This window comes from Struthio camelus, chromosome 1, assembly GCF_040807025.1.
Source record: "Struthio camelus isolate bStrCam1 chromosome 1, bStrCam1.hap1, whole genome shotgun sequence".
Lineage (NCBI taxonomy): Eukaryota > Metazoa > Chordata > Aves > Struthioniformes > Struthionidae > Struthio > Struthio camelus.
Genome location: NC_090942.1, coordinates 84,618,798 through 84,690,223, shown reverse-complemented (window position 1 = coordinate 84,690,223; position 71,426 = coordinate 84,618,798). Strand labels below are relative to the sequence as shown.

Genomic DNA, 71,426 nt, shown 5'->3' with positions numbered 1-71,426 from the left:
GTATTGAACTGAAGTTTCCAGACGAGGGTGGAGGAATATAAGACTATATTCCTTAGTCCATTAAAAACCATTTCATATTCCTGAGATCCTTGTTGACAGCTAATCTTTATATTATTTTTAATTTCACAAAGTTTGAGAATATCTCATTGCAGGGAGTTCTATTATGTTAACATAGCTGGAGTGCTATTACCTGTGCTACTTCTCTGCTACCTCGCAGCACTCTTTGCTCTGTGTGGTACAGTTTGCAATAAACTTCTGAGGCAGTGAGCTGTCTTTTACTCTTTTATCTGTACGCTCACAAGGTTATAAATAAGAGTTGGGAAGGGGAGAGAGTATGCTCATCTGAAATGCAGATATGGCATGCCTAGATGTACTAGGCCATTCAGACCAAGCTCCATGCATACAGATTCATAAAAATATACAGACGTGCTACCAATATGTGGTATTTGGATATTACTGTGTATAGTAAACAGTAATAATTTTCAAGGGTATAGAACTGAATAACTTTACTAAGGTAAAGATATTAAAAGAATCAATTCAAACAAAGGCAGAATTTGGCTCATAATGCCTAATGAAAAACTTAGATGGCAGAATGATAGATTAGTAGATTAGTCCTCCTCAAAGGTCACAGGAGGGATTTGCTGCTTATTGTGAGAACCCATCTTGACAAAATACCTTTTTTTTTTTTTTTTTCTTTAAGCATTCCCTAGCTAAGCGCTTGAAAATGGAAGACTCTTGGATTGGACTGCGGAAGAAAGGGGAAAGCTTCTGCTGGGAGAATGACATTGCCTTGGAGGTGGACTTGTAAGTTCCTTATGATTACCATAACACAGGCACTCAGGACGCTGAGAATACCATTAAGTACTTAAACAAATGGAGAATTAGGGTTTATAGCACAAAATGATTTCTATCATAACAGTTTATTTTGATGTGATTTGTAACTGTGTGACTATGAAAAGTAATTCTTTTGTAATTAATACCAGTCTAAATCCAATAGCGTGAATGCAGTGAAGTCCCCAATTAAAAAAGGGTGTTTTGGTAGCTCAGCAAATCAAGACAATGTTATTTATTATCCCTAGTTACTTTTAATTTGTACATATTTTTCAGGGCATAGTGTAGACATTTCAGTCTCTTTTCAAATTCTTGATTTTCAATGTGATTCTTTGTGATCGTCTTCCTAAAATACTCAGTATCTAGCAAATACTGTTGCAATGTGGCTAGTGATAGTGTTTGTAGCTGAGTCATTTGTCTTCATTAACTCTCAGGAGACAGTGATTAGACCTGTGTTTGAATGATTCTATTGAAATTGTACGCAATTCTACCAGATCCATTTTTTTTATTGTTACAGATCCTGTGCAGTCCTCTTTCTGCCACTTTGTTCTCATGCAGCACTGTCCCAAGATTTTTTTCTCTCTGTGCATTCATTCATATTAAATATAGAGCTCCTGCTTTGTTGCATCATACCAAAGTGCCCTCACTGGGTCTTTCCCAGGTAGTTCAGAGACAGTTCATTTGGGATCACTGTTTCCTCCCTTCAGCTGCAGTCCAGCTGCTGCAGTCAACTCTGTTGGTTTTAGACACTAATAAAAGTGTCATGAACATTAGACGTTGTTTTTTCTAAACCTGCATCCCCTTTAGCATCTTGCCCTTCTTAGAAATTTTGAAGAAAAGGATGTGTGACTGGAATTCTTCCCCAGGCTCATTTTTTACTTTCAGTTTATACCTATGTCATTGTAAGAGCTTGAGCTGGGCTATTAACAGTGGAAAAACTAGAAGAGATTTTTCAGGGAAGTTCCTCAGGACTTTGCCATCTATTTTAACAATTCCTGGAAGGACACAGGTATTGGTGGCACTTTTGACATCCAGTGACAGTGGGAAATGGAAATCAAATCTTCTCTAGCCAAGCTTTTGTCAGACATGGTGCTTTCTAGTCATAGTGCAGTGCCAGTTGCTGTGGCTCTGTTTCTATCTTTGCAGCATGGATTCATTGTTTTGTATAAAGGGTGTTTTGTATAAAGGGTGTTGCCCTTATTGATCCTCCTCCTTTTTGGTGATTTTGCCAGAGTTGTTATTTACAGGCACTCATTTTCCTTCCTCCCCCCAATTCACATGGATGCACTGTGAATTTCCTTTAATCCTGGTAGGAATCCTGATAAGTAGGTCACCATCCCTATGTAGTTTCTAGATCTTTAGGGAAAATGTGGTGCTTTTAAGTGCTTTCTCACCTTCACTTTCATGAGGGCTCATTCCCTCTCTTACAATATAACTTGTTCAAAAATACTCATTTGTTTTTTCTAGAGACATATTTATTGTGATTCAAAGTTAAATCATATTCCAGTCATGCATCATCAGTGCCATTAGTTTTTCTTGTACTCTGCTGTGTTGTTGCCATAAATTAGAACATCACTGATGGTGGCTTTGGCTCCTGTCAGTATTTCTAATATTTCATCCACTTATTCCTGCAATATCTCTTGTACAGTTGAATCAGCATCTTTCAAATAGGTTTACTGAACTTTGGCTTGTCTAGTCTATAGTAGCTAGATCCCAGCAGAGGTTTTTCCTCTGATAAGCCTCTGCTGCTTCATTTATACTCAGTTTATCCATCCTTTGAAGTTCTACTTCCATTGGGGCTGTATTGATAGTGCCAACTATTGTTGCAGTACTTGTAGATAGCCTGGTTTTCCAATCTATTGAACATCCCATAGCTTCAAACACATCAGGTGTGTTTTTCTTAATTTCCTGTCTGTGACAGGTTCTTTTAAGGATTCCACCACAAATAACAATGCAAGTGATTTCAGCGCCAGCATTGGGTTTGTAGCCTGACTTGTAAATGGGAATCAAGGTTTTGATACTGTTCTGCGTTTCTGTTTTCACTCCATGTTTATGCAGAAGATTCATTTCGTGGTAGCGGGAATATTGCTGTGCTACGTATGCATTCTGCTTTGCATGATGAAATACAAATTTTATCTCTTTTGTCTGTGCTATTCAGCTGTGGTTTTAGGCTGTATGTGGCTGGTGACCAGATTGTGCTTCTGTAACTCTTTGCTATGTATATATGTTTGTGTGAGAGGAGGAGAGAAGGATTGTCACAGACACAATGGGAGTGGTGATACTGAATCCTTTAACCTATTGTTTGGGTATTTCATATGTTTCTGCTGATTCTTTCTCAAGCTGCATTGTCCTTGTTTCTCTTGAGTTTCAACCATTAAAATCCTATGAATATGTCCATGGTTAAAACATAGAAAACTGAGAATAGGAATAAATGATCCATTTTCACACTGAAGTGACATCACCACTGAGATCACATAGGCGTCTATCCTGGGATTTAGGCAGCTGCTGAATATAGCATGGAAAGGAGGTGAATACTCAGGTGACAGAGTTTGCTGATGTTACTATGTTATTCAGGGTCAGTAAAATAATTCAACTGTGAAGAACTACAGAACAACTCCATCAGAATGGGTTGTTGGATGATAAAATAGCAGATTAAATCCATTATGAATAAATGTAAAACACTGTATAGCAGGAAAGAGAGTCCTATCTTTACCTGTGAAACAATTAACTCTGATCTGATTATTACCGCTCAGGAACAAGCCTTTGGATTGCTAATAGTTCTATGAGAGTATTATTTCTGTCATCATCAGAAAATGAAACCAGCCATTAGGATGATCAGAAAAGGGACAGAGAATAAAACAAAGGACAAAACTTAGATCTACTTACATGCCAAAACCTACATCTGTTATGCACCCACATTTTGAGTACTGCATGCATTCTGATTTTCCTATCTCAAAAAAGACATAAAAAAATGGAAAAAGTTCAGAGGAGGATAAAGATAATAGAAATAACACGCTGTCTTCAGTGGGAGGAACAATTGACTAAACCAGGACTCTTCAGGCAAAGGAGGAGGGAAATGAAAATAAAATCATGAATGAAGTGGACAGCATGAATAGAGAACAACTAACTTATTTTCTCTTTCAAGACAGTGGTCATCAAGCAAAATTATTAAGTAGCAGTGTCGAAAAAAATAGTTAAGCTGTGAAGCAGAAAGTTGTGCCTGCTACAATTTTGAATAGAACATTGAATAGAACATTGAATAGAAAAATTCATGGAAGAACAATCCACAGAGAGTTGTTAAATATAAAGTCACCATCTCAGGCTTAGGAAGTCCCTGAGCTGCAGATTGTTGGAACTATACAGGACCATCATTAAATGTTTATCCAGTTATAATAATACTCTTCTCTAGGCAGTTGCTCTGACTGTTTTTGGAGGAAGGATTTTAGGGGAGCTGGAACTTTGGTCAGAGCCAGCATAACCCCTCTCAGATTTTTCTTGTTCAATATCAGTTGCAGTATGATTTCTTCAGATACATTGTCTGTTCATCAGTGGTCTTAGCATGTCATCTATTTCTCTCACATACCTTTTTTTGCAGATGAGAGGGAGTGAAGTGATGGGTGTGAGGGAACAATCCTCTTCAGATGGATTAAGGAGCCCAATAAGTAAAATCCTATCTACTTTAGTGAGCTTGTAATAACCTGCAGATATCCCAGATTTTTTCCCTGCTTATTTTAGCAGATGCGTGAGTTACAACAGCTCTGCTCAGGCCCACCAAATGTCAGTTCCCCTTGTCTTGCTCTCCACAGCATTTATCACCTCAGTAGTTTTAGGCAGCATATATCATAAACTATCTTTTGTCTTTCCTCCTGTTACCATGTGATGCCTGGTCTAGACCATTCACAGAAATGGAGATTCACACAGTACTGCATGAGCTAACCAGGCTTTTCTGACCAGATTTGTCACACTCATTTTGCTTTTAGCAGCTGAAACTACCATATCCCAAGTGACCAAAGTTGTTGTCTACGACTCTTGTCCTAAGGCTCTGTCCTCTATCACGTGCACACAAGATAGAGCAAAGTTTTTCTATGAAATGGAAGTGATCATGGTAATTATTTCCCTTTGTTCTGCCTTTAGTTTGGAAGCAAAACACGTGTCTTAGAGCTTAAGGGAATTGTTTTCTAAGCTTTAGTGCTTTAGGCTTTATTGAATTATACTAAACAGTTGATGCTTGAAAAGAGAAATACAGAACATTGTTCCCTCCAGATTTTACTAAAGCATGCACTTGATCACAAGCTTTTAAGTCAGCTATATTAGCTCAGTCTAAAATGGATACGTATAATTGGAAGCTACTTCAGCCGAAGTTTTGTTTCACAGTGAGCTATAACATTTGGCTCTGTAGTAGGAATTATTTGGTAATGGTTATCTTCTGTTCTATTTTTTTCAGGTTCCAGATACAGAATCACTCTGAGTGCGCCTACCTGGAGTCCTTCACCATCTCTACATCAGCATGTTCTTTGCCTAGGCGCTGGATCTGTGTCCGGTCTTCCCTAAAATGATACCTTTGAGACCTCTATTCGTGAATGACTGTTAAGAGATATACACTGTACTGTACTGTAGATAGGCTGATTGTGGCTGTGGCCACTCTCTCTTGCACTGTCTCGAAGCCTGTCTCAGAGAGGAAAGGACCATGTGTCACTTTCCAAAATGTGCTGTTTGTAACACACCAAACATCTGTTTTCGGACGGCTCACAGAGAAATGTCCTCGCTCCAGGGTTACGCTCACAGATGACCTGCAGTGGGGTCTACCAGGGCTAGCTGATGAGGGTAAAGGTTCAGTGGGATTTCTACTGTCCTTCTGATAAATAAGGGTCTCTGGTTGTCTCCTGCCTTTCATCATGTGGTCTTGGGGATATGTGGCAGCCAGAGACATCGGTCAGCAGGCACCACTACAGGAATAGTTATCAGGGCTCTTGGATTTCTCTGCAAATGCCTTACGCTCTTGGCTGAGCTTTCCCTGGGTTGGACCGACTGGCTCTTCCATGTCACTATTTCCCCATGTACCAGTCTCCCTCTGTGAATCTTAATATTTTTCCATTTGATTTATGTCCTCTTAAGTAAACAAATATGCCCAGTTTGCACCATGGCCAGTCTATGGCCATCACTGTAATAAACACTTGGTAGGATCAGAATGACAGGAAGGTCAGGACTTGCCAAAGGCAGAGGCTTCTGCTGACTCACCAAGGGCATCCTACTCTACCTAATTTAATGTGGGGTTTTGTACAAATGTTTACCAGGTTTGTTCATGCTAAGATTTGAGCTTGCTCAAAAAAACAATAGGCAGCCTAACCCTCTCCCCCCCCGCACACAGAGGGATTATTCTTAGCCAATTGCAGCATCTATTGATTGAATGCATTTTCAGTGGGTAATCTGGGGTTTAGAGCTCAATCCATGTTTCAGATAGAGGGCACATTCTCATTTTAAAGACTTTTTTTCTGGAGGCAGTGTTTTCATAGTGCAAAAGACCTCCTGCCTCTGGAAAGACAGGATGGCTTTTACAGAACAAAAAGCGTAGGGAAAAATTTCTCTGAGCAGACAGCTGTGGCAGACGGGCACGAGAGATGAGGATAGTGATTTCTTTGCTTACCTCAATGAAGTTTGCTGGAATTTGTCTGTCTGAACCTTTAGCCAACTAATTACTAACAGAACGTCAGTAGAGGGTTGTGTATTTCTCTCCCCCTTGTGTCTTACCCATTAGTAAAGATTTAAAAGCCAATAAATACCATTAAATGTATGGTGCTAGAGGCAATGGACTCAGTATGAGTGAATTACATTTTGAGATGCTGTGCTTAGGGACACTAGTCCTGAACCATCTCCCAGTGATGCAAACTTAACACCCAAGTGCAGTCACAGCCAACTTCATGAAGGTTATTCCTGCTTTACGTTGGTGCAAATGAAGTCAGATCTCTTCCTTTACACCTCAAAAGTAGTGCAGGTTCTTATGACCAAGGTGAATAATGTGCTGTGATAAAACAATGGACTGAGAGGAATGTAATGGGGAGAAAATAAGTCTCAAGGACTTGCAATGGGGAAAGCCCCCCTATCTAGCGCCTGGGAAGAGACTGTGTGAGAGGGTAGGAGGAGGTGTAAGCACTTTTTGACTCTTCACTGCCATGACTTGGATGTTCCCTGGGGGATTCTGTGAGGAAAAAGGTAACCAAGAGCTGCCCTGAATTAATTATACTTGTGTGCAACTACAGTTTTTGTTTTGTTTTGTGTTTGTGTAAGCTGGAGTGAGCTATCTTTTCTTACCCATGGCCTTCCCCATGTCTGCAGCTTTCAGCGATCAGCTTTTATTGGTTAAAGGTTTGAACTGAGATCAGCAGCTTTCAGGCAGCCCAAGTAACTGGCGTACCAGTGAGTGATGTCTGCACACAGATACCTGTCCTTCAGCTTGGTTCTGAAATCAGGGTTCTGGACTGTGTGCTGAGAACATGCAATGCATGTTCACAGAAAGCTGTGAGGAGGGGATTAGCCACTAGGATCTGTATATAGCAGCCATGACACACACTCATACAAGCCTGCCTTAAGTACATAAGCATTACTATACCAACCCAAAACACAATTATAAAAAGAAATGGAAAGACCTAAATGGCCAATCATATGTGTTTTTCTGAAATTCAGCAGAATCATCAGTTTCTCATAGGTTTATTTGTATTTTGCATAACAACTGTTTGGAAAGATCCATTCATCTTGAAAATAGACCAATTCTAGCCATTTTCCAGCCCCACATGGTAAACCTTAAAAATAGGGAAAGATACTTCAGAGAGACACCAATCTCAAAGCCAAGAGTCATTCAAATACATTGCTTATTCTCCAAATCATTTCTATTCAGGCGTGATTGGAATCAAGATCCTGGGTTTTTTTCCCCCCCCTCTACATGTGGTTACTGCTTTTGCCTTTCCAAAAATCATAGATTCTCTTCTGTGTGGGGAAACAGGAATCTCTCCAACCTGCATACATACTGCAGGATCTTTAAGTAGCAGGTACAGAACTATCCTGTCATTAGAGTAGTACTGCAGTGAGGTATGAATGCAAGGTGATTGAAAGGAATTCTACTTCCACCAATTACACGTAGATGAACAGGGAGCAAGATCTTCTGCAAAATTACTGTCATTTTCCAAAGATACCAGTTCTGCAGGTACAGAGGATCACTGAATTGAGTATCTTCAAATCAGAATCAAAGTTGATGTGCAGCTGAAGACCATTTTCAAGGAAAGAAATGCCCCGGTCTCTGGGACAAGGGCTTTTTCATCCTGTAAATTACTAATTCTCAATATCAAATAAAAGTAATGGCACTTCCAGAAAAGTATCAATATTTGGACTGAGGAAGAAAACACAGAGAGATGACAGGAGCAATTTCAGTATCCAAGTTTCTGAAATTGTGTTTTAATCCTATATTCTGAATCTTGTGTATTCTATCCTGTACTCTGTATCCTATCTATATTCTAAAACTTTGTTTGTGAACTTTCTCTAATTTGCCTTACAGAACCTCAGGACCACCAAGTATTAAGGCAGAATGAAACCTTTCCCTGACACCCCCTAACACCAAAAAACCTCACTTGTTATTGAAATAATATCAGCTATTTTTTTCATCGCCCTTTAATTCCTGTTCATCACACTGTCAAAGCAGATGAAACACAATACTGACAAAGTATCAAACAAATTTCCTGATGAGGAAAGTAGAAAGATGGCAGCAAGAGCATGAGCAGGCTTGTTATACACTTGGGAAAGAGGTTAGGAAATAGCTGGTTAGCATGAAGTTGTGCAGCACGTACATATTTCAGATATGAAGTTGAGTGCAGCAGCTCTCAGGCAAGGAGTTAGGAGATGGCTAGGGGAATAAAAGGTAAAGAGTGAAAACTATGTAAAAAATGGGAAGATGAAAGGAAAAGAGAGTCCTCTAGTGATAACAAAAGGAAGGAGGAACTAAGAAGGATAAATAATATAGGAAGGAAGAAGTAAATACAAGCTTCTGGAAAGTAGAAAGTCGTATTTTGTATTTTTGGGCTGAGAGGTGATATTACCAACCAGTGCTGGGAAGAGGGTTTACTCAATATGGTCCAACAAACTAACAGCTCAGAAGTAGCCTGTAGGACCAGCTACTTTCTCCTTAGAGAAAACGCAGGAGAACTGTTAGATACTCTCTTCCATGTCCAGCTAAAAGATAGGGTAGAAAGGATGGAGGCCATGGCATTGACATTTGGACATATGCTGGTTCAAAGTATCTGCAAATGGAATACTCTGGGAGGATCACTCCAGTTATAGAATAAAATTAGTAGGGAAAACAGAGAAGACATGAAGAAAAAGGAAAGAAAGGTGAGGTTTAATTTTATCTACATGCTGAGGGAGCTGGGAAGCTAATGAAATACAGCTACCTTGATTTTTTTTTGTGGCAGCAGTTGGGGCTGATTTTTGTTGTGTTAACAAAAGGAAGAATGACATCTCAGTCATTTCTCTGTAACCCACTCCCCTACAAAATCCCATTAGGGCCAAGGATGCTGAAGCCAGGAAGATGAATATTCTGATGTATCCTATCCTCCATGGGTATATGGAGCTGAGGCCATCCTAAAAAAGATTATCCTAATCGATCGGAGAGAGATGATACACACAGACACCTCCAGGAAGCCATCAATGCCACGCAGTGGTTCGGTGGACTCTGACACCCTGACCAGGGAAAGGACCTGGGGAGACAGAGTGGGCAGCAGGAGGCAGAGTTAGAAAAAACAAAGGGATGGAAACAGGCAGAGTGTGAGATACTACAGCCTATAGTGGATTTGGCACTGGAAGAGGGTGAGCGGTAGCTTCCCTGCCTAGCTACCTAAAATTTAAGAGGCTCTGAGACACAATTCATCCCAGCTATTTTAGCATGAGAAACATCATTCCTTGGAGAGGCCTGTTTTTCCCTACTTCTTGTAGAATGAGTCTAGACCACTAGATTAGACTACACACCTACTTTTTTGCATAGATAATATTAAGTAAGATAAATGTAACTCCTATGGTCTGATGAACTCCCACTTTCTGAAAAACTGTCCTCTCTCTCACTAAGATCCCAACAATAACTGCTGTGTTTAGTTCATATGGTAAGTGCAATAATCCTCTTTCTGCTGTCTGTAATTGAAAACCCTCTAGAGAGAATGCTTATGGCGATCCACCAGACCTAGAGGCTGAGGGAACATCACAGCCCTCCTGACAAGACAGGTCTCTAGCCCCAGTCTTTCAGAGAGGAAGAGGAGGTGTCACAGCCTAATTTGCAGCACAGGAGCAGCCAGCCAGCCAGGCTGTGTCACTGCTGCATGACTGTGTTGTGGCTGCTGGGGTAGGGCACTGAGAAAAGCAGCATTAGGAGGTTGTTCTCCTGTGTCAGGGGTGAGGACTCTTCACGCTCACAGCGAGCTTTTCTTGTTGACTCAACATCCCTTTTATAGATACCCTGGGTGGGACTGTAACGTTTAGTGCAGGAACAGTCAGACATGTACATGTATGAGAACCATGCCTGGGGTCAGACACCCCTGCTACCAGCCCCTTTGTCATGGTTCCTGCCCGAATAAAGCAAGCACCAACTGGAAATAAAATATGGAGGTTAAAGAACTTGTGTGGTGACAAAAGGAAAGCCTAAGCATAGAGAAGAGTTTTTTGGATTTTTTTTTTGTTTTTTTTTGTTTTCTTCATCAAAACTGTAGACATTTCTATCCCTGATTCCCACCACATCACCTCCAGCTTTATTCCAGTGCAACTCCCAGCCTGTCCTGGTACAGCTGGCATGTACTGGACATCACAGACAGTGCTCACCTCAGCCCCTGGCAAAGGGAGAACCAGAAACTGCGCATATGTAGACATGACCTCCACTTCCTTCAACAACCATTTGCATATTACTCAGAGACTTAAACGTTGTTAAAACCACAGTAGTATTTGCTGGTAGCTCAAATCAGGTCACCTAAAAGCAGTCTCAGACAGCAGAGTTATAATTGCACTCATGTTTTTCTTGAAATCATCCACCAGAAACAGGAAGCCTACTAAATGAGAAGTCATTGCATGTGCACCCTTGTCAGGAGTATGGGCCAAGATTAGGTCTATTTCCCAGAAATAAGCAGCTTTGCAAAGATTTTCTTAGGAAACAGAGCACATTATTTCAAGCTGCTTTGCAGAATGCAAAATTTAGAAGGAAATTGCAGAAGCAATCCAAAGGCAGGGTAGGGGATTTTATGTAAAAAAATGGCCTCAGCCTCTTGCTTCTCCTGATGTGACTAGATCTGCATGTGATCATAGTGCTAGCAGACAAGAGTGGTTTTGAACTTGTGAGCACAAGGCCTCCTGTGAACACATGAACACAAAAGCATCTGTAATGAGATAGAACTGCTCTGGCCACTAGTAATTTGAAACAGAAGTTAAATGACATTGTTCCTTACAGCCAAGAGGAGGCCCTTTAACCTGTGAACGTGAAAGTAAACTAATCCATGTACTGAGAAGCCAAATACTTGCAGAAAGAGAAGGACTATGGACAGGCAGACATCTTCAAGAGACCATGCTAGCTTTTGGAGATGCTGGAAATGTCCTTCATGAGCAAGAGTGGCACACTCAGACTCATCTGCCTCTGACAAGAACCTCACAGAGAAAAATCAAAGTGGGAGATCCCTAAAGAGGAAGTCATACCCAGGCTTCTACCTTCAGAGAGAAAGAACTTCTGTAACAGAAACATCAGGAAGAAACCAGGTTAAAAAGTAAAAATATCTCCCTTTCTATCTTCTTCTTTCCTTGCCTCCTGCTACTCCTTCCTTCTGCAAAGCAGCCTGGAGTAATCTGTGGGAACTGCTGTGATCACCAATCCCCAGCTCTCTCCAGCATTGCTGAACATCTACATTTCCTGCTGAGCTAAGTGACAGCTGCAGAAGGCCACTGATGTGAGCGCTATGACAGAGTTTTCCTTACAGCTTCTCTACATTGTATTTTAAATTCACTGACTAGGCATGCTATTTGCTTGCAGGTCAGAGACTACTCTGGAGCACCCCAGCCGCTACAGAAGAGAAAACCTCAGCTGTGCCTTATTTGTAGATGCACCTTTGTGTCAGGTCCAGCAGCCACTATCTTTTCTATCACATGACAATGTCATCTCAAGCATACTTCTTCCCAGAAAGACCCCAAGATAACCTGCCACAGGGTGAAGGTGGGATCTGTAGGCAGCCTGAGCTCTATACGAGGCCAGACTGCCTGCACAGTGTGGACATCCTGAGCCTGCCTTGGGGTTCAGGATACCACAGAGGTCTATTCTTAGTTCCCAACATAGTCAGTAAGACAATATGTAATGTAGTGAGGAAAATGGAAGAAAGACCTGTCTTGCCTCTGCTTTGTTCAGGCTAGACCTGGAGAAGTTTTGCTCGAGTGCCAAGGCTCCTCACTGTAGACTGCTCAGCTGTACAAAACATCACAGGTGATGTGCAAGGCTCCCTCAGTTCACATACACCAAGAGCAGAGGGATATTTGCCTGTGGCCTCAGCCGCATCAGGAATCTCACCTCCCTGGCTGAAAAGTAAGTCAGAGATTTAACAGTCTGCTGTCATCCTCTAGGGAAGGGAAGGACCTCACTTACCAGAAGTCATGTCCCACTGATCTGTTGTTTCAGACCTTTGTGTGAACCCAGGAACAATGCATCTGCATTTTTTTTTTTTAAACTGTTGCCAAAACCAGAAAAAACACCTTACTCTTCAAAGAAAACCGCAATTCTAAAGTATAGGATGACAACCTGGACACAATTCTGTGTAATGTGCTCTAGAGGACCTTGCTTGAGCAGGGGGGTTGGACTAGATGATCTCCAGAGATCCCTTCCAACCTCAGCCATGCTGTGATTCTGTGATATTTCTTACGGTATTGTATGACATGTTCATTTATTTATTCTTATTTCCTTTAGATAGAAACACAGCACTGACTTTGAGAATATTACTGTTCTGGTCTCTTATAGCTGCAACAGTAGCCATCAATCAAGTCAGGAAGAAACTTGCACACAGCTCTAAAGCTTTCTCTAAAGAGAAATTAAATAGATTAATGCAGCACAGGACTAGAAAAATGTTCCAGACATCACTGCTTTCAGGATTATGCAATGCAAAGAGACTTCCAGCCACTCTCTATTGGTCTAATTAACCCTCTTAACTCCCCCAAAATGAAATTTCAAGGAGAAGGGGTTGCGAGCCACACTGTTAGTGCTTATGATACAGTCATCTGCACACAACAGTGCAGTTAATGTGAAGGTGCACCCTTTTTCTCCATCTCCTTTCAGTGTCTGAGGGACCCACTCACCACCATACTGGTTACTAGGTACCACCATTGGTGAAAGCAATGCCTCTTCTTTCAAAAATAATCTCCATCTGTCTTCATCCCACTCACAAAGGCAGCCAGATTCAGTACAAGTCCAGAGGACATAACACTCCTGACCTCTGTCCTGAAGTCTCACAGATGTCATCTCTACATTTCATTCAATCTCTGCTCTCCAGTTCTGCCGGGTCTACTGCTGCTGCTCTGTGAGATGAAGGACTCAGCCACTAAATGTCTCTCAAAGTCAGCTCTACCAAAGCCCATTCCATAACAAGTGTAGTCTCTGAACAATGCAAAACCTCTAGAGAAACATGGTGAAAAATGCAAACATCTAATTTCCTAGTACATACGTTTTTCATCTGGATTTTCCATTCTCAAATGGCCTATTATTGGTTTAGTTGTATCTGAAATTCTTTTTACATTTACATTACTCAAAATCAAATATTTCATATTGTCTTTTTATGAGAAATGTTTTTCAGTCTCCCCCAAATTTCTCTTGTCTCTTATGCTTTCCTCTCTGTGCTGGCATCAAGTATATAAAGGCGAGACTTCCTGTGACATTGCACAGCAACAAAGTACAAAATTCTTTCAGTGTGATTTCAGGTTTGGCCCAATGTCTTTGCTGACCTTTTATTTGATGTGTTTAGGCTAGCTCTATTTGTAGCTTTGCAAAAAAGAGAAGGGATTACTTTCCTTATAGCTATTAAGTACAAAAGGATGAGTGTGTTTGTCTCAGTGAGGAAGGACTGAAAAACCCTCATGTGCATGTCTGGCTCTCCTTCACCCTGACAGACCACTGTGTGGCTCTTTTGAGAGATGTATTTCAGTAAGAAGTACTTAAAAAACAGGAGACAGGGTTGTGTCCTCGTGGTATAGGTGTGAGGCACTCCTTCAGCATTTTTAATCCTAAAATTGCCTAAACTCCACATTCTGTAGACTTCCTTCTTCTGTTGGAGCTTTGCCAGGAGCTCCTTGCTCATCCATGCAGGTCTCCTGCCCACTTTGCCGGACTTCTTACTCAGAGGGATGGACCCATTTTGAGCCTGGAGGAGGGTGATGCTTGAATATTAACCAGCTCTCCTGGACTCCGCTTCCTTCTAGGGTCCTAACCCATGGGATTCCTCCAAGAAGGTCCCTGAAGAGACCAAAGTTAGCTCTCCTGAAGTCCAGGGTTGCGATCCTACTTATTGCCCTGCTCCCTCCTCGCAGGATCCTGAACTCCACCATCTCGTGGTCACTGCAGCCAAGGCTGCCCCCAACCTTCACATCTCCAACCAGACCTTCTCTGTTTGTTAGTACAAGGTGCAGCAGCACACCTCTCCTCTTTGGCTTCTCCACCACCTGTGTCAAGAAGTTATCCTCAACGCTCTGCAGGAACCTCCTGGACTGTTTGTGCCTAGCTGTGCTGTCTTGCCAACAGATGTCAGGGTGGTTGAAGTCTCCCATGAGAACCAGGGCCTGTGATCATGAGGCTACTTCCAGCTGTCTCTAGAAGGTCTCATCAACTTCCTCTTCCCTTCCTGATCAGGTGGCCTGTAGTAAATCCCCACAACTGTGTCACCCATGTTAGCCTGCCCTTTCATCCTTACCCATAGGCTCTCAACTTGCTCTCCATCTACCCCGAGGCAGAGCTCCATACATTCTAGTTGCTCCCTCACATAAAGGGCCACTCCTTCTCCTTGCCTTCCTGGCCTGTCTTTCCTAAAAAGCACGTAGCTATCCATGACAGCCTTCCAGTCATGTGAGCTATCCCACCATGTCTCTGTCACTGCAATGAGATCATGGCCCTGCGACCGCACACAGATCTCTAATTCTTCCTGCTTATTCTCCTTATTGCGTGCATTGGCGTACAGGCATTTCAGAGCAGCAATTGAGCATGCAGGCTTCTCAGGAAAAGTGCGAGAGGATCCTTTCCATGTCCCGTGCTGACTGAATCCCTGGCTGCACGAACCTGCTGGAGGCATCCTGATTTGAGCAGTGTTTTACTGACTATCCTGTTTCTGTAACACTCCCCTTCCACCATCTTTCCTAGTTTAAAGCCCTAAAAATATATACTTTACATATCATTTTTTCTTGATTTTAAATAAAAAATATCTGTATGATAAATAGAACAAAAAAAGAAGGGCTGAGAAGGCAGACATGAAGCACAAAGACTTCTGACAAAGTCAGAAGACTGCTATGGGATTTGATAACAGGAGAGACAAATTAATATAACTTTACTGTCAGGCAATCAACCCTTTATTGGGAAAGAAAGCTCAAATTAATACTGATTAATCTGCATTGAGAATTTATCCAATTTTGTTTTCATACATAATTTCCTTGTAAAAGAGATGTAATTTTAAAAATTGTAAAAAAATCAGTTTCTTCTTGAATTTTGCGATTATAGTGGGTTAAGGAAAGCAGAGCACCACTAATGTTTAAAACATTATGTACTTTCAGTATGGAAAAACCTCCTATATTAAGAGTTGTGAATTCAAGAACAAACCTTTCAGAAAGGCAGTACCTTGAAGAGTATGCACAAAAATACGTAGACTAAGAGAAAAAGCGAAATAGTCATCACAAAGGTCCGGGCTGGGAGATTCATTTATCATTTTCCTGAGAACAAAATGGAGGCCAGGAAACTGTTAGAGTATGTCTATAACTTTTCATTGTAGAAGATTGCTTATGCAGCCGTTTTTTTGAGACTTTTACAACTGAAGAGAATGAGACAGAAATCTGAAAGTTGATACAATATCCATTTTTATAGTGAAGTTACTTTAGATTATTGGAAGAATTCACATCTTCTCATATCAAGTTTATCACCACTAAAATTTCATACTGTGGAAATTTTCCTTTAGTGAGAAAATAAGGTTGAACTTTTGGAGTTCAGAATTATTCTTAAAGAAATTTCTTTGCATTTGTGAGGGATGGTTTCCCTTTACAAATATATCTTTCAATACTGAACATATTTAGGCACATAACCACAAATTCTTTTATTTATTTGAGTTTCTACCACTTTTCCATCAGTTTTACTCATTGATTGTTCTAAAGATCTCCTTTGAGACCCTAAAGAAGTAGCCTTCCCTTCCAGTCTTTTGACACCAGGAGCTATTTAAGCAAGTTTCAAACCACAGTTAGTTATTTTCTGAGTTCCTTTAGAATTCTTGGGTAAATAGCATCTGCTCTTAGCCTTTTGGGGCCTATCATTTTGCCCGTTTGTCCCATAACCTCTTGTACTGATCCTCTGAATGGAGACAGAGCCTCTGGTGTATTGTCCATGAAGAATGTTCTAGAACAGCAAACTCCTCGAGTTCCTCAACAGCAAACACAGATGCAAAAAAGTTCTATTTCTTTCTGCTACGATGTGCCATTATCTATAATCTGATCATCTGTTGTTTTACAGTCCTTTTGGAAGGTTCCTTCCTCCTAAAAAAGGAGATTTCAATTATTTTTGTTTCTTGAAAACTGCTCTTCAGTTTCTTGTTTTGTTTTTCTTGTGTTTTCACATTCAACTTTATAGAATTTATGCTCCTGTCCTTTTACCTTGTTTCAACACCTACATTTCTGTAGATTGGCTTCTTGCTATTCTGCGCCTTTTTGCCTTGTTATTTAGTCCTGCCAGTCTGTTGTTGCAGTTAAAAGAATGCAAACATCTTTCTAAAATAAAGAAAAAACAAGTGTTTTAAAGCTGGATGTACAGTACTGTGTTGCCAAGAAAGTGTGCTTCTTTGACTTACCCAGAATTTGATTTCAGAAGCCCTTGTTTTTACTGTTAGAAGCATAGACTGGACTTCACAAGAGAAAAGGAAATGATATAGCGTTATATATATATGCATGTAAGCTGCTTTGAAGTTTTCTTTCTGCTGAAATAAAATGTGAAGTGCAAAATATCTTTGAGAAACAAGAAGCTGGATGAAAGAAAGATGAAGCCAGTTCTCTGAGCATGCAAAAGAACTAGGTCTGTCATTTTGTGAAATAGTATGCACATCAACTGTAAGTACACATATATTCAAAAAACCCCATGTGGACTCTCACACTTAAGTACAAGCATGCCTAAATTTTTCCTGGATTGTTCCCCTGGCTTGGTATTTGGGGCAAAGTTGCACTCTGCATCCTTCTGTTTAGAAATCCCTATATTCCATCACTCCTGTGTCCTGTCAGATAGTGATCTACATTTTCAAGGCTCTTGATAGTGTCCCCTGCCTTGAGCTTAACTTGCTGACTTATTTAATAAACACCTGTGTTTTTTCCCAGACTCTGCCACAACTGGAAGACACTGCCTATAAATATCTTATTCCTAGTGTCCATTCGCAAAGCTCTCCTCTGCTAAGGTGGAAATAAAACCTTTGGATTTTTGAAGCTACACACTTCTGTTAAAAATGACTTCCCAAAAAATTCAAAAATAACTAATATACAATTCCAGTGGAATTCCAGTTGAAGTTATGCATTTAAAAAAATCACAGCACAGTCCCTGAAATCATGAGATTCTCTCAGAAAAAAAACATATAAAAATCAAGTTATTAACCTTTAGTTTCTGTGTCATTTATGTTTATTTTATGGTAAGTCCTACTAGAACACATATGAAAGCAGGCCCTCATATCTGGGCCTAAAGATTTTGAGAACACAATGATGTCAAAGGGGTATTGTAACACTGTATTGTTATTTAGAGGCCAAAATTCCCACTTTCGCTTAGAAAGTCAGATAAGAATCCAAGATTTTATGTATCTTCATGAGATGAAACTCTAAAAAAGGCAACAGATACCATATCAGCTGTGTGGCTGGATGCAGGACAATCTAAGAATATAGGTGAAACAAGGCCTATTTAGAGATGTAATACTATTTTTTATTAGACCAGCTAATGTGTTTGCTAAACATATAAGCTAAAGCTTGCAGGATTTAAATCCTTCCAGAGCTGTTTCAGAAGTAGTTAAAAACTCTAGTATCAAACTTTGGCTTCCAAGAATCAGAACAATTGAGACAGCTGATAACATTGCAAGGGTTTTTTCTACCCTTGCTGGAGAGTTATTTAGTGTTGTGACGCTGAGTGGAGTCTCACCATCTTGTACAAACAGAGAATATATTTATTTACGGCTCAGCACCTGCTATTTCGCATTGATTTGGTTATCAGCCTCAGTTAGTATGTCTGTGTTTGAGGAACTGCTTTGGAGTTCTCACTTCTTTTGCAGTGTGTGATTGTACTACATCCATCTTGGCTGTGGTCTTTCAGGTACTAACCACAATAAAAAGTTGAGCTAAAGTTACTTTGGTTTCCAAGGCCATAGGACCAGTCCTGTTAATCAGAGTGATCTCAGACAAATCAGAGGTTTTATCTCAGACAAATCAGAGGTTTTGTCTAAGAAATCAGTAAACAATCTCTGTGTCGTGCTCTGGACACATTTATATTTTCCAAATAGAGGTGAAATACTCATGAAATATTTAATTATGAAATACAGCTAATGACATGAAGGATCATGTTTTCTATGATATATCACTTCTAGATGCTACACGGACACAATTAAAATTGAGACCAGGATATATCATGGGAAAAGTAGTCCTGATCCAAAGAAGATCTTGGCAAAACCTGGCAAAGTGGATAAAAGCAGAAGTCATTAAACCATTTCAGAGAAAAAATATTTTTTTTTTACTTTCTGCTGAATCATCATTTCCAGAAAGAAATATTCCAAACTGGCACTGAAAAGAACACCAAGAAGCTGCTAGATGGGATCTTCAGTCTCTTCTGGGCCTTCTTGGAGACCAACAGTTTAAAAAGTATTTGATGTTTCTCAACCTACTGCCGATGTCAAAGGTGGGTCTGAACATCCCCTGCTTACCTTCTTTCTCCCCAGAGCTTATTCCTCTCAGGACTTACCACCAGCAGAAGTAAATAAATTAGAGCATATCTGATATCTTTAAACAGGAAAAAATTTCCAAGTTCACTTCTTTTTGGAAGAGATCTCACATAGCAATTAAAAAACTAAGCAACTCCTTGCTAGTACAAGAAGCTTGTCCTTTTGAAGTGCAATGGAAACATTGCAAGCTGTAAGGTTTGAACAGAGCTACTTCAATGGTTCAATGCCACACAAGTCTCCATTTATAAAAAAGCATTAACTTGCTCTGCTCCATGAATAGCTGCTCAAGTGGACAAGCACAAAGTGTAGTCAAGGATTAACATATGTATGTAAATACCCTTTCAAGCTACTTAATGAGAAATATACACACAATCTGATTTTGGTAAAACAAGAAGCAATTCCTAGCATTTGAGAAAAACAGACGTTGACATAGCTGATTTTAATATAAGGTAGAGGGGAACAGTTCAGCAATCCAGTGAAATGGACTTGAAAGGGCTCACATCTGATCTCCCACATGCAGGAGGACTTTTGAAAGATAGTTTCCTCTGGAGAAAATATAGCTTTAGAAGTATTAGAGTTCTGTCTGGAGTATGCAAGAGAAAGACAGAGGTGGAGATGAAAAGAAAAAGAGAACGCTTGTCCGTGCAACTTATATTGTTAAGTTCCTGTCCATAGTCCTGCTATCACATGATTCGAACTAAAAGCACAAATGACCAGCCACTATCTCCTTCCTGTTTATAAGACTTGTTGAAGCATTTCCCATACCGAGTTTGACTCTGTCATTTGTAGTCCTTGCTGAGAAGCGATAAAAAGACCTTGAAATGGAGGATGAAGAAGGCTACGCGAAACTTCATTTCAAAGCAAGAAAGAAAAGCTCCAGTGCAGGTAAGCATATAAGCATATATAATACGGCTTCAGTCATATTCTGTAGATAATAAATCCCTCCAGGTATAGTCAGCTGCCTTTGAGTTGTCATAAAAGAAAAACTGTCAGAATTTTTAGATGATGTTACTAAAGTTGCCACAGAAGATACACAGTTATTATGTAGCACTAAGTTCAAGTCCTATCCTGATTTTCACAAGTTTCATGCGTACAGTTTCCAAATAACAATGTTACAGCAGAGAACTTTTCAACCAGTCTGAATCCGTTTCCTGATTCAGCTCTGACCCGGACCACTAGCATGTGAAATGTAATGGGTTTTAAAGGAGAAATCATATCCTCACTTTAGTCTTTACTCAAACTCCATGGGATGCTTCCTGATCTTATTTAATAAGTAAAAAACATGGTCTCCACAAGTCATCAATTTTGGCATTCTATTTTGTCTTCCAAGGATGGCCATTCCATGAAACAGAAAGTCACTGTTCTGTTATTCTCTGACTTTATTCCTGGACCTCAGCTAAAGGGAAATTAGCATGTAAAATCTTTTTCCTCAGTTAATTTTGGAGGTAGTATGCAGTATATTGTGTTGCAGTCTTTCCAGAAAGAAATTTAGAAACATGTTCCTGAAAGCACTACTGCTAGAAAGCTAGGAAACAAATTTAAAGTGACATTTTTTCACATAGCTGCAGCACTTTAGCTGTTTTCTTCCTGGCCCTAAGGATTCCTTTGTGGCATCACAGAACATCTTTTATACCTCAGTTATTGTAAAGAGCTTTGCTCTCCTGCAGCCTACACTAACTATATTACTACCCCTTCCAAGACTGACACTGACAATCTGCTGGAAGAGTCCAGCAGAGGGCTACCAAGACAGTTAGGAGGTTGAACAAATGACACTGGAGGAGAGGCTGAGTGAATTGGCTTTGTGCTAGCTTAAGAAGAGAAGGCTTAAGGGAGTCTTACTGATGTCTTCAACTACTTAATGGGAGGCTGTAGAGAAGACAGAGCCAGACTCTTCTTGGAGGTGCACATTGGAAGGACAAGAGGCAATGGACACAAGTTGGAACACGGAAAATCCTGATTTGATATATATAATTTTTTCTTCACCATGATCGCGAAGACCCTAGGACAGATGCCCAGAGAGACTGTAAAATCTCTGTCATTTTGAGATATTCAGAAATTCACTGGACAACACCATGAATGACCTGATCTAACTGGACCTACTTTGAGCAGGAGGCTGGACTAGATGGCCTACCGAGATCCCTTCCAACCCACATGATTCTGTGATTCTGTGTTAAGACACATAGCAATCCAGAAATAGAGTGCGTGAGCAAACAGAAACTATAGGTTTCACTAGGAAGAGGTATGTCAAGAGTATGGCAGCCCTACAAGAATAGATTTTAAGATTATTGGATACTGTTGAGAAGGAAGATTGACTTTATCTGTGCATTTCCAGGCTTTCTTGATTCTAATTAAAAGTAATGTTCTTAGAGTTGTGAGGGAGCTCATTTCTACATCTCTAATCACTGATGTTTGGAGTTCATCAAGCACCCGTTCTGCAAAGGAGCCCTATTTAGTACACTGATACTTACTTTTCCATTGATTTTGTATTAATTTTCCAGGGGGAATTGGCTGAACATCAAGAACTCAATAAACAAATGAGTTCCAAATTGTAACACAGACTTTTCTAAAGACCTTTGACTTGGCGTGCTAGTGTCTGTGGATCCTAAGATTACAGACCTTATTTTTCAGAGAATCTACCTGGCCTTTCTTGACTAATAGTACGGATATCCACAGGCCCAGAACTTTCATTTTTATTCTTACATGTTATACACCTGTCTCTTATTTGCAACTCTTAGAAACCTCCGTTCTTCCTTACACCTCTATCACCAAGTTTGTGAGGTTTTGTTTAACAATATCTGTTAAGTGCTTGCTGTGACATCTAACAATCTTCATGACATCTGCTAGAGTGACATCCCCATGCTATAAAGAAGCAGAAACTGTTCAATAGGTGTTCCACTCACCGTGATAAGTTAAGAGCATGGGTGAATTCGGAAATGTTATACAAAAGGATAAAAATCTCAAATAAAAAGACAAGTAGTGAAGACATTAGACTGCAAAAATTCAAGTCCACAATCTGAAAAGCTTTTCATAAATGAAAGTTTATTAGAAGTGAGAACTACTTGATATGCATAAGACAATTAAAAGGGAAAAAGCAACTGTGACAAAGCATATGGAGAAGTGACTATGATGGACGTTCTGTCTGGCAGATGTTTAGAGAAATCCAGATTTATGTTTTGAGTAACATCTCATGCCTATTTGCAGAACAATCTTCTTTTTTGCAGAACTTACGTCTTGTTCCTCAGGCTTGCGGTATGTCATTGCACTCTCAGGATTTTTGAATGTTCTATTTCTTGGAGCTGTGATCGCGCTATTTCAGCAGTGTGAGTGACTGAGTAAAATGTTTTGTCTTCGTTCCTGTGTAATTGATAGGTATTAATCCTTAAGGTTTTCAAACACACTGTTTTGATAAGGTGACAAGATTGTTCATATCTTCTACTATTGGGTTTCTGAGGAAGGGAGGGAGTCACTGGGATTTCGGGGCTGCAAATGGTCAGTGGCTTTTAGAGGGCTGTTGAATGTTTGGGGTTTATGAAGAGGGCTGGAGTCTTTCTCATTTTCTACTCTCCCAGCCTGAAAGTCCCTCCTCTTCCTTTCCAAAACTGAACAGCTAACCTAGCCTTCCAGCCAAAGCATCCATGCAGTTATTTGGAAAGCCTCTTTTAATAACAAAACAGAATTCATTCCAGACAAATGATACAACTGGAAGCCCTTCTATCTCCTTCTCCCCTTATCTTCACAGATAGTCCTCACCTCCTGGTACCCTACTTTGCCTGACTTAAGTCTCAGCCAGTCCTCCATAACCTGTGAAATGAGAACTGTGAGCTGGCCTTCGGGGATGGGTGAGACAGGAGGCTGGAAGATGATATACCTAGATTGAAACAACCTCTCTAAGCAGATGTAAAAATGTATTTAAGTTTATGAAGGTGAGCTCGTGCATGGAAGTTATGCATAAGCACAGGGTCACTGCCAGCACTGACCACATGCATACAGAGCTTACCTCTCCACCACGAGTGTCTACCAGTATCACTGGGCATCTAAACATAGAGATCAGAGAGAAATGGCTGCCGTTGCCCTGGCTAAGCAACTTAAATGAGTTTTTAAGTGACCATCAGCAAGCTTCTGAATATTCATTGAGCAGCCTCATTTTAGATTCCTCTTTTAGAAAACCTTGGCCTGGTAATCCCAATGTCCAGCTTGCTTTTGGACATCAAAATCACCTTGTTCATTAAAATCACTTGAGAACCGAGGAGAAAATGCGAGTTCCGAAGCACTTCTGGATATAAATATCTTGTTAATGGCAGAGTCAGCCGTGCTCCCTTTTTCTGGATGCAAGTCCTTCCTTTCCACATCATCCCATTCTTTTCTGAAAATAGCTCAGTACAGATTTCAGGCACTGGAAAATCAAAGACACAGTCATATTATTTGAAAGATAGCTGTTGCATGCCATGTTGTCAAAAACATGATGATGTTATGATCTAGACTGTCTTTGCAAAGTCAGTCACCTCACATGTTTGTTTAACATGTAGAAATCAGAGGCTCAGCTCCCCCCTAACCATTTATAGGGGAGCTGGAAGGGCAGAGTTTTCATTTAGAACTTCCATTATTTTCCATGGAAAAAGACTGTGAGGCTTCTTGACAGTTCACTTATGAGCTTTATACTGAAATGGTGAAGATTCCTGTCCAGGTGACTTGCAATCAAGTGACATGTGGAAGCCCAGAGAAAATCTTTCTGAAAGTGATAATACTTCTGAAGATGATCTTCATGAAAACAGTTTACTCACTGCATTAAAGGACAACTTATGCATGTATACAAATGGTAAGGAAATAAATTCTTGCCCACAGTAGCATAAATGATTTGAAGGTTTTTGAAAAGATTAGTATAAAAATAAACACTTACACAAAGGGAATGACTCTCAAATACCAGAATAATCATGCTTGCATTGTTAAAGATGTATACTGTGATTTATTTTAGAACTCTATCCTTAAAAATTTTAGTTCATGCAAGAAATAAAAGTGAGGCAGTGTTGCTTCAGATCTTTGCTGCTTCTCCATGGGTTCTATCTGAACCAACTGTTCTACTCCCAGTGATTTCAGCAGAGCAGGGAATTTAATCCATGGTTTTTGCCCCAACTTTTATGTAAGCTATTTAGCACAATTATCTGGAGTTCTGAAATGTCTAAAGATACAAAGAGGTCCCTAATGAAAGAATGACTATACTTATTACCACTGTAAAGCAGGAACTGTGTACATTCATAAAAAGAAATACAGTATCATAATTTCTGTCCCCCTGGTTTAAAGCTTCTTTACTGTCATTTTCAAAAGCTCCAGTAAAAGTAGAGGCCAATAATAACGATTTCAGTTTTAAGTAAAGAAGTGACAAAAACCCTTCACCCCAAACTCTTCACAGACTCCAGATGTGAACTCTGCCCCGTCGGCTGGAAGCTACATTATGGGAGATGTTATTACTACTCAGAAAATCGTGATACCTGGAAAAATAGTAAGGCATATTGCTTGGGAAAAAAATCTGAGCTCCTGGTTATAGAAGATGAGGCTGAAATGGTAAATTTGTGAGGCACTCTGTGGTTCAATTTTTTTTTATTATTATTATACCCTGTGAATATACATATCAGAGTAGAGCTTTCACTGTACTGTAAGAAGCCATTTCTAATCCAAATATGCACATAAAGTGTATTGTTAGTATTAGTTACACTGATGATTGATTACTGCATGCTAAGAAACATTTATGTCAATAAGACCACTAGTCTACATTTCATTTAAACAAAGGATGCAACAATATTCCTAGAGATTATCTATCTCCAGCAAGAAACAGCCAGTATTTGATTGAAGGATTCTTGCATGTTTTATTCTAAAAAAAAAAAAAAGCCATTCAGAAGTAAGCTGACATAAAAACTGTTGCTTTTCCTTGGGGGATGGAGTGATTTCTCTGTGTGCTTTGTATATTTTTAAATATCAGTGCCAGGTCTGGGTCAATAACAAAGCAGCTCTGTGGGCCACATCCTAACCTGCAGTTAGCACCTCTCCAGTGCTACTGCTGTTGCTTAAAGGTGACCAGGTCTAGGCAGGGACCAATAGCACCTGGGTATGGTTTAGAATCTGAACTAATTTAGATTTTTTTTCTCAATTGCTTGGAAAACATTCTCTGAAATCTTTGGGCATGAAAGCCTTGCTATTTTTAAAGTGATTACCATTGAATGTTACCAGTAGTGGGGTTTTTTGAAGTGTCTTATTATTAGAGTACGAAGACATGCATCTCTTTCTTAGGCATTCTTAAACAAAATGAAAGATAAAGACACTGGCTTTGTTTGGACTGGATTAAACTTTGATGAGAATGAAGAAAGATGGATATGGCTCAATGATCCCAAACGCCTAGGGCACAGATAGGTCCGTTCTGGGATGAACCTGTACTGGCCTCCATGATGTGTCCTCCAGGATGTCTCCGTACTCAGGATATTCAGCTATCAAACCAAGACAAAATGGCAAGAAGATATGGGGACCCATATTCCAATTAGGCAGCTCAGCCTGTTCTGATTTTTCTCAGTACAGAATTATGATCAAAATGTGTAGCTGGAAAATGAGATTTCTTGGCAGCTGTCAGGAAAAGGAACTAATTTTATTAGGCATGTAGATGCTGCATCTGCATTTTACTTCCAGGTATATTGCAAGTAGGGAGACAGAGAAAGGATAAAGTTTGCTAAACAAATACAACTTGCCTGTATGTCAGAGAATCAGAAGAATGACAGCTTAAGGAGAGAAAAAAAATCCAGTCTTTGTGGTGTCACTCTTTTTTCAATGACTTTCATGCCTGTGTGGTTTTTTTGCTTTTGCAGTTTTATAATAAAAGGAAGGAAGCAAGAAGAAAAATGTGCTGCCTATAAATTGACAGAAGTGCATGCTGATAACTGCCATTCCCTATATAAGTGGATTTGTAAGAAGAGGGCATTCGTGTTGGCTATCTAAGATATTGTAAAATGAAAGTGAAAAGGGACTTTGAAGGTTTACAGCATTTTACAGCATGTAGGATAGCTGATGTAAAATGAAGGGGAAAATTGCTGACTTGAATTTTGATGAATTGATACATTGTGAGTCTATTTGTGATTAAAGTCTATGAAGATATCAGGCTTGTGTCTCTCTTCTTTTTCAAGATGAAGGTATAAAATGTTCATCTATGCATGCTGATGCACAGCCCCTTAGAGCAATACAAATAAACAGCTCATCAACTTAAAGTAGCTTGTAGAGACTGAGAGTTGTGTAAACTACAGGCAAAATGAGGTTTTTGTACCAACCTACGAACTAGTGCCACAGAAGGCAAAAAAGTATGGTTGCTGCTTCTGCTTACATTAGTAGAAAAGATGACAATCAGCACTATACACTTAAATGGGCCTGCAAATGTAGCCACTAAAGGACAAATATGGGAAGCCAGTAGGGCTCTGTATAAGGAAGAGTCAAGATCTAATGTTTTTTCAAAAAGGTTTGATTTCATGTATTTCATGTATTCAGGGTTATAGAATTTTGCACTTAAAAATACCAGAAATGCCCCTTCAATTCTGAGATTGAATCACCTGACATAATATCTTCGTTCTGCTAGCAATGCCACTACTAGTAATGGTAAAAACTATGGGGCTATAGGACTACCAACCCTCCTTTCGGTAGTCCACTTTACAGATTTTATCTTTTTACAAGTCACAAAAGGATACTGAAAACCTTCCTATGGCTCAAGGCTCCTGATCAGGATGAGGCAGCAGATGTTCTTGGAGGAGTTTGCTCTTTCCTGTCTGATTTTAACCTCAAGGTGACTTGTATATGTGTCTGAATGTGGTCTGTAGTGCTTCATTGTGATGTATAACCACAACCTGTCAAGCATTTAACTTTTATTGCCAAAAAACCCCCTAGCATGATGAATATAATAACAACTCTAGGGTGTAAAGCCAAGTTCCAAATTCTTGAGGCTGAGGGAAAGAACTCCAGGAAGGACTTCCTGCAGAACTGGTGCACTGCATTTTGGACTGCAGTAGCAATGTGGATGACTTAGTTATTTGCTCAGTGTACACTAATCTCTACCTTTGTGGCTTTTGTACCACCTAACAGGAATCAGGTACAAGAGTGGAGCGCTCTAGCATTTTTGGTAATTATTTAAGAATCCATTCCTAAAGGTACTGAGCATGACATAGCACGCAATTGCAATGATTCCTGTGATTTGACTGTTACTTCTATGGGTATGATATAATTAAAAGCGCATCCTACAGCAGAGGTTACATTACATTGCACGTTTGCTATCAGGTAAATTACAAACAGTGAGATAATTTACAGTAATTCATGGATGGATGGTATACAGACAATTACAATATCGTTATACATTTCTAACACTACCTCGCTAACTCTTCGATAACAAAAAAACTTTTTCATAAAATTGATGCATGGCTATATATCATACTCGTGTAGTTTTTGATATCTCTGTAACTGAGAAACCGCTGGTTTCCACCATGACCTATTTTCTAACCATTCCAGAACCATCCATTTTTACCTAGTTGTTTTATATATATAAATATTGTAGCTATATATAATATATGTATATTTATAATTTATAATACATATATATTATATATTATAATATGTATTATATATATTATTACCATTTTGTAGTTATATATGAAACTACACAAAGATACAGTCTTCCCAGTACCAATGTTGTAAATGCATACTTAATAACGCGCATTCTTTTAAAATGCAATTTACCATTTTAAACATTTCTGTACTTAATTGATTAACCTTTGCTTTTTGCAGCACTCAAAATATTATATCAGTATACAACATCACATGCATATATATTTTTAAGTTACATATACAGACATCATACATTAGTGATCATGATCACTATTAGTAATAGGATGCATGTATATTCTCATTGAGAGAAACAGGGTTTCCCTTGCTTGGAGATGGGGACACTGCCTAATAGGATCCATTTTTCCTTATTACCTCAGTTTATTCATAGTTTTCTCTTGATTTTAATTTCTGCCATGGGAATTGATCTAAAAATAAAGTATATCTTTCCTTTTTTCATATATTCATATATTCAATAATAAAAAGAAAGTAAAGTCAGCTAAAACTGACTAAAGCTTGGAATTGATTACTTATTCTTTTGTGCTACTCTTTTACATTTCTTCCTTGCTTCTCTACATGCAGGGTTCATATAACATACTGGGGACTCCCACTAATACCACGCTTCATACTGTCCCTCCTTCCCAGGCCCACTGCTGCAGCCCGCTGTCAGCAAACACCACAGGCTGGGCTTGTTCCAGTGTGTCACCCTTTGCTTTTTGCTGCTGCCTAGTCAAGGCAGATTCCTCTACGGCCACTCACAACAGCTGTTTTAAATGCAGCCCCGTTATGATTTAGGACCTGTCTGTCTCTATTGTTTAGAAGACTATGGATAGAGACTGACAACTTTTTCCATGCCAGATACACTTCTTTGGTTTCACTTGGCTTATGCTAATCTAAGCAATACAATTTTAAAGTTTCAAGTCTACCCTTTAAAGCCCATGCAATACGATGCATCCACTTAACAATGATCATTTACTACTGCAAGATTTGTGTCTATGGCAATTATTCCAGTAGCCCAATCAGAAGCCATAGCAGATGCTCAAGAGGCATTCTCCTGATCAGCCATGGTTAAACCAGTATTAGCATCTAATTTAAGAAGTCATTTAATGTACTTTTAAAAAAATTTTATTTAAATGAATGACTTGCAGGAATCTGATCAGCAGTAATCATTACTTTTTTCCTAATAATTCAATCTGACTTTGGTTGTTTATTTCCCGTTTCCTCTTTTCTTTGCTCACGTTCTGTTTTTACAGTAAACCAGGTAGTGATGAGTGATAAGTGATAATGGGACTTTCTGTGAAAGCTGGCAGCATCTCAATATCAGGAGCACATGGGCTTTTAACCTTATACTCCTCTGCAGAATGGTCACCAGCTGCATCAAAAGAATAATCTCCATCCCTTGGCTCAGCATCCTCATGAAAGGGTGCCTTGATAAGAGCTGTTTTCATGCCCTGCTTTGCACATAATGCTACTTTTAGCTTTTCCACCTTAGCCTAACAGGGTCTGCACCCTCTGCACCCATCTCATTTAGAGCTTGTATTTCTTGTAGTGATATTCAGACTGCTACTTAAGTTTTCTCCACACATTTTGTATTGATATTTAGTGTTCTATTTAATTCCCCGATTTTCACTCATAACAGTCTTTCTTCTAACTTGTTCTACAGCCGCAATCACTTCCAGAGTTTTTCTCTGGAATTTCTCATTCCAGCCTTTAAAGTCCTAATTTCTTTATCTAGCTTATGTGTCACTGACCACATTACCTGTGGTCTGTCTCACTTAATTTCTTTATGGGAAGGTTTTGATGTTAATACTTCTGTAAATTTTGCAATCTCTTGCTCAGCTTCTGAGATGTTTTTAAGTCAGGTTTCAAGGGCTTGGTCTTCACTGAGAACTCCATTCCTAAGCTTGGACAGAGTCAAGATAAAAACAAGTTAGACAGTTGTTACCTGACTGCTAGACAACTGCTGCCAGAACTAAAACAAGCTAAAATCAGCTCAGACCAAGTCCAGACCAGTCCTGCACTGAAGGATCAAGGCCCGTTACCTTTAACGAGCAAGACGACAATCATATTTACCATACTACAGGGCTACCTTGTTTTCTTTTCCATGTTCTGTCACAGCCTTTCTGCAGAACAGTGAATTGGACTTTCATAGGGATGTGATATGGACATCACACAAGTATTGCATGGATACCTGTCCACAGCGGTTCATCCAAAGACACATGGAGGATTACACTCTGCCATTTATTCATCTGAATGCTGGATCTTGCCATTGCTGCATCATATGCCTTAGTGTCCTAAATGTCATTTGAATTCTTATGTGAAATAGAAAAACATAAACACTTGTAGTGTCAATTGCCTGGCATACCTGCAAAGTGAAAAAGAGTTGTGCCAAGGTATCCACCCAAGCTTGGAGAGCTCAGCAGCTTCTTTCCTGGCACTGCTGTGCTCATTTTTTGGTGCCTAGCAGGCACACAGATGTACCATGAAAGTTACTGAGTCAATGTGCCGTACCCAGGAGAAAGTGTTTCATTGTCCATCAACAGAACAGTTCAAGCGTTCAACAAAGATCACTGTTAAAAGTGAAAAATAAACAAGCTAAATAACAGAGGAATGAAGGATTAACCTTGAGGTCTGCTTTATTCCTGTTACAGGCTTTTGAACACAGCATTTCATATAAAAATGCAAACAATTTGGCAGTGCCCAGTAAATCAAATACAAAACAGCTTTCTCACGTACTCGAGGTGGTTGTTGATCTCTCTGACCACTAGATTTTTATGCTGAAACCACAAAGGCAGGCAAAGGAAACCTGATTCTTCAGGAACTGAGTTGCATTTACCTGGAAATACCATGTGCTCTCTCCTCAGTCATCAATTTCTAGCTTTAGAAACCATTCACTAAACCTTCTTGTTCACAGTAAATTGTTAGCCTGTTAGCATACTCGATTTGCTCTTCTGCAAGGCTCTGTGCAGGGTTTTTGTAGGGGAATCGACTTTGCATAGAAAACCACCTAAGACTCAGGCTTTATTGTGGAAACTTCTCCAGGGGCTAGAGTCTGCTCTGAGGTGATATGCTACAGTTCTGCTGACTTCTTCTTATGGAAACCTTATTCTTTGCTCCCTATGCTGAGACCTGCCACACTACCCTCTGTTGCAAGAGGTAAGGTCATATATTTTATTCCTCTTCTTTGAGGCATTTTGGTCACTGTTTCTATTGTAAAGCTCACTGAATATATTCTGAAATTTAAATTGTTTTCCTCTATAAGAAAAAATATATTGGATTAAACATTATGCAGCATATTATGAAAAATATAAAAAGGACAGCCTTCTCAAAGGCTTCCTAACTAGGCCTTTAAAAAAATTCTATAAAGGCATAAGCATGGTATCTGGTTCCCACAGAATTACTCTAACGAAGGCTGAGAACAAATTAGCTCCCTGTAGGTTATTTCCAAAAAGAACAAGCACTGATAACTTCTTCTCTGCAGGGCTGTAAATGAAAGAATTCTTATAAATATGTGTTCAAGAATATTCATTCATAGATTGGTTTTCTGCCTCCCAGGGAAAAATGTTGCCTACTTGTAATTGTAGAGAAAAACTGCTAGAAAACACTGAAAGTTTTGTGGAAGGAAGTGATTTTTGTACTCCCATTCGTTCCCTGCAACAACCTGCATTAAGGGAGGACTGGAGAGCCCCCAAAAGGACCTGCTGGTCCCGTGCTGGCCATATGCCTCAGATGTCTCTGTTCCTTTAAACATCTAGGGTGAAAGTATGGTGTAAGCTGATTCTGTCCCTGTGAGTGGTGAGAGAAATCATTCCAGAGGATGTACCCAGCACTCTGCATTGCAGTGTGTTCACATGAAGTCAGGATTGTTCACACTGCTACAGTGCTGTGGTCATGCTGAGGTGATCTGCAGTTCTGTACCAACACCTCTGCTGTGTCTCACTGTGCAGAAATCTCTGTTACACAAAGCACCAGGTGCTGTTGTGTAGACATACACAACGGTCATGCATACGGTCAGCAGAGAGATACACTATATTTTTTTCACCAGCCATTCTCCAAATCACAGATATAGTGTTTCTGAAGACCAGAATGTACCTTATAGCATAGTCAAGTGCTTTACCTATGGAAGAAGTCCCAGCAGGTTTACTGCTTCAGTGCTCTGAAGCAAAACTAACTCACAATGTGAGAGGTGAAGGAAAGGAGAGACTGCAGCCTGGGAATGTGCTGGAGGAGGTATTGACTAGCCATCACGACAGCCATCCTGACAAGCTGCCACCAAACTGGGTAGGAGATTCTCCTGCCAATATATTCACCCCATCACTACCATTAAAAAAATTCATCCAAGGTATTACATGACACTCTAGACAGTACTCTACAAGTACTCTATTACAAGTACTCTAGACAGTAACATTTTTAGAGAATGAGCCTGAAGTTTAAAACCAGTTGACATGGCAAACCCTAAAAGCCTGCACAGGGAATAAGCCTATCTCAAAGAGGATTCTAGTCCTATTTCCTTCATATCTGCTCTTCAAGCTCCTCCTGCTGAGCATGAAGCTGCTGTCATGGAAATATTCAGCAATACTCAGGCACTGCTGGCTTGTATTTTCTTGGTAAATTGTTTTTGCTCTGTTTAGAAGACATCATTTTTGCTACAATTTTCACAGAACCTCAGAATCACAGAACGGTTGAGGTTGGAAGGGACCTCTGGAGATCATCCAGTCCAACCTCCCTGCTCCAGCAGGGTCCTCTAGAGCATATTGCCCAGGATCGCGTCCAGGCGGCTTTTGAATATCTCCAGGGATGGAGACTCCACCACCTCTCTGGGCAACCTGCTCCAGTGCTCACTCACCCTCACAGGAAAGAAGTTTTTCCTCAGGTTCAGATGGAACTTCCTGTGGTTCAGTTTCTGCCCGTTGCCTCTTGTCCTGTTGCTGGGCACTGCGGAGAAAACCTCATCCTCATGAGGTTCATCCTCTTGACACTCCCCCTTCAGATATTTGTACACGTTGATGAGATCACCTCTCAATCTTCTCTTCTCCAGGCTGAACAGGCCCAGCTCTTGCAGTCTTTCTTCCTAGGAGAGGTGCTCCAGCCCTCTAATCATCTTGGTAGCCCTCCGCTGGACTCTCTCCAGGAGTGCCATGTCTCTCTTGTCCTGGGGAGCCCAGAACTGGACACAGCACTCCAGGTGAGAGGCCTCCCCAGGGCTGAGGAGAGGGGCAGGATCACCTCCCTCGACCTGCTGGCAACACTCTTCCTCATGCACCCCAGGAGACCATTGGCCTTCTTGGCCACAAGGGCACACTGTTGGCTCATGGTCAACTTGTTGTCCGCCAGGACTCCCAGGTCCTTCTCGGCAGAGCTACTTTCCAGCAGGTCAGCCCCCAGCCTGTACTGCTGCATGGGATTATTTCTCCCTAGGTGCAGGACCTTGCCCTTGCCTTTGTTGAACTTCAGGAGGTTCCTCTCCGCCCACCTCTCCAGCCTGTCCAGGTCCCTCTGAAAGGCAGCACGGTCTTCTGGCGTGTTAGCCTCTCCCCCCAGTTTAGTATCGGCAGCCAACTTGCTGAGGGTGCACTCTGTCCCTTCCTCCAGGTCATTGATGAATATATTGAACAAGACTGGACCCAGGACTGCCCCCTGGGGGACACCGCTAGCTACAGGCCTCCAACTAGACTTTGTGCCACTGACCACAACCCTCTGAGCTCGGCCATCCAGCCAGTTCTCAATCCACCTCACTCTCCACTCATCCAACCCACACTTCCTGAGGTCACCTATGAAGATGTGATGGGAGACAGTGTCCAAAGCCTTGCTCAAGTCCAGGGAGACAACATCCACTGCTCTGCCCTCATCTACCCAGCCAGTCATTCCAGCAGAGAAGGCTATCCAATTGGTCAAGCATGATTTCCCTTTGGTGAATCCATGCTACTTCTGATCACCTTCTTGTTCTCCACATGCTTAGTGATGACCTCCAGGATGTTGTTTTGTCTAACAAACCATAGGCTCTTATTTATGGGAGGGAGTGTCTTGGGTTGTAGCCATTCCTCTGATTGTGTACTTCAGGTGCTGCTCCTACAGTGTGTTGTATATACAGGCTGTACATCTGTTGGGGGACGAATGACTACCTTACAGTCCTGGATCATGTGAGTTTTATGTGGCACAAAGAAGAGGAGGAGGGGGAGAAGGAGATTTACTGCATGACTCCATAACTTGTTTCAAATATCAAAATTTACTACACAAGTTACAATGGTACAAAGCAACAATTCTTATTAACAGAAACTTAACTCAACTAGAATACTTATTTTCTAGTTACACTAAAAGTTATGCTAATGGTAACTACTTAGTAAACAGACAAAGCTAGCTAATTTATACTAATTGTAATTACCCAAAAGAATGAACTAGCCAACCCACCCTTTCCTCAGCAGCCAACATACACTCAATCCCAGAGAAGTGACTGCAGGAGAGTGTCCCTGTCCCAAGGCGCTCTACAAGTTGGCAGACCTGCTGTCACCCACAAAGAGCCAACAATGGCCTCCGGGGCCAACCTATTCATACTCTTCAGGGGAAGGTGGAGGTGGAGTCACTAGGCTAGTTGCAGTTCTCTTCATGCAGTCCCAGTCCTTAGCTTTTGGCAACTACAGGGTTCAGCTCTCTTCCATCATGCTTATGACAATTGCACCCATGGTCATGGGGTGGGGTGAGGAGTGGCCCAACACCCCCAACGGCAGACTAGCTGCCTTGAGCACTCTTCAGCACTGAAGAAACGAGTTTGAGTGACTGCAAATGACTGCTTTACTCTTGCAGCGGTGGTCCCAAGGAGAGATGCTCAGGCAGGAAGGAGTTAATTCCAGTCTACAGTGATTAACATTGCCACAGCAGTGAAGGCAGGGGTTGTCGATCAAGGTCCTCATGCCCAAGCAGGCCTTATCTCAAAGTCTTGACGTTCTCCCCTTCAGAGTGTGAGGCATAGGAATGCAGACTGCTTGTAACTGGCACCAGATGGAGGGAGGGGAAGCTGGGAGCATCCTTCCACAACACCCATACAGGGTTTAGAATCACAACCCAAAACAGAGACATACGCATGGCATGCACTCATTTCAGCTTGGGACTCTCTATATTGTAGCTCTGCCATCAGGAAATAGAGATTTGTTGTCAGAGCAGCAGTTTAAGCTCTTCAAAATGTGCAGCATGAGGAAGGTGGAGCTTTGGGCTGAACTGCACATTCTGCAGCAAGGTGCTGAATTCTGCTTTGTAGCCCACATTGCTGTTTTCAGTCTACTTCTTGCCTTCACACGCAATGAAGGACACGCTATCACACCCACAGTAGGGGTGTCATCTGCAGCTGTTATCACATTTCCCCTGTTCATGACCAGAACTGGTAACCGTGCTAGCATCAGAACATCACTAGCTCGTAGCTCAGTCACAACTGTTAGCACCAGAGAATGCATCTATGTGCAATCGGGAGCACATGTAAAGATGGAGGATAACCTAAGCTAGCATTCATTTAGCTCCCTCAATACAGCCACTTGAGCTCCAGCTTGCCAAACTCAAAATGATGGGCGGAGGAATCACAGCTAACAACCCCCACTGTCCTTCCCTGAGGCAGTAGATGCCACAAGTATGTCTGAACTGCCACGTATCTTCATGTTCTGGCAAACGGTCTGAAAACTCAAGGCCAATGAATCACTCCCTCTGGTCATGTGGCTGACTAATGCCCACCAGCCCTGCTGTTTACTGGCCTCACCAATGCCTGTATACGATAAGCTAAGCAAATTAATCAGGTGTCTGCAAGGAGAGGAGAGGGTGAGGTACGGTTCTATTTCACCTGGTGAAATCAAAAGACAGAGGATGAGTGAGGATCTTGGGAAAAGTTAGCCCACATGGATGCATGACCCAGACTACAGCTGTGATGAAGCATACAGACATTTGGATCACTTTTTTTTCCCCCAGGAGTAACAAACAAAACCCACTATGACTTCTGAATGAAGGCACAGCAAAAAAACAAGAGGAAATGGGCACAAGTTGCAGCAAGGGAGATTCTGACTGGACAGAAGGAAAAAAATTTCTTCCTTCGTGAAAGTGGTGCAGAGCTGGAGCAGGTACCAGAGAGGCCACAGGATCTCTATCCTTGGAGATTTCTAAAACCCAACTGGACAAAGCCCTGCATGACCTGTTCTCTCTTGGAAAGCAGCTCTGCTTTGAGCAAGGGGTGAACTAGAGACTTCCAGGGGTCCTTTCCTGCCCAGATTATTCAATGATTCTGTGATAGACAGGCTGGTAATCCTCCATAGCCCTGGAGATCTGACTCTTCAGCTTGAATGGAACTACCATCCCCAGATATGTTTGGTGGGACAAGGAGGACTTTCCTTGTCTTTCTGAGTAACTGGTTGTTTTGCTACCAGCTCCTCTCTTGGTTTGATAATGGCCTTTTCCCACAGCAGCCAGGATACGGGGATTGTTTCTTCTGGACTGAAAAGGCCATGGACAGAGAAATCAGTGAGTCAGACTTGGTGAATACAACTTGCTGAAGATAAAGCTATTATTTAAGATGAAAGTAAAGAAAAGAATGAAAAATATTTACAAAGCTAATATTAGAAAATACTTATCATGAAAATTAGGTAGCAGTGCAATAGTCTTAAAAATAATAAAAATTTCATCCTTTTTCTGTGACATAGAAAGAATTCAAGAAAAATGTCTTACAAATACTTTTACTCTTCCATTACCTCTAGAGATTAAAATTCACCTTCCTTTTCATTATCGGTCATAACATAAGTGCACCTAGTAGACTTTACACCTAAAACGATAAATGTCTATGGGTGTTTTGTAAGTATGCACTGGAAAATAGCTGTAAAGACAATGTATGAATTTGCCATTTTCTTCAGGAAAGTGAGAATGTGCTAGGTCACAAAGCATGTAATTATCTGGTCTCTGCTATACACTTACTGATGCTGCACTTGTGTCTGAAAATATTTTTGAGATAGAGGAGAGGAGAGAAGAGGAGAAGAGAGGAGAGGAGAGGAGAGGAGAAGAGAGGAGAGGAGAGGAGAGGAGAGGAGAGGAGAGGAGAGGAGAGGAGAGGAGAGGAGAGGAGAGGAGAGGAGAGGAGAGGAGAGGAGAGGTTCCCTTAAAATAGAAACATTGTTTTTTTTCCACTAGCTCAGAAGGAGCCATGCTTAGATAGACTATGTGTGATTAGATCTTGATGGTTTTGAATCATTTAGAAGGGACTGATGTGAGAAAAGATTGCTTAGGTATATATGAGATGATGGAAAGCGAGACTGAGAGTTCAAGCATCCTGTTTGGCTATCTCTCACTCCATTATGGACCAGAGTGAAGAAAAGAAAAGAAAAAAAAAAAGGAAAGATTAGGAGGGAGTCCGATTTTTTTAAATTTTGTTTTGTTTTGTTTTTTTCCATTTCAGAGCCTGAATATCCTGCTGCAAAGAATGGTAAGAACTTCAGGGTCAGGCAGTGGAAACTGACTCAGTCAGAGGAGAACCTGGTGTCAGTTTGGATCAGTCGTATGGTTGACGTGTAGGTTGCCACGAAACATACCTTATTAGTATCCAATTAGCTGTATCCACACCTGCATACATGGCTGTTCACTTTGTGGCTGATAGAGCAACAATGATTTAGATTTGTTGCGATATAAATTGTACCTGAGTGGCGTTTCTGAGTAATGTGTTCCATGACTATCATAAGGTTGGGTTTTTTTTTCCCTAAAGCTTTTTGTTTCTGCATTTAATGCTGTTACCAATGCTGAGGGTAGAAAGGGAAAAGATCAGTAACACAAGATCACAGAACCCAGATTTTCTTCATTTTAACTCATAGGGATGAAATACTGCCACTGAATGTAACAGAAAAGGAGAATAGGATATATAACAGAGTAGAAATAATATTTTCAGTCAACTGGTGCGTGTTTGTGGAGTCTATTATCTGTGCTGAATTTTAAGGAAATTTTCTAAACGGGAATAAAGCACAAAATCAGTAATATAGCACTTAACAGGAAATGTCAAAACTGTCTGCATGCGCAACCTTCTGTGTTCTAACACATATTTTTAGGCTTGAAAAAGGCTCTCAGCTTCAAATTAAATCCACTTGTTTTGTTTTGTTTAAAAAAAAAACAGTAATCAAAACATCCTGCAACAAAAGCATGGGTTATGAGCAAGGAGTTAAAGGAGATTCAGACTGTGGAGTTACTGAGTTAAACAGAGGATAGCACAAGTTGCTTAAGAACAGCAACCCTTGTCCTAGCAACTACTGCTGCAATAAAATAAAAGTGTCTGAATATTATTTTAAAATGGATTGACTATGTTGCTTTTAGTTTATTCTGAGTTAAATTTAATGCATCTTTGATATCTTCTAAAGCAAGTTTTTAAACCACCCTAGTACTCGGTGGATGGAACAGATTAAAATAAGGCTTACATTTCTATAGTTCTAGCTGTGGTTGCAGTTGCATTAGACCCAAAACATCTTATACTGATATATATCTTGTTTATCTTCCTTTTAGGTGAATAAGCTATGTACGATCATACACACTGGTATAATACGTCCACAGCAGAGATTGTACTGCTTTAGCTATGCTTGTGTAAACCAACAGAGGTTTTGTACGTGTGTAAGTCCTTTCTTGGGTAGACCTTAGAAACATTGCTGTATTTTGACCAAAAAGGCATTTTTTTATATTAATAAAAATAATTTTTTCATCTTCATTTTCTCCTGTATTCTGAAGGGCAAGAGATCACACAAGAAGAGACAGAATTATGGCTGCAAATAGGCTTTGAAGCTGTACTGAAAGAAGTAACTTCCTTCCTTTTATCTGTTTCTCAGCCTTCCTCAGAGCCATAGCACAGTGTATGTATACTTCTGGAGGCAGGCAAAGCTAATGCAGGATGCAATCCACTGTATTAAACCAGTTCTTTCCAAAATTCAGAGGGACTTTCTCATCAATGGCAGGCGATATCACTTATGCAGATGTAGCAATGCTGCCCAGGGAAAGACCATATGTTTCTTCTCAGATATCAGCTCCAGGTAAAGCTCTTGGACATATACCGTCTTCTCTCTTTCTCTCTCTCTCTCTCTCTCTCTCTCTCTCTCTCTCTCTCTCTCTGTCTTTTCTGTTTTAAGTTGTCGTCAGATAATACTAAAAGAATGCTATAAAATGCTCATGCAGAAGTCATAGGAAGGGTGAGAAGCTGCAAATGGTAAGAGAAATCCTCATGAGATACAAATCAGCAAAACTAGTCTTAAGTCAGTATCATTACAGAGCTGTGTCCCAGTTCTGGCCCAGTGTTTTGAGTAACAGGATGAAAGTAATAATTGACAATTTTTGAATAATGAGCACAATATTTTTTAATATGAATACTATAAGAAAGCTGTTAGAATATGCTCCACTAAATTACTACCTCATCCAAAAATCAGGTTAATGCATTTTATGATGTCTTCATGGAAAAGAGGTAATAATTTAACTCAATTAGAAAACTAGCGGCAGCTGAAAGTGCAGAAACTGTCACTGAAGGAAGTATCAAACGACTCCTGAAACGCTACTGCTCTTCCTCTTTGATTTTCCAGTAGTGATTTTCCCAGAACCACATTATAAATCTGTGATCACTTCATATATTTGTAGCAAAAGACAAAGGATTAAGAGAATATTCAGGGTAAGGAGATGATTTAAATCCTATTTTCTTAAGAGATAAAATTTTTAGTACTTGGAAACAATATAATTTATTCTTTAAAGCATTTTGTCAAAATGCTGGATCATAACTAATACAAACTACAGTTTTCACTATAAGCAAATAGGAAACACACAGAGGTCAGAGTAAGATGATATCTCCATGCTTTCAAGGTATATTAGTAATTGATGTATTTAATTACTTAAGCAAACAACATTGCGTAATAAGCATTTTTAGAACACACATTGTTCCACTTGCAGTGGAACGCTTGAAGTGTAATAATGATGATGATGATATGAATGCATTCAATTAAATGATAGAAATGATTTTTAAAATATTTTTACAAAGGCTTTCTCTCATAAATAAAAACTAGTTCACTTTAATTATACAACTAAAAGAAAACATTACAGTGTTCTTCATATACATGCATCTATGGAAGTCGTTCATATTAGTGTAACCTGTACAACAACACAAAGCATAGAGGTTCACCCAGAGTTTTACCCCAGTTTCTATCAAAGCATCTTTTATTTGCAGAGGGAGACAGGCATCAAATCTTGATTTGAAGACATCCAAGAATGTCCCTTGATAATCAGCTAATCATACTCACTAAAGGAAAAGCTTGAATTTGAATTGGTCAGGTTTTAATTTCCAATTAATTTCCAATTAAAGTTCCCTTTAACATCCATATAGTTCTTGTTAAACTTTTGTCTATTAGTCTTTAGCACTCAACGTTTTCTCCCGCGAAGATACTGGCCGCAACAAAAAAAAGTCATCTCTGAGTCTTCCATTGCCTTTAAATCTTTCACTGTAATTAATTTTCTATAGAACTCTATTTTTGTGGCTCTTTTCTGTACGTTCTCCAGTGTTTCCAACTCCTTTTAAAATGTGAGTAACAAGGGTGTGCGCAGTATTACTATGAGTCTCAGTTACATCGTATAGAGAGATAAAATTCTCTTAAATAATCTTTCCTTCATTGTTTAGAGATCCCAATGTCACTTCCCCCCATTCTTGTATTTTGTTACATTCAAAAACATTTTATCTGAATTGGCTTCAGTTGGGCCATGTTCTTTTATTCCATGAAGATCATCAAAAAGAAGAGAGTCACTTTTAGTATAGGAAGAATGGGAGAATTTCCACAAAATTATTTTTTGTAATGTTTTAAAACACAGTAGGAAATTCAGGAAGAAATCCTGAAATATGCCTGCGATGTCAAGCAATGCTCACAAAGCAAGACTTAAGCTTAGCGCAAGCATTGCAATGACTAGTCCTAAGGTTCTCTGCTGTGTAGTAGACTCTCAGTGAGATACTGGGGATGCCTTTACAGCTATTGGAAGAGTTGGGAATCTGTAAAACCCAGCATGATGAGCTAGGAATTGCCCAAAGTAGCTAATAGAAAAGACTAAAGATGCAAAGTACTGCTCGGTCACCTTTTTTTCTCAGAGATAAATCCTCCTCTGCAAGCTAGAAGGAGTGCTCTCCTGCATGGAGTTGGCTGCTGTGAGCTGGGGTTAAGGCAGCTTGGAATGGATGGCTTCCTCATATCAAACATACCTAGGCTTACAAGATGACCCATTTGTTACCACATCTTACACAAAAAGGGTTCAATGCTTCTTCCAGTTTGGAGCAGGAATTTGAAGCCAGCTCTCAAAGCGAGACTCTCGGCTCCAAGGTGAATGCACTGGCCACTAGCCCCTGGAACTGTTGGTGGTGAGCACCACAAGCTCTCCCTTTGGCAATATCCTGACTCCATGACACATTAAAGTGTCCGCTGGAAGTTGGTTTGGTACCCAGATCCGTCCCCTTGCCATATTTTTGCCAGTCTCAGTTTTGGCCAGGGATGTCTGACTATCTTACAGAAAAAGAAGCAGCTTCAGGATGGTGTAAAGCACTTACCTGGGGAGGAGGGGGAGCTGGGCTTAAACATCGTTCCAGATTTGGTAGGGGAACATTCAGAGCAGCAGATTCTCAGACCTGAGGGGAGTCTTCAGATCACTAGGCTACACGAAACTGAAACATCATCATCTTCTCCTGGATGTATTTTGTGCAAGTCTGAGACAATTAGATGCAATTTACCAGAGGAGATGATAAAAAAGTATGAGTTGGGGTGCTTATCTAATTTATCCCACTACAGCAACTTTCAAGATTTCAGGCAGATGAAGGGTACACATGCAGGGAACTGAGCTGTTCCCAAGGCTTTGCAGCAGCTGAGTAGATGTTTTTTAAATATATACAATTTGAATTTTGGTGTCAACGTCGCTTTGCAGATCTAGCGCCCTGCTCTTTTGTAGCTTTCTTTATCCATGAGAATTTAGCCAAATTATGCCAATATAAGGGAAAAGTCTCTTGGAGTTCTCACAAAATCTGTCCTCATCTCAACAGCTATTCAATATATTTTACGATGATACAGAAAAAGATCACTAAAAATCACTGGTGGTATAGCTGCAAAGGATATATAAAATTGCAGCTTAATGAGCAGGAAAGCTCAATCATTGAAATTTTTCGAGCTCACTTGATAAACTGGATTCAGTAAACCACGTTTAACATAATATGGAAATAAAAGATGTCTGCAGCTTTAAGTTTGGGGAGGCTGTACTCAGAAAAGTAATTGAAATGGATTTGCCATGATCCTATTCCAGCTTGAAAGTCAGCAGCAGGTTACTACACAGTCAGTTGAATCTCAGGTCTCAGCTAAATGCTCTGAGCTAGAAGGATGAAGTGACTCTTGGATGGTCCAGCAGGGAATGGTGAGGAGGAATTAGGAGGTGATGCTGGCTGTGCACATGCTTTGGTGAAACTGCCACTGGACTAGCAAGGTGCTGTTATGATACATGCATTTCAAAATGGAAATTCAAAAGTAGAAAAATGTTCCAAAAATATATGTAAGGATAAATAGAAGCTGAAAATCCATTTTCTAATTAAAGGCTAGGGCAATTTAAGTTTCCTAGTTTACTCAATAACTGTTTGAGAGAGACCTGATCACAGTCCATAAATGATTAGACATGAGCCTCTTCCTCTAACAGAAGAACAAACCAAGAAAAGTTCATATCCATCATCTAACTACCCTACAAGCAGTCATAGGCTGGTATTCATTTGCTCCTTGGGTTCTTGTCCTCCTCCTTAGCCTCCTCAGCCTTTCCAAGTGCTCCAGGCCTTGACCTTCTTACTAGCCCTGGATCCTCTCCAGTTTCACCAAATTCTTCTTGAACGATGGCTCACATCAGGACACAATATTCCAGGTGTGGCCTCAGCAGCACCAAATGGAGTAGGACATAAACTTCCCCTCATCTGCTGGCCACGGTTCTCCTGATGCAGCCCAGCTTGCATTAGCTGTGGTGAGGGTGCACTGTTGGCTTATATTCAACTTGGTGTCCAGATGACCATAAGAGCCTGACTGTTGTAAGGTCTGACTGTCTGGAGTGAATAACCTGCTAGAAGGACTCCCTATCTGCACATTCACCGAGGAGACATTTCCAATAAACAGAAATGTCTTTCAGCACTTCACAATTTGCATATAGAAATGAAGTAGGATTTCAGTTTTAGTAAGTGATAGAGATCACCTAGAGAATCAGGGCTCCTTGTTGCTAAATTAGGTAAGGGTGTGTAAACATCCAGCAAAATTAAGGTTATGCGGGCATTTTGAAACCACTTGCTGACTTGTGAGGCGTGCACATCTAAATGATCATGGGTCAATATAGATTTTAACAGAAGCATTACTTTTATTTGAACTATTCAGGTCACAAATTCGAATTTGCTCTTTCATACATTGAGATAAGTGATCTTTTCACTCTTTAACGGTATGGATCTTTATTTGAGAGGGAAAATATTTAATAGCAATAACAGATTTTCTAAAGTACCTATTCCAGAAAAAGTGTTACCATTTATACCGCTAGTGCATTTTAAAGTTTAACAGCCTGCACTGCTCTTTGAAAAATTTGTATATTGTAAGAAGGAAAGCCCTTATGAACATTTCTTTTTGAGAACACACTGCTACTTATCTATACAGTTAAATACAATTTACAGATTTTCTATAATACATTGAGCTAATAATAATGGGATTTAATAATAATAATAAATTAATAAAAACAATAATAAAACAAGCAGCAAACTGTATTAGGTGACATTCCCTGAAACACAGTAGGTCTTGCCTGTATGAATGAATTTCATTTACAAGCCAGTTCCTCTGTATTTTTCTTATATTAAACTGTAAAACCTCTCAACACTTTAGGAACACTCATATCAAATACTACCTCATTTCAGCCTGATGAGAGTCCGTTCTTTCCTTTTGCTAGGCTTTTCCCTGATCAGTGAGATTTTATACAACACAAAGTGCTTACTTCTTGTTAAAAACCCCAATAATTACAAATTAAGGCAGTAGCACAGAAGCTTTTTCTTGATTCAGCTTGACTAAATCTCATCATTTACAGAAGAAAACTACAGTCCCAAAGGTGCAAATATCTTCCATAAAACTAGCACATAGGTTTACAAAATATCTGGCTAAAACAAAATTGAAAATGTGTTTAATAAAGGATGTGTGTATATATAACTCAAACCAGGCTATTCTGACTGCTTTTCTGTTTTGTTATAGTAACGTGCATCTGGAAAGGGATGTCTTTGATCATCAGGTCTATTTCCCTGCTATTATAGGCATCATGTCATGTCCTGGCACACAAGTTTCACAAGACCAAAAGACTGCTAAAAATCACCTTGCTACAAAAACATTTCACTTAGGTGCAATTTTCCCTATGGGTTCTTCCTGCTTCATGGAGCAGTCACAGTTCTCATGCCTTAAACCCATATGATACCTTCTGAGCTGGTTTTGAAACATGGGGAAGTTTGCCATGGAAGTACCCAGGTCTTATCCATCCTTCACCCTGTCTGGCTCCCTCCTTGTCCGACCACACAGGACCCACGTAGTTCAAGCAAGAATTATGGGGGAGGCTTTTAGTTCCTTCCTGACATCAGCAGGAAATGATAAGTCACCATCTTGCCTGTTTTTTCTTAAAAAAAAAAAAAAAAAAAAAAAGCTGAGCTAGCAGCTTGGGAAACACATATCCCTTTTTATATGGACTCATTCGTCTATGTACTTCTTGATTGTTTCTTTGCTTAGTGGCTCACGCAACCACAAATGTCAGCATTTCCCTGCTCCTTACAGGAAACACGATCACATATGCTGAACTGCGCATAAAGCCGAAACCCAAAGAGAGCAGCAGATCAGAGATTTCCGCTTCTGGTACTGTGCTATTTTCTTTGGTTGTCAGTTACTAATTATAGATTTAGTTTTTTTCTATTAGCCAAGAGTAAAATGTGTCATTAGGAATCTTTACATACAATCTATCAATAAAGAACTGAGATATCATTTCACAGTCATGTTTCTTTTCACTGAATTCTCAGATAAACACACTTTTCTTGTAAAAATAATCTTGAAAGAGTTTTTAAAAATAATTTTAAAAATGCTTTTGTACCCTAAACTGAACTGAGTGAGCGATTTTTTTTGTTTGGTTGGGTCTTTTTAAGAATGGAGGAAGGAAGTATTTTTTAGAAAGCAACCGTAGTTAGAACATTTCTGTAGTTAGAACATTCATGAATGAATCAAAATGTACTGGACTGCGATTTGGTTTCATGCAGTTTGGATTTCATGGAATCAGTAAAAATTCATGTTTGTTTGAGGAACCCTCATGTAAATACAAACTTACCTGTGTCTCTGCAAAACAGTCACAGAGGTAGGGTTGGCCTTCGGAGTCAGTGTAATACCTAGATCTTTATTTGCTATTTGTGAACTGATAGTTCTCATCCTCTTTACACTGAATGAAGTTTGCCAGACAAGATAAGGCCCACAGAACTGCAAACTGAAAAGCAGCGTTACAAAATACACCTGAGCCAGTCAAAGAAGAAGGCAAGATCAGGAACACAGCAGTTACAACAGTGTAACTCTGCGGCTTGTGGAAATGGCACCTTGCCCCCAAATTTCCTGGGTTCCCCCCTCTCCTGAGTTTTATATTGTCACAAGCTGATGAAGGTAGACCGCTGGAGATATACTCACGTAGCTGGAGATATACTCATCAGCATGGGACCTTTGCTTTTTATATAGAGGCATGTAAGTTGGTCCTCAGCCCTGGGAGGCACTTTACCACGTCTTTATCTTTTCCTGCGGAAGTTCCACAGAATAGCGTGACAGAGAGGAGGAATATACCACAAACCATTCCTGGTATTTCCTCTGAACCACTCTGCAGTATCTTACAGGGTACAGGGAGGTGCAGGTGAGAGGAGGCAGTGCTTGAAAAAATTATCTCGAAGGAGAAAGTGACAATTCATTTCCTTAAGCACCAGATATCTTCATGTACATGAGAAAGAGGCACTGGGTTATAACATCCTTGAGACTGCCAATGGGCTTCTCTTTGGCTAGGGGAAGCCAATGGGACTGGAGCTGTACTACCAGGACATGATTAAAGGAGAGCTCACCAGCCCAGAGAGTACTGCAGGAGGGGAACTTCCACCTCAGCTTATCTGCCACTTTCCCACAGCAGGAATCCATGTGTGATTGGTGAGATCGTCAAAATCCTAGTCAAAATGACCTAAATGCTGAACAATACTTTTATTATTTCACAGATTTTTCGGTATCACTTGTACTGAACTTCCTCCTACAAACAGTTCAATAATTCTTAATGGAATAATTAATTGAAAAGCATTTTCTTTTTCTGACAAAATGGTCCTTTAATTTCACTTTCACCTGTGCAAAACAGATGGAAATTGTTAATAAGTAAAATGTCCCTAAATATTTCAAACAGCAGAGAGATTTTAGGCAGATGTTGTTCATATTGATTCCAAGTGGGAAACTGGCATATATAAAGGCGATGTTAATCTTAATAAGGCAAAGGTTTTAAGCTATTCTTCTACCTGACTTTCTGTAGGTGCCAGATGTCAGCGTTCAGCCTGGTTCTATGTGGCTGTGATCCTGGGAATTCTCGTGCTCATTCTGCTGGGTGTTACAGCTGTATTAGTGAAGCAGTGTGAGTAGATCATAGTGTCTGCTTCATCTCTTCACTGCAGACATGGTTAAATTTCACAAGGTGTATGCTGCCAAAAGAAAATTTCCCTTAAGTTTGCATTAAAGGTGTCAAGTTATACATAAATACAGGAAGATAAATGTAACATTCCAAAGGGAACATTCGTTATCTATCATTTAACATAAACAGCGCTGATGAAGGGGAGCTCTACAATCTACCTCATCATCGGTCATGCTGAATGCCTATATAGGGACATTTCAAATCATTATGACAATCAGAATCTTTGACCTTCCTGACTTAAAAGTTGCATCCATGATGCTATTTTGCAATCATTTCCCTTAATTACTTTGCAAGTTTGAAGAAATAGAATAAAAAGCAAACTTCAAACTTCTTGTTTCATTTAATCAGACTTCCCTAGCACTAGTAATATCATAACCCACACTGCACTCCAGTTATACGAGAACTGTTCTAGGGAAGTCATTAATTTCTTAGGAGAAAAGAATCTTGAAAAACTTCCGAAAAAGCATGCATCCCTGCCAACCCCCTTTAAATCCTCCCAATATATCATGTGTTCTTTAAATACCTAGCTATCAAAAATGGTACAAACTTAATTTCATTTTCCATACTGGCTATATTATTCTGTAGCTACAGCCTTTTCCAGGCAGTTATACTCATCATTGAATACTCAATTATATTATGTACACATACACGCACACACACGCATGCTCACTCACTCACTCACTCACAGTATAAACCTGGATACAAAGATGATATTTCCTTGACTCTATTAAATAGTTAACCATAATCTCTTTTTTTGTTCAAGTTGTGAAGGGCAGAGCAGAAAAATTGGAAAGTTTGTCTCAGTATAATCTTAATAGCACTCACAATCACATTTTTTCGGAGAAAACTGACTCAACGGTGCTACTGAAATGGCTAATGGAGGAACTATGTGAAGATGGAGAGGGTAAGGAAAGTTAGTCTTTTTATAACACAGAACACATGCTGCGTGTACACTTTTTTTTATCTCTTACTCCCACTTCTTCAAGTTATGGGAAATTACTAGTACTACTCACAGAGTATGGTACTGCTGCAGAGAGGTGGTGACAGGATCTAAACTGACATTGTAATGATAATAGTTTTGATCTTCTTCTGATATATAATTTTCAGTACTTTCTTTGTGTTTGGAGCAGAGCTGCCAGAGACTGCTGTCAGAAATGCTGTATACCTCAGATCCTCCCTGTGTCCTGGAGAGCACTTTGCAGCCAATAGTTGTTTGCATCTTTACAAATAGTTGTTTGCATCTTTACAAAGAGCAGGAGGGATATGCTTTACAAAGAGCAGGAGGGATATGCTTTCATATCCTTTCATATGGATCAGGCAGGGGAAGATCTTCCTAGCGTCTTGTGGTCATGGATCTATTGTTTGTTGGTAAATAGTAATGCTTTTCTAAGGATCGATTAGAATGAGAAAAAGGATATAGACACTGTTACTTCAAAACATTAGAGGAAGCCAAGATGTTCCTCACACATGCAGTGAAATGGAAAGTAAACCTGGGGAATAACAGTGTTTGCCTTATTTAACACAGTTCCTCCTCCAGCTCCATAGCAGTAGTTTGGATCTCAACAAAGTAGCTGGGCTTTCCAAACACCTCATGTAGCAAATCCACATTCTCCACATCACGTTGCATCACATGGTGTCTCATCACAAGGGGCTGTGGGAGGAGGAAGAGACCCAGTGTCTTGGCAGCCCTCTAGGTGCTCCCCCTGCTCTCCATATGGCATGTGGCACCAAGGTGACGAGAGCCTGGTGCTGTGCAGTAGGAATGCTCAAGTGCATAGCGCCATGGCAAGAGAGTGGGAAACCGAGGAGAGCAGGGACACTCAACCCTTGCTCCACACCCAGTAAACTCATGCCCAGGAGAGGGGATATACTGCTTTTGGACCAGTCAGCCAGGCAGATGAGCATAAAATGCTACAAGGCAAATGAAACAAACCACAATGCTAGCTAATGGTTCCTCCTTCCCTACCCACAGGAACAACATGCGAGCTGTGTCCGCCAGGGTGGCAGCTACACAGGGGGAGATGTTACTACTTCTCTGAGGAGGCTGTAAGCTGGGATGACAGCCAGAGAAACTGTCTGGCTAGGAAATCCCAGCTTCTTGTTGTTGAAGATGAAATTGAGATGGTGAGTCTTGCAGCAGCCCTAAAACTGTGCAAAAATCACCTGCATTAGTCAAATATTTCACCCAGTGACCTCTGAAGCACTGCCCAGATGACAGGTGCACATGCAGCTGAGCAAGAGCATTAATTGCAGTGCTTCTAACTCCTTACAGACAAGACTTGTCTTGGAGTAGACCTACAGGGTAGAGCTGAAGAAGCACAAGAGGGGCAAGTGTAGAAACCAGAGTAGCTTTGCAGGGAGGAGGAGGAAATCCTGGGGGGCCTCCCACTCATTTCCATCACTTGCATCTGGGAGGAGAGGCTTCACTCAGCCACTAAATGGAATTCCAAACAGTCAAACCTCCTTCCCATCTTCTTTTGGGAACGTGAATGACAGGGTATCACTAAAGAGCAGGTCACGGTTCTTCTGAGCAGTTCATAGTTCCCTAAGGAGCTGGTCTTTTGGACTTTAAGGAACAGGCTTTGCAACCCAGCATATTAGAGTGAGGCGCACCAGAGGCCATTTCCAAGTGCTGAGGGTTTTTGAAAGCTGTCAGGAAGCTAGTCAGCCTGACTGGCAGTCAGAAGAGAAATTCTGTGACTAGTCAATGTGCATGGGCCAGTGTAATGAGCATCACTTCAATATTGCTGGATCCTTGCCCTAACTCTCCATGTAAGGGACTACATTAAAAGCTCTGCATGAGACAGAACAGTGACAGAGCACAGCAGAAAAGCTTGACTGTTGAATAACGTATTTCTACTTGCTCTACAGGAATTTATAGATAATAAAGAGAAAGATACCAAATATATCTGGATTGGGTTGAAGTTTCAAGAGAAGAAGAAACAATGGAGTTGGCTTGAGAATCATGGAATAAGAGAAAACAGGTGATGACTGGGTGGGGGGGGGAAGGTCTTTGGTAAAAGCAAAGGCGCGTTACTCTGCATGGAACTACAACTCTGAATCCAAGCTAATTTTCCAAAGCACAGATTTAGTCCTCCAGTCTCAAGCACTTATTTACATCTATTCCATAGCCAATTCCATGTCAACTGGATCCTGCTGAGCACCTTTGGAAACATTGATTTTCTGCCTGCAAAATCAACCACAGTTGTAGCCCACGTATACATTGATGCAGAAGGACATAACTGCACAGTTCTGCCACTAACATCGCCATCAGCAAACTCTCTCCACGTACAACTGCACACTACTTTTGTTGAATTATGTTGCCAGTCATGTAGACTGGGTGCCTGAGATTCATGCAGCTGAAGGATCCTTCCCCTCCCTCTCACCATTACAGTGCAGCTGCATGTAGAGATTTCCTCATGTTTCTTATGCTAATGTTCGTGAGCCTCAATCTCTCAGCAGCCAGCAGGCTTGGCTGTGGGTGCACATCCCACCTATGTGTGGAAATAGAGGAACTGTGCTTCAACGGGTTAACTCATGTGCTTCACCCAAACCCCTCACTTAGTGTATTTATCAGCAAATGTTATCCAGTACTGAATTTAAAGCTGACCACTCATTAAGTTCTTTTTGTTCCCTCAGCAGGATAGTGCTAAACAGAATTGAGGCTGACAAGAACTGTGCTGTTTACAGAAGAAAAAACATGATCCAAACAGATAACTGCCAGACTTTAAAAAAGTGGATCTGCAAGAAGAATGCAACTTTGTTGGCTCTCTGAGCCAGACTGCCAGATAATACGTAGAGCTCTTTGTCAGAAGACCCATTTTACTGATAAAAACATCTGATGTAAATAAATCTATCAGACCTGCACAAAAGTTTCAATTCTGCTGTCCTGTGCCCTTTGCCTCAATGAGACAGTATCTGATAAATCAGGAGGGAGCTCAGAAGTTGCCAAGTTTCAATGTGAAGACCAAGCAGAAGGACTGTAATTCAGCACATGTGGTTTTGGGGGGCGCAGAGTGTTTCTACAAACAGACATTGGCAGAAGCTTGCTGCGGGAAAGGGGAGGGGACAACAGCAACTCATTTGAGGATGACACAACAGGTATAATGAACTGTGATGTGCGAGAAATCTGCCATCTGTGAGCGTGGAAGTGTGCGTTGGAGCCCACAGCTCTTGTTTATATCCCCGAGGCTGCCATTACTGAGCTGAGACACTTTTTATTTGGGATTCAAAATTTTAATGTTTTTTGAAGTTTTATGTTTTTTCCTTATAATCTAATAGTGACTCTCTCACAAGTCACTGGAGGGCCGGGAGAAATGCTTTTACTATGCACTTACACTTTTTCAGAGCTGGCCTGCATAACTGCCGGCAATACAGACACAAGACTAAGCACAGAGGTACTCAAAACACGTGTGGTTAATAAGCTGCTACCTTCTTCTGATACTGAACCTTATGATCTGAAAGTAAGCTCTTAACACAGGAAGGGGCTTGGACCAGAAGACCAGATTGCAGTGGAACAGTATGAGGAAATGGAGACAGTAGCCTGCCTTTCCTCCTCTCCTTGCCTTTTATATTGTGAATTCTCTGACGTGGAACTGTAAGTACCACCTGGACAGTATGCTGGAAAGGCATGATGAGGTACTGAAGCTACAGAGTCTGGTGAAATTACTGTCTGAGGATGCACCTAGTAAACACTCTGCTTGGTCGTTCTAATTTCAAGGACACATGCTATTTCTAGATCTAGAATAAAGGAATGATAGGCGCAGACTGACTTACTGATTTTATTATATTAGTATAGTTGGAAAAGTGAAGAAACGTGTTGAATTGATTTCTGTGAAAACAGAGGCACGTCACAATTGTTCCAGCTTTTACAAACACCTTAGTCTAATCCAGGTAATAATTATTCTAGATCTGTAGCTAGCATGTCTTTGAAACCAGAGGGACCAAAAGCAAAGAGAATGTTTGCATTTGCCATTTCCGTGGCTCATGTTGCAACAATCAGGAAAGCAAATAACATGTAATCAGTACATGTAAAAAAATAATATAAGGGAAAATGGAAGTGGAGCTGCACTAAAACTGTTTTCCTCCTGTTCGGAAGTCATGTACATTCACTTACGTATTATCAGGGCCCCGAGTACACAAAGAGGCCTTAAAGGCACTGACCAGCCTCTCCTGAGACTGTCACCCAGAACTCCTGCCTATGGGCTCAGGAGCCTTATCTAATCTCAGGCCTGAGCCTCCAGTCTCTGCTCGAGCTGTATCATAGATGTACCTGTCTCCAGCACTCCTGGACTGACCTCGGACCTTTGTTGTAGGTAGCTTTTCTCCTGGATGGATCCCTCCATCCAAGTATGTTGTAGCTTGTCTCTAGTCCTGTCTTTGTCCTTGTCTCTTGGATAGACTCTGGGCTGACACTGTAGCCTTGTCTCCACTCCTGTCTCTGGCCCCATTTCCTTTGGCTCCTGCCTGGAGTCCCCAGATGGACGCTGGACCCGGTTCATCGCCTCGTCTGGGACTTTTGATGGACTGTTACCATCACCCTGCTCCGCTTGCTGTGGTCAGACCCTTTGGGACTGTGCCCCATTGGGGAGGGCACTGCTGGTGCTGAGGTCCCCCTCAGCTTCTGGCTCGCCTTCCCTTAGGCACACTCATATGCACATCAGCTATTACCAAACATATCAAGCCCCATAGCTAGCACTTTCAGTTCTTTTGTACAGATCAAGCAATGAGTTTTGTATTCCCGCAAATAGTCTTTTCATTATTGGAGCCCAGAACTTTGGTTCTGCAGATTTTATTTCCCCCCATAATGCCCAGGTGCCTGGGGATCTCTGAATTACTCCTGCCCATTCAAAGACTCTCATATCTCTTCTATGTCCTAAACATCCACTGAGGCAGATTGCAATCCCTTTCATGAACAAATTCCCCCAAATCAAACACAGGACTCTTACAGCAGACTGTATACCATTTATATGTGTACTTCCACCCTCTGAGCTAACTTGTGTGTATGAACTTTATTTTCTTCTTACAGGAGCAGTGAGTGGAAAAAGGTCTCCAAGTGCAGAGGTAAACTGCCAAACCTTAAAAAGGTGGCTCTCCAAGAAAAAACACAACCTTGATTCTTCTCTGCCAGATATCAGGCACTATTTTTCACAGTCAAAAGAAATAGTTATCTTGCTTAAGTTAACAAGGGAGTCTACAAGAGGTAGATGAACACAGTACAATCTGTATATTTTACTGTAGCAAAGAATACCAACCCTCCCACAGTATGTTTGATTCTTGTTCACATGACTGATGTACTACAACCGTGGAACACAGTCATAACTCCGTTCAACATGGAAACAAAACAGAGAGACTGTTTTCTTTTCAGATGTGCTTTGAGTCAAAAATACCAGATAGAATAGCATCTGAGTCCTACGTACATGTCAGGCTGGACAATTAAACTGGCAGCTGGACCAGTTTATCCTTTGAATAAAACACCAAATACTTTTGATGTGGCATCTAATATTCAAAAAGTTCAGAAATTAGTTATGTTTCCAAACTATGAACCTGCAGTTTTATCGTAATTTTGTGGGGCAAAATAGCTGAGGCACTCTCATACTTACAAAGTGCTGTCTTACAAAAGCGTAAAATCTACTCTGTGCTTACAGACAGGGCTGCTTATGTAAATTTTCATTTTACCCACCGCAATTCTATTTCAGATTGGACTTCTTCACATGCCCCTTAAGTTAACTCTTTTTATGCAATGGTTTTCACAGTAAGAAGCTGTATTCTTACATCATGGTATAGAATCATAGAATAATTTATAGTGGACGGGATCTCAAGGTCCTTTTGTAGTCAGTGGGAGATTCTACATTGACAGGGTTTTACCAAAATTGTATGTACTTTGCTGGTGGGGGGGAACAAACGACATGAAAATCAAATGTGCTATTCTAACAAAAAATGCATAGAATGGAACTAAAATCCTTATAGCAGTGAAAGAGAGAGACAAGTCCAATGTGGCTTTCAAAACACATAGCCTTTAGATAACCTTTATTGTGATACATACAATTAAAGGCAGCTGCATGTTTCCAGATATGTTGTCTCATACCTGCACCAGATGTCAAATGCCCCAGTGGAGGCTTGTGGTTAATGTCTAGCAACTTGTGATGAGTAACTAACAGACACACTTATACTGGAGCAAAAAGTACCCTGGATTTAGCATACATGAGTCCAGCTGCGGAACAAAAGGTTACTGAGAAACATGATAACACCAACAGACTGACACTTCTCCCTCAATATGTGTGAAAATGAGTTCTTCACTGCACCAAAAGCAAAGAGAAGACACACAAAGTGGTGTGTGAGCCCCGAAACTCAGAGACCTGAGAAACTACATGCAGAGGAAGATACCCCCCATATTCTAGCAATTTACCTCTACTTAACCTGCAATAACCACAGTGAACGTTAGAGGAGAGAGAGGGCCTCAGAGAAGTAACTTTCAGTTTAATTTATCGACTCCTCCACAAACGTAAACCTGGTATCAGGTGAGAATTAGGCTATAGATGCTGATGGGCAACACCTCACTTAGCTGGACACACAAAGATATCAGGAAGGTGATAGGTGTGTGGGGGATCTTTTAAGGCTCAGAAATCCTCTGTGGAAACAGATACTAACCACTTGATGCAATCTGCTACGTTTCATAAGCATAATATAATGGCTTTTCAGAAGGAATTTAAGTCATACAGATTAAAAAGTGAACAACATCTTCAGTGAGGGTGTCTTCCTCTCAAGTGAAAAAAACAACCCAACTTTCCCCTACAGTATGCAACATCAGCAGCTAAAGTCTCATTTGAAAAACTGTTGTTATTCTCATGTTAAAAAAAAGAAAGAAAAAAAGAAAAGAAAAACCTAAGTGCAGCATGTGTGTGTGTGGGAGAGGTTTGGTTTGCTCATTCTGGATATAGAAGCAAAGGCAAGGCAAGGGTCTGAAATGAACAGGCTGTATCTTCTCGATGGGAAAAATGTGTATATAGCTTTAGGGTACTTAAAACATACCTTCCTTATGCTTGTAGACAACTGCTGAATTGCTGTTTTTGTGGCAGATGTTTCTCAAGCCATGCTGAACTTAACAAGAAAAACTTAAAAATTACTGAGCTGGTTTCTCTCAAGTCAGTTGTGCTGTTTAAGTTTTACCAATACTTACAGAACATCTAGTAGTTGAGCATTCTGGCTCCAATACTGTATTTAAACACTTTTTTGTAGGGCTATACTGAAGCCCTTACCTACATTTTAAGCAGTTACTAAATCCTGAGCATTCCATCGACTTTTAAAAAAAGGAATGGGAATTTAACTCTAGTAGTTCATTAAACCCTACTCTGAGTAAAGGGAGTTCACAGTCTGACCCTTCATTTCTTAGCGTTACAGACTTTGGATGCTATAGAAGATGCTAATTACAGTCAAAAGAATTTGATTCCATTACAAACTACTGTGCTCACAGTTTCTCTAAAACCTCCTTCAAGAATCAAAATTTTCCATATTTGGACTCTATCCATAGATGACTGATAGAAAACAATCCCTTAATCATAAGAGAGCACAGAAATGTTGTTATTCTATAGTTTAACAGAACGTTCCGGTAAAGCAGCTCAGTAAAAAATGCTAAGATGCAATGTGGTATGTGAATACTCCTTATTCCTTACATATTTTACCAAATTTGTAAAATGTACCTCTAGTATGGCCTTAATGCAAATTCTCTGATAATTTTGGAAGGCTGAGCAATAGAAAATTTCATAATTCTCTCCAAAGGTACTGCACTGTGTGTATTTCAGCATTTCCATGTAAGTAGTTCAGCACTTCACTCAAATAACGTTTTTGTTAAAAGTCTGACACGTTTTAAAGTGTTAAAAAGATTAAATACTTAGAAAGCGGAATTCATTCTGTTTTAGGTCAAATGTCATGTTTCTTGTCAACAAGATCTTGTCAAAGATCTTCCCATACTGGAAACCTGAAAATGTTATTTTGCTTCAGTCTGGCTTTTTTTCCTTTTTCTCTCTCTCTCTCTCTCTTTTTTTTTTTCAAACGATGCCCGAGCTGAAAAATACTTCCACTGGCAGAATATTAGCACATGCACTGCTGGAATTCAGAAGCTCCACAATGTTATTTATTAGGTACCTTTTCACAACTATTGCACATATCATATCCTTCAGAGCTAATTAATTTTAAAAGTCTGCAGAACAGGAATATTACTAGCTATGCATAAATTAACATAAGGTTATTAAGGCTATTCATACTGTACAGTCCTATTACTGTCCATATAAAGGACGCAAGAAATAAAAATAAAGCAATAAAAAAGCAATAAAGCAATAAAAATAAAGTGTAGTACAACAAAATTTGTGATCATATATAAATTAACATTTGGAAGACACAAGTTATTACAACATCCATACTGCATGGTCTTGTTATGCTGAAGTCCTATTGCCACAGAAAATAAGGCATAACAGTACAAATACAATGAACAAAATCAGATAGCAATTGAATTTGCACAAAAAAGTAGTGAAGGCAAAAATAATTACAAATAGGACAAAAAAACCCCACTGCAAATAGCCTGTCAAAAATGGTGCAATTTAACCTTATTGAAAACATGATTATCTTCCCTTCCCTGAAACAACAGTGCACTCTAGTGGCTACTCAAAAAATCTTGCTCCTTTGAAAAGCCCCATGTAGTTCGTAGTCCACGCTATAGCATCCCAGATGACAAGACCACCAACCACGTGCACCTTAAGGGATGGGCAGAAGGGAATCACAACACCGAAGCACATCCTAAGTAGTTAAGTAGTATTCTTCCACTTGAATCAGTCGAGCAACACCGATTTCTGCCAGATGAAGAGTTACTCCATATTTCTTATACAAAATACATTTGTACCTTCTACTGTTGGGGTGATTCTATAGTGGTTATTGGTTATTTTATATCGATCAGGGATTCTTAAAATCAAAGTCCAGTGTTTTCAGATTTTACTCTGAGCAGAAAGGATTTCATCCTCTTACACATGAGAATTCCTGATCCTTCCCTCTCTAGAATGGCATGAATATTCCAGTCTTTCCATGAAAATAAGTTGTTTTGCTTTCTCTAGACAAATTTCACTTTTTGTCCTCAGTTTACCTAATGTATATGAGCGGAAAGAGTTCAGTAGGACTGTGCCCTAGCTCTATTCAGGCTCAAATCAATTCAAAAGCACTGGGTGTTGCTATTAAAAATGGTATGTGCATAGAACAAAAAAAATTGACTGCCCAGCCAGAAACTATCCATTTGCTTGCAAACCTCACACTCCAAGAAGCATAAGACAATAAGACATGAGGCAATCATGAAATATATTTTTGCTATTAATTCTCTTATTCTCTATTTATGATTTTGCCACTGACACCAAGCCAAGCTAATTTAACAAGATTAATGCAAAATAGCAACAAAACATTTAATGTACTGCACAGCTGCATAACAAGATGCACCTCATCAAATTGCGAAAGTGAAATTCACAGTGATCCTGTCCTAAAATACTAGTGCTAGTCCCAGGCTTATCCACTATCTGAGAGACACAGGCAGACCCACTTCACAACATACACAGAGCCTGGCTACGGGAAAGGCAGCACAACTCTCTTCAAGTATACACCACAAAGGAAAAGAAAGAGTAGCTGCTTTGGATCCCACCAGGGAAGAGTTAATGGGAGAAATACTGATGATACAGAGAAAAGAAACAAAAGCTATGTAGTAGCTAGAAAAATGGGGCATGGAAGTTTATAAGACCCTGAAACAATTCATGTAAATGACACAGTGGAAAAGCAGAGGTTTTCCATGGACAGAGAATTCTGGCTACCAGAAAAGACGTTCTCCTCTAGGCAGGAGCTGAGAAACATTCCCAGGTCCTAGAGCATACACAAAGCCTGTGTAGATTACCTATCAGAGCTACAAGTGGCAGAGGTGGTGGCTTCACACACTTTTATCATGCTAAGCTAGTATTCAAGCTACAGACCCACTTCCTGGTTAAAGAACATCCAGAGGCTGAGACTCCTTTTGAATCGAGATAGGCACAGTTTCCAGAGCCCTTTACTTCGATCCTGCAAGGGAGCACAAAAGATAGCATTACTTTGACACCCAGAAACAAGTAATTCAGTGGTGCAAAGGGCATCAAATGATTGCAGATTCTCCTTGTACAATGCCTAATTTACTACAGCCAAGGCATCGCAGGGAGGAAGATGATAGCTTGCACTTTGGAGAGAACACTGCAAAGGTTGTCTTCTCCTTATCGGGCCTGGCCCCCAGATACAAAATCTAGAACTTGCAGTATACCTGCATCTTGTCGAGCAACTGCTTAATGTGAAATGTGTCCTTGGAGCAGAGACTGGAATTCAAATTCGCCTTTCTTAAATACCCTGTGCTATCAGGATAAGCTCCCTCTGACTTCCATATCCTTCTGTTCACCCAAGTAGTTCCAAAAGAAACTGTGAAAAATGCCTCCCTTTCTCATTTCCCTCTTCCTCATAACTGAAATGGCATTATGGTTAAGGGGGTGGTGAAAAACAGGAAATGAATCTGAGTTTCTTCACTATAGGTGTTGCTATGTAAGAGGTAAAAGTCTCCTTTACCAACTGTGTTTTAAAACAAATTGTAGTAATTTGGTGAAAAGGCCAGTCAAATTTGTAGGTGCTCTGAAAACGTCAGTGGGACAAAGTCCCAGTGTTACTTTAACTCTGGATACCAGCTGAGCTTAGGCATCAAGATTACAACGTCTGGAGTAACGCCCTTACAACACCCTTACAACGTCTGGAGGGGCAGTTTTAGGCATGCATAAAGGCAGAAGTATAAGAATGTAGGAAACTTCAAAGCTGAAAAGTAAAACATCTGTGGATGTTTGTATCACAGGCTGGGGATAAGCAGAAGTGGGAAGGGTTGCAACTTTGAACTTACATGCCTATGTTTTGCTTAGATCTCACATTAGATGCTTATGATCTTAATCGGATCAAGTCCTCAAGACTTTGTGAGGAACTGAACATAGCCAGGCAGCACTAGTGATGTCACAACTTATGGAATTGAAAATGTAAATATTCAAAGTTAAGTTCAGACTTCTCATATTTCAATTCATATTACTCTCATTAATTCCACTGACTCCTATTGACAACTGCCCCACCAACAGAAGCAGCAGCAGTCATTCAGGAGATAGGGAAGCAGTTGCTGGGAGGAGCAAACCAACCCACACTTGCCGCCAGTGAGACAGAGCACTGGCCAGTTACTACAGAGTAGTTCATTGAAAATAAATTTACTTCATTTTTCCCTTTTTCCCTCCAGTAGTTTTTTTGTACACACATACCATGAGAAGGATGAAGTCTCTCAATTAACTCTTCCATAAATCTCATTCATAAATCTCATTTCATAAATCTCATACTTTTCCAAAATATATTATATAACAAGGAATCCATGTTATTGGAATCTTTTATTTCTGTCCTCCTTAACTTTTGTACCTTAGTGGTCTCTTGGCTTAACTTTCTCTTTGCTATACTCTCCATTACCATGACGCCTCTTTTCATGTTACTCTGGTGTTATGAATTTATCTCTCAATTTTCATTCATCCCAGTTTTAACAGTATTGTGTGAAATCTCTGCTGTATTTCATACTCCTTCCAACGTTACCCCTTCAACATCATTACAGATGTTTCTTTCAAGTCACTGCCTATATCTGTATTAGTTTTCCTTTCTTATTTCTCCATAACCTGGTATCACTGCCAAACCCCCCCGTCATCAACTTACAGTTTATTATCTAATGCGTTCCCATTTACCCAAAAGAACTCTTCATTACTTTTATAAAGTCCAATCCACGGGTCTTGCTTTGTTATCTTCACTGCAAAATTCTGTATATGAGAAAAGAATATTTGTAGGTTCAGTCTAGTTTTCAAAATATAAAGTAATCGATTGAGGGATATAAAGCAAAAGAATGAGCTTGTTTTCTCCCAGAAGGAACAATATCAAAGAATACATCTAAAAAAATAGTATAGCATCTGGATCTTATGTAATCCACATAAACAAAAGAAAACCTACAACTTGATTAGAAATCAAAAGGATCCATTTTGAGCCAGAATTCCTGCAGCCCTCAGATATTATAAGGATAGAAATTCCTACTATGAGAATGGAAGTCCAGAACTGAATAGTAAGAATTTCTGTGGAACTGCAAACACATCATTTTATGGTCTTTCCACAAGAAAGTCTTCAATGAATCATGAACACCTCGGCAACTTCATCATACTGACTCCTTGCTCTCAAGTAGCAAGGATCTGTGGAAGACCTTTTAGAGACAGAGAAGCAAAGAAAGATCCTTCTCACAGTGTGTGCCACAGAATTGTCATCCATGCCCAATATGCCCATTATACTGGGTGTTTCTGATGGGGTTTACTGACCTAGAGACAGGCTGTTTTAAAACGCCGAAGCAAGTGCTGTCAAGGCCTATAGCAGATGTGGGAGAGTATATTCTCTTGTGTCTTTATGCTAGATGCAATCTTTCCAAATATTGCAGTATTATAGAAAAAGAAATTTCAGGCTGTGATTAGGAGTACTACCTCCTAACTCCTACAGTCAAGGTTAACATATCTGCCAACACTGACTGCCATTAACAGAAGCAACAGTTTTCCCCCGACAGTGTATTTCGGGTTGTAATAGAGCAAAAAATTTAACTTAGATACATCTCAGGCATTTTCTAAAATATTAACTGTGAAAGCTGATACTGGAGTTTGCAGGGAGAGGAGGCACACAGCTTTCTGCACTCTGTGACTTGTCACAGTCATCAGATTTGAGACTGTGCAGCTTATGAGGCTGGAAAAACACAAAGGTTCATTCTGCCTCTCCCTACAAGCGAGATGGGATTAAACCATCATTCCCTTTCTGTTCTCTTACCAGGTCCTGACGATTTTCAATCACAAGGAGGGAAGCATTGTGTAACGAGCAGAAGTTCTGACTGGAGTTCCAGTTGGCTTCACTCTCTGAGAGATAGTAGCACTTCCTTCGGAAATAGAGCCAATCTGCTGGACAGAGTTCCAGGGAAGGACAGCCAGCAAAATTTTTCTCTGAAGAACTGTTTACTGCTAAAAGACAAAAACAGTCCACCTATTTCTTCTGACTAACACTAGAAAAAGCTTCTGGAGTTTTTTAGCTTGCCTTCTGATTGCATCACCTAATCTCATCCAATTCTAACCATAATGTCACTATTTCTGCCCAGCAGAAGTAATTATTACAAACTAATTGTACATTCTGGCTCCTGCACCCTTATGGCTGCTGACACATCTTTAAAGTGATGATCATGGACAAGTAGGCAGACCTAGATGAGAAGGTGATAAAAATGTCTTCTTCAAGGACTCTTCTGTAAAATAAACATTTCTCAGTGATAACCATAGCTTCTGCAAATGTTACTTTCTTGTAGCTGCATTAATAGCTGTATTAATAGTCATTTTCTGAAAAACTACAGATTAGTTGCAAAGAATAATCTTCCATTAGTTATTTGTTTTCTTGAATTTGGATCGATATCAACAGTAAGATTATAAATGTGAATGTCGCATTAGGACTAAACTGAGCATTCAACTCCACTGCAACTACTGAAGTCATTTCTCCAGCACTTAACCTCAGTTTTAAACAATGTCACATGGGACGTCTATTTAACTTTGATACATGGTAAGTTTTATACAAACCCAATGAGCTTTTTAAAATCTATAAGGACTTCTTACCACCTAGAATTCTAGTAATCACTAAGGCTAATTATAATTTCTTTTTAAATAATTCGTGCACTTACCAAATTGAATACACAAAATCAAAACTGTAGCAACAGCAAGGACTCCAGCAACACCTCGCCAGAACCAGATATTTGAGAATAGACCTGAAAAGAAGAAACGTCAGAGATTTCAAAAAGATAGTTGAAAAGGGATTAGAGCCCAGGATCCATTAAGCTATTCCAAAAGAAGTCACTCTCCATGGAGAGCAGGCTGGTAGCAGTCCTGGAGTGTGTGACATCTAGCTTGTTATCACAAAGCTGCTGAGCTAACAATAACTAGGAATTACTATGAATCGTAATTACATAATTCGGAACTAATTCAGAGCTAATAGCGAGGTAATTCCTTATACTCAAAAGCAATTGGAAAAAGAAAGAAAATAACGTAGAACAAATGTGTGTGAGACAATAAGCCTGAGACAGACCTGATGCCTGAGCATGGCACGGCTAAGACAAGTGAGGCAATCCATTAATTCCGGAGCCCAAAACTTCCACTGAGGAACTTCCAGTCTCACTCACCCCACAAAAACACCTTTTCTAAATTCTTCTTTTCTTCCCATCTCCCTTCTAGGATTGCACAGTAAGCCAGACTTGGTGGCAGGAAGGTCTCGCCAATCTATCATTGCCATTTGTTCTTTCAAACTTTGCAGGTAAAAGGAAGGGACGAAGCACCCAAAGCGTCCCTGAAAGTACAACGGCCTCCTTGGAAAGCTTTCTTCCTCCATCCGTGGAGTGGCCAGGGCACACAGGTGTTATTACCCAGCATTTACACGCAACACAAGCGTACATGCGACGCTGCTCACAGGGCAGTGGCAGAGTGGGCTCCTACTCACCACACACCCGCGCAGCTTCGCCCAGGCTCAGGCATGCTGCAGCCTGCACGCTGCCCCCGAAGCAGCAGGGGCTGCTCCCTGAGCATCCACCCAGCCGCTCAGACGGTCAGGTGGCCCGGGCCAAGCCCTATCTGCTACAGCCTCCTACCCCCAGGCTGAAGCCTCCGGCCCCTCCAGGACAGGCTGAGACTGCCAGGGCAGGAGTGCCGCCAGGGCTGAGGGCCGCAGCCCCTTGACCCCTGCCGCCATTTCACCCCGCCAGCAGCGGCATCTCCCCAAAATGGTCCCTGGTGCCAGACGGGAAGGGAGCTCAGCTGCCAGGCAGCCCCCAGGTGGGAGGCACCACGCGGGGCCGGCGATGTTTCCCCGAGCAGCCCGGCTGCGCTGGGATCGCGTCCCAGCCCGCGGCCCTGGCCCGCAGCAGCCCCGCTGCCGAGCCCTGCCCGCCCCGGCCTGGGGAGGGGGTCCTGTGGCAACCCCCCCCCCCCCGACTCCCGGGCAGACGGCAGGCTCCCTGCTCCCGGGGCGGGGGCTGCACGGGGACCCCCCGCTCTGCCCCGCCAGCCCCTCCTCAGCCCCTGCGTGCCTGCAGCCAAGGAAGGCGCTGCCGCCACCGCCCCTTGGCTGTCCTCCCCGCCCCTCCCTCTCTGCACCTTTAGCCTGGCGGGTCCCCGTCCTCCGCCCAGGGGAGCCGTGAGGCGACCCTCTGCCGCTGCGGCCGTTGCCGCCTGCCCCTCCGCGGCCCATGAGTGCCGAGCTGCCGCCCCTCCGGCAGGGGAGATCACGGGGCCGGAACTGCCGGCGGCCGGCTACTGTCCCCTCCACCACCCCAGGCGCGGCCGGCAGAGGCGCAGCGCCCCCGGTTTCGGGGGGGCAGCGCGGGGAAGCGACGGGGATCAGGTGCCCGTGCTGCGGGCGGGGGGGGCTGCACCCACCTGCTGCCCGGGGCGCCCTCGGCCCCGCCAGCACCCGCGCGCTTCAGCTCCCCGGAGCTCATCTGCACTGCTCGGAAGCTGGAGAGGCCCCAGCAGAGCTAGGTGGACTTCAGGAGTCCTTGCTTCCTGCCTGGAGGAACAAGAGGAGAGATGAGTGTTGGGAGAACCGAAGAGCTTCAGCTCCCCTTTCCGCACTTTGGGTAGACTTGGAGGGCTTTGTACTCTTGAGGCCCACTGTGAGTGCTTCACCTCTGGTCGTGAGTATCGTCATCTTAGTCTACAGACTTGGTATCACTGCAGCATTGCAAGAAATCATACCACCTTATAACAGAAAAGGAAACGGGACCTGGTTTCAAGAACTTGGCTTCCACCAGTTCTCACTGCACAGTAACTGTTTTACTCACAACAGATATCGGCTGTATAATATGTTCAAATATGCAGAGGCTCTCTTCAAGTCAGCACGCAGGCTCTGTGCAAGCAGACAAAGAATTTAGTGACGGTTCATCTGAAACGCTCATTCATCTGTACCTGAGCAGAAAACCTTGAATAGAAAACCAGGAGGATGGAGGGTTAGACTTTATGTCTTCACTGAAATCTCCAATTGTTTTGATTTGTCAGGGATTTGAGCAGTTTTGAGGGTAGTCAGCTATTGAAAATTATCTCTAGGTGTTTATCGTTACATGCAGTAAAAAGCAATATTTCTATAAGTACAAATTGACTTGCTGTTGATTTTAGCCTTTGACTGCACAGCAGCTGCTGGTCTGAGCAGCAATGGATTGGGAGAGATGGACAGGCTAGCATGCCCAGGACAGCACTCAGGAAGAAACAGAAAGGCAAACAGTAAGAAAGATGCGTGTGAACAAGGACAGATGGCTTAAAACATGGCAGCTATTGGGAAGTTAGGGAACTGAGGATTCCCAGAAGAGGGTGAATGGGGGAAGGGGCAAGTAATGGGTACAGAGACCACGACCTGCAGTAACTTTAAGAGATTTGGGGAGCTGTGAGCTCAGGGGAGTGTGAAGGACAGTGGGGTATGGAATTAGGACAGCAGGGAGGTACAATAGTAGTCAGAGCAAATTCACGTAGTCAGAGCAAATTTTGCACCATAGGAGGTACGGGAATGCTTAACATGCACAGTTACTCTTGTGTTTGATCCTAAGAACAGGATATTCAACATTTATTCACTGTTCTGTTTCTGGCTATTTAGTAACAAAATTAGGCAAGCCCCTCATGAGTTAAGCAAAACAAAAAACCTAGAACAGAAATGCCTTGTAAACTGCTCCATCCACCTTCCTCCAGCAAGCTAATACACTAGCTTAGTTTTAGTCTCAGGAATGATCTGGCTCTGAAGAACTGCCTGGCTCTCTTGCGATTTGAAAAGTGTGTCAGACCTGCCTGTTACTAAGGTCATAAATAACTTACTTGGCTTATAATCACAGAGCATTCACAGACATCCTTTTCACCCTTAGCCACTAATACAGAAGGTAGTTTTGACATTTTCAGGCCATCCTCCAGGCTGACAAAAAGACCTGAGAACCTATAACATCTTCAGTTGTGAATCATTTGATGCTCCAAAACCTCTATAGTTACAACCCCAGATGCTTCTTGTACAAGTGCTCTGACTTTACTGAGACCTTTGACCTTCAGTTTCACAGTTTGGGTAAGACACCTCCTGATGAAGAGTATATAGTCTGCTGCTATTATTGCGGAAGTGTGATGTGGCAGGCTTACCCCATGTGAGCTTGCTGCTTCAGTGAGGGAGGCTAGCTGTTGAACTAGGGATAGACTAGTTGAGAGTTTGCACAGAGTATTCAGGCTGATCTTGGAGGAGAAGGAGAATTCATCCTCATACCAGTGCAAATGCATTGGGTAAAATGAGAGCAACAGGGACACTTGTCTAACCTACGCTCAGCTGCTAGCATGTAGAATCACCTCTAACTCTCCTTTCTTGTGCCTTACTGCTCGAGCAGTATGGCCCAGGCCAGTAAGTTTGCAAATTCCTCTGCAAAGCTAACTCCCATGGGCATCACAGGCATCTGTTAGGGTGCTGAGGACAGCTATTTAGAAAAGAGAAACATTTATTTTTGCAGGAAAAAATGTCTCCCATAAAGTACCACAAGGGACATATATTTATTTGTAACCTGGATATTTTGTTTCTTGAACAGTTTCCACATTTCATAAAATTAAAATTGAAAAAGGAGATAGAAATTTATTAAAGGAAAAAAGCACAAGACAAAAATACCCTCCAGCCAGAATCACTAGAAGATGACTTAAAAATATTGCCATTACGTGGGGTGAAAACACAAACATTTTAATTTAAAAGCATGCCATTTTCCAAAAGAAATTATTTTCTCTGAAAAACCTTTTCGCCCCTGCACTACTGGCAATCTCATGGAATTGACTCAAAAAGTTACAGGTGGTCTCTGTGATGTCACCTCCTGCTCACTGCCATCACAAATAATCTTTGATTATCTTTTCTTACCCTTCAAAGTGCTACCTCTACCTTTTCTGAAAAACTGCAGTCACATTATGCAAGGAGAAATCATTGCATACCAGAAGTTTAGAGCTAGAGTACATACTTAGGAATATGTCTGCACTGTGGTCACAACAGCATACTGCACAGATGCCTGAGTTTGACTGGAACTACCTACCTCACACCAGCAGCAATCCACCTGTGATTGCACAGGCTAGGGTAGACTAATTTACCCTGCCTTTGACTGACTGAGTCAGTCCCTTTCCATCTCCCTCCCCATTCAATGGAAGGACTATCAGTGAGTTCAGAATCTAATCAGGCCCTTATGCATTTGTACCTCAAACATGACATTAACTTCTGATATTCTGAGGTGCTCTGGAAACTCGTCTGGCAATGACATCAGACAAGGGTTAGTTTCTTAGGGTCCCATCAAACTGGCCCAATCCATTTATTAGAAAAGTCATGAATGTTATAATGTTGTGAATATTATAATATGTTGTGTGACTTCTCAGATTTTTTAAGCTTGTAACCTTCAATTGGTCAGTAGATAAGTACCTCCCATGGAGCTATTTCTAACCTTTTGATTAACCCAAAGCCTCCTGATTTCAGTATATCTCTGTACTGTAGAATTCCTGACTGTAAATAAGAAAGAGGTAAGTACTGAAGGATTGGTTTTTTGCTTACTATTCCTAAAGTTTACTTTTGGTTGTGCACACAGCCCTGATGACAAAGGATACAGAAAAGGCTGAGGTACTGAATGCCTTCTTTGCCTCAGACTTTACTGGTAAGACTGGCCCTCACAAATCCCGGGCTCTGGAGACCAGGGGGAAAGTCTGGAGAAAGGAAGACTTTCCTTTGGTGGAGAAGGATTGGGTTAGGGACCATTTAAGCAAATTGGGCATACACAAGTTTATAGGCCTTGATGGGATGCATCCACGAGTGCTGAGGGAGCTGGCAGATGTCATTGCTAGGCCACTCTCAATGAGGGCCTTTGAAAGGTCCTGGAGATCAGGAGAGGTGCCTGAGGACTGGAGGAAAGCCAGCATCACTCCAGTCTTCCAAAAGGGCAAGAAGGAGGAGCCAGGAAACTACAGGCCTGTCAGCCTCCCCTCGATCTGTGAGAAGGTAATAGAGCAGCTCATCCTGGATACCATTTCCAAGCACATGAAGGACAAGGAGGTGATCAGGAGTAGTCAGCATGGATTCACCAAAGGGGAAATCATGCTTAACCAACCTGACTGCTAACCGTCTGTCATAGCAGAACCCTTAATAGATTGAAAGTTGTTTTGGATCTGTTAAAAAGGTTTTGTTTGTGGTCTGTTTGTCCTGTCAATCATGCTGTCCTTTGTGTGACCCTTAGTTCGTAGCCCTTGTGTCCCACCCTCATGTTATTAAATCATTGGTGGTGGTGGTGGGGGGGGGTGACTGTCAGTCACGGGGAACGTTCTGGAAGGGGAGCAGACCTGGGCGCCGCCGGTCGACAGGCGGGTCCGCATGCTGGTGACGGGTCCAAACACACCAATCAGAACGCGGATCCGGCCGGAGTGTGACCAATGGCAGCGCTTGGATACCTGCGGGCACCACGCGGTCCAGCTATAAAAAGCCATGTGCCCTAAGATGGGGGGGGGGGGGCGGGGGGACAGGGCTTTTCCTTGTCCGCGAACCCAGGAAAGACGATGAAAAGGAGCTGAAGGCACTGGTGGTCTTCTTCAAGGCCTGAAGAAGCCAAGGGTGTACTCCCCAACTGAAGACGGCTCCGCCGGAGGCTGCGGGACGGCCAGCGGGGGCGGTCCACCCCCAACGCCGGGCTTCAGGGATGCGCCGCACTCCGCCCCCCCCCCCCCCCAACCTGGGAGGCCAGGTCAGGGATTAAGGATCCTCACTTACCGCGGACCCGTGAGTCCAGCCTGTGAGGGTGAAGCAGCACACCCTCTCTGCTGTGGCCTGCTTAATCATAGGGCCTCTGGCCATGAGGCGGACACTCCTCCCCCCCAATTGGGGTGCGGCCTGCTAAAGAGCTCTCCGCTGGGCGGTCCCTTCTGTGGCGGGTGGCCTGCTTAGGGTACAGGTCCCCGGACCTGGAAGCGGCGCTCCCCGCTCTGGGTGCGGCCGGCTTCACCCTTCCCCCCACCACCTTACCACTTCCGTGTGTCTTTGATGGTCTTTTAAACTCAAACCTCTGTGTTGTGTGTGTATGTATAAAGATATAATCATTTCTATTTACTTTTTTCCTGAAGATTCTGGTATACCATTGTAAATATGGTAATACCTTGTGATCATTGTATATTGTTATCAATATTATTATAGTTGTTACTGTTTATCAATTCATTAAATTTGGTTACTCACCTGTTACAATTGTAAACTCATTCCTAAGGAGTAGGGACACCTATACTACCACCTGAACTTGTTGAGTGTATGGAGCTCGCTGAGTTACCGTACCAGGGCAAAATGCTTATCAACTGGTTTGGTCGTTCTGCAGAGGCCTCCCGGCGCACCATCCTGGGCTGCATTAGGATGAGCATTGCCAGCAGGTCAAGGGAGGTGATCCTCCCCCTCTACTCAGCACTGGTGAAGCCATACCTGGAGTGCTGTGCCCAGTTCTGGGCTCTCTGGTATAAGAGCGATATGGAGCTACTGGAGTGAGCCCAGTGAAGGGCTACTAAAATGATTAAGAAATTAGAGCATCTCTCATATGAGAAAAGACTGAGAGAGCTGGGGCTGTTTATCCTGGAGAAGAGAAGATTGAGAGGGGATCTTAAATAGCTGAAGAGAGGGTGTAAAGAGGATGGGGTAAGACTTTTCAGTAGTGCCTAGGCATAGGATAAGAGGCAACAGGCAAAAATGGAAACACAGGAAGTTCCATCCGAACATGAGGAAAAACTTTCTTTACTGTGAGGGTGACTGATCACTGGAATAGGTTGCCCACAGAGGCTGTAGAGTCTCCCTCCTTGGACATATTTAAAAGCCACCTGGACACAATCCTGGGCAACATGCTCTAGGTGACTCTGCCTGAGTGGGGGGGGGGGGGGGTTGGACTGGATGATCTCCAGAGGTCCCTTCCAACCTCAGTTGTTCTGTGATTCTCTGATGCTGTGAAGTCCTGTTTCTAGCAGGTCAAAAATGCATTTTTGTTGTTAAAAGTTATAAAATCTTTCCAATACCAGAGGCTGTTTTTTTTTTTTTTTGGAGGTGATATATTTTCAGGATGATATTGAGGGACTCTTGCAGTTCCCAAAGTGAAAATGTTAAACTGGAAAATATATGAATATGCTTATCTTTAAGTATGTGACTATTTCTATGGTGAACATGAAAGTTACTACTCAGTAGTAGTAACAGAGTAGTTAACTACTCAGACATGGGTAAAAATAACATGGGAAATATAACTGCTTTACATAATAAAAGAAAGAGATGAAGAATGTAGCAGGAATAATGTTGAACATTTAAAAAGGTACTATTCTTTAAAAAGTATTTAACAGAGGTAGGAGAATATTGTATTTACTGCCAAAGTTAAGAAGTAGTATCTGAGGAGTGCTGGGCTGAGAATGCTGCATATGCCAAACAGATCTACACTGAAAAAGGTTAGTCATTCAGCTGCAGAGGTCTTACAAAACATTAGCATTTGGAATGCGATTATTTTACAGTTTTGGAATAGGAGGCACAAGAGAAAGGAATCTAGCTACATTATCAGCTGTGTTTTATATTTTTGGTGAGGCTAGTATTAACTAGGATTGTTGTTTATTTGTCTATGCCACTTGTGTGTTGCTAGAATTTTGTAGAAGACGTAACCTCCATCTTCAAGAACTGATAGTCTTAACACTGAAAATGTCCTAGGTGAGGATAAAAATAAGTAGGGAAGGTTGGCGTACAGAAGAGAAAGCACCACAGCAATATAATGACATGAAAACTATTAACAGAGGCAAGCTTAATAAAATAGATAAAAATATAAAAATAAACAGGGCAGGGAGACTAGAGCAGAAACCTCAGATGATCTAAAGAGGCAGAGTACTTTGTCTTTATCTACAGATGATGCTCTGGCCATCAATAAAGATTAGTAGCTGCACTTCCTCTAAATTTTCAGCTTCCAGGAGAGAGCAGAATTTTCTTTACAGACAACATGTAGTAAACGCTGTGTTTAACACCTTGAAAAGTCACTCACCATTTGATGCTTTTGCAGCCGCAAACCAAGAAAAGCTCCATTGCCGTGAATCACAGATTTTGCCAGTTCAGTTTGGTTTCATCATGTCCCCCATATGGATAGCGGTCCTCCCCAAAATGTCTGCAGGTTTTGCATCTGCACCAGGAAACTCTTTAGGGGCCAGAACAACCGAAACCAGGCCATAGAGCTGCATCATCAGCCAGCGTCCTTGACTGCTCCTACTGATAGGTCTGTTCGTGACCAAAGAGGAGAGAACAGAAGCGTGCGCAGTGATCACCTATGACTTCTGAAGTGGTGAGTCATTCTGACATGGGTTTGATGAGCCATTCAAATCAGCTTCCTGTTTGGCATCTTGTTCATATGTCTCACAACTGCAACTGGCAGAGCTGAGCACCTCCCATCGAAGGAGTTTATAATCTTTCTCTGCTCATCAAGGTTTCTTTTCCTAATCTGCATCCGTTTAACAGTTTTTCTTCCCACCATTGCCTGCCGTGGTGCTGGAATGTACTGTAGCAAGAAGTACTTTCCTCCCTGTTGGACCAAAACAAGATAAAAGTTTTATGTGAAGAGCAGTAGGAGAGCTGCATGGGGTAAAAAGGTCTTCAGAGAGCTCAGAGCCTGGTATGAGGAGTCTGCGCTCCCAGGAGTGTGATACGCCATTGATTTCAATGGGCATTGTAGGTCAGTGCTGAAGATTCTTCATCACATTCTCTATACATCCTACAAGCCTGTTTGTGCTTTGGCAGCAGCTCTATGTTGGCAGTACCTCTTCACTGAACTGTTCATCGAGTTGCAAGACCATTTTCTTGAATTGACACATTTATCATTTAAAACCCATTAAAAACTTCCTTTTTTTTTTTCATCCGTTGTGCATTAACTTCAATTTTTTTTGACATAAAATGTCACTTGTCATTGCAAGGTCAATTCAGATGTCTTGTTTATGCCTCTACATTTCTTCCTTTTCTGCTCAAGTTCTTAATCACCAAAATAATGTCACTACTCCCTTTTTCCACCCCAGATAATTTTTAGTGACATAAGCAAATTAGATCTGGTGGTGGACTGGGCATATTACAGAACTGAAAGTAGTCCTTATTACATAAATACTCAGAGTGAGATAGGGAAAACTCATTGGTGTGTATGGCATGTGTGAGTACTATTTTGACCTATTTCTGTCTAAAATACCTGCATTCAGTGGAAGTGGCTGATGAGGAAAGAACAATGCTACTGGCAGTTTGGAAGCCAGACAGAGCTATAAAACTAGAATACCTGTTTCTTTCACAATTGATCTTTCACAATCTTGTCCTAGACAAGATTCCGTACTGTAAATAATTACAGCAACCGGTATCTCTGCCAGGAAGAGCTTAAACAGAAAAGGTCAGTGTCAGGCCAGAGAGAGGAAAGTTGCTATCCACATTTCATAGTGAGAATCAGAAGTGCAGCGAGCTCTAGCCACCATGGCTACATAGTAAATCTTTAGGCGGAAGAAAGGCAAAAGACCCAGTCTTGTACAGTAGCCACAAATCATCCTTCCTTTCACAAGATACATTTTAATAAATAGATGTCTGAATGAAAAAGAAACCATAAAACAAGTTGTTTGAAGCACTTTTATTATTGGACAACTGTGATTTCATGGCCTGCAAGTCATTTGAATGCTTTTTCCTCTTTTAATGCAAAAAAATTCAGCTTAACTGTATATAAAGTTCTTGGCTTAGGATGTTAAACATTTCCCTAATTTTAACGCAAGAATGAGGTCAACAAAGACAAATTGTTTTTGAGCGGCCTTTATTTCTTGAGGCTTCAATCCTGTAGAATATTCTAAGCAACCCAAAAGACTATGTTAGCGGGCAAATAATAGTTGTAACTAAATGACCCAAAACTGTCCACCTCTC

The 71,426-nt window shown here is 41.2% G+C and overlaps 3 protein-coding genes across 20 annotated transcripts in view; 2 read left to right on the top strand and 1 right to left on the bottom strand.

Annotated features, from left to right (window-relative positions):
- LOC104144394 (C-type lectin domain family 2 member B-like) overlaps positions 1-7,085 on the top strand; it is a 14,628-nt gene extending 7,543 nt beyond the window's left edge. For all 13 annotated transcript variants that reach the window (XM_068954425.1, XM_068954389.1, XM_068954364.1 and 10 more), the window contains 2 exons: positions 701-804; positions 5,276-7,085. In XM_068954425.1, the coding sequence (XP_068810526.1) occupies positions 701-804; positions 5,276-5,387 (216 nt within the window). In that variant the 3' untranslated portion in view covers positions 5,388-7,085. The remainder of the gene's footprint in view (positions 1-700; positions 805-5,275) is intronic.
- Positions 7,086-19,767: 12,682 nt separating this feature from the next.
- On the top strand, positions 19,768-53,216 carry LOC104144395 (killer cell lectin-like receptor subfamily F member 1). Of its 3 annotated transcripts, XM_068954303.1 has the most exons (9): positions 19,768-19,907; positions 30,684-30,797; positions 37,060-38,665; positions 44,459-44,536; positions 46,215-46,313; positions 47,134-47,274; positions 48,343-48,494; positions 49,242-49,354; positions 50,013-53,216. In XM_068954303.1, the coding sequence occupies exons 3-9, from the start codon at positions 38,527-38,529 to the stop codon at positions 50,143-50,145; spliced, it is 855 nt and encodes a 284-aa protein (XP_068810404.1). In that variant the 5' UTR covers positions 19,768-19,907; positions 30,684-30,797; positions 37,060-38,526; the 3' UTR covers positions 50,146-53,216. The 3 variants fall into 3 exon arrangements, 1 of the variants encoding a protein (XP_068810404.1); XR_011142823.1 differs by lacking the exons at positions 30,684-30,797; positions 37,060-38,665; positions 44,459-44,536; ... (3 more) ...; positions 49,242-49,354; positions 50,013-53,216 and adding exons at positions 22,224-22,342; positions 23,707-23,838; positions 24,430-24,581; positions 25,871-26,159; XR_011142824.1 differs by lacking the exons at positions 30,684-30,797; positions 37,060-38,665; positions 44,459-44,536; ... (3 more) ...; positions 49,242-49,354; positions 50,013-53,216 and adding exons at positions 24,430-24,581; positions 25,871-26,159.
- Positions 53,217-55,481: 2,265 nt separating this feature from the next.
- Positions 55,482-62,853, bottom strand: LOC104144419 (C-type lectin domain family 2 member B-like). Of its 4 annotated transcripts, none has more exons than XM_068954348.1 (5): positions 62,627-62,853; positions 61,165-61,248; positions 60,276-60,460; positions 59,168-59,239; positions 55,482-57,452 (listed from the first exon to the last, which is right to left on the bottom strand). In XM_068954348.1, exons 1-5 carry the CDS (start codon positions 62,718-62,720, stop codon positions 57,360-57,362), a joined length of 528 nt encoding a protein of 175 aa, XP_068810449.1. In that variant the 5' UTR covers positions 62,721-62,853; the 3' UTR covers positions 55,482-57,359. The 4 variants fall into 4 exon arrangements, with proteins under 4 accessions (XP_068810449.1, XP_068810435.1, XP_068810443.1 ...); XM_068954334.1 differs by having other exon boundaries at positions 59,139-59,239; positions 62,627-62,835; XM_068954342.1 differs by having other exon boundaries at positions 60,276-60,463; positions 62,627-62,831.
- Positions 62,854-71,426: the final 8,573 nt, after the last annotated feature.

Bases quoted from the DNA above. Each gene is read 5' to 3' on its own strand.
- LOC104144395 (XM_068954303.1), top strand. From the start codon at position 38,527: ATGCAATCCACTGTATTAAACCAGTTCTTTCCAAAATTCAGAGGGACT. The intron at 44,537-46,214 runs GTACTGTGCTAT...GACTTTCTGTAG, and splicing joins ATCAGAGATTTCCGCTTCTG to GTGCCAGATGTCAGCGTTCA. The intron at 48,495-49,241 runs GTGAGTCTTGCA...CTTGCTCTACAG, and splicing joins TTGAAGATGAAATTGAGATG to GAATTTATAGATAATAAAGA.
- LOC104144419 (XM_068954326.1), bottom strand. From the start codon at position 62,720: ATGGGCCGCGGAGGGGCAGGCGGCAACGGCCGCAGCGGCAGAGGGTCG. The intron at 61,249-62,626 runs GTGCAGAGAGGG...TCTTCTTTTCAG, and splicing joins GGGGACCCGCCAGGCTAAAG to GTCTATTCTCAAATATCTGG. The intron at 60,464-61,164 runs GTAAGTGCACGA...TTTGTCTTTTAG, and splicing joins GATTTTGTGTATTCAATTTG to CAGTAAACAGTTCTTCAGAG.